Here is a 72089-nt window from a genome sequence, read left to right on the forward strand (position 1 = left end):
CTTAATATAATTCATGTTATACCATATAATGTCCATTCATTATCTCAGTTAAGATAACATGTAACAAGATCAAATTATAATATTTTTATATAAGATAACTTAGTGATCTCAAGTCTAAGGATCACTTACACAATTGTCACGTGAGCTTTTCCATAGACACAGGTGATCTCTTCATATGAAATTCTTATGCAAGTCAATTTAGTATATATGTCTTATGACAAGCATTTATACATTAATTCTAAGTATCCCTTATACCTCAGTTTATGATAACAATTGCTTTCTTTCATAAAGAAAAAGATATAATATGTATCAATCTCTACGATTCTAATAAATGTTCAATATTTAAGAGAGCATCAACAATGAATATTTTGGAACAATGCTTTGATGCAATAGGAATTCCATAATTATAATAACTTTATAATTTTTTTTGCAAAGTATTTTTGTATTATGAACTTTATCTTGACTCTAGATTCATAAATCAAATATTAGATTCATTAATCTAATATTATTGAATATTAAAGATAAGTTAAGTCTTTATTAATAATAAATATGTATCTACATGAAAATAATAATGTCATATTTAACCAACCGATTGACTACATAGCATATTAAACTAAAAATCTCTTACTTGCACTAAAGTCAATCGCTCATGTATCAAAATTGCTCTATGTAGCATTAATACTTTTGCATCGATAGTTACTTAGTTAAAGGATCTTCTAGATTCTCTTTGGTAGGTACTTACTCTATCTTCACATACTTTGTTTCATTGATTTATCAAATCAAAAGGAATTTCTTAAATACTTGTTTGGATCATTGATGAGATCTTAGTTCCTTTGCTTATACAATGACTTCATTATTATAATACTACATGACAACTGGATCAACAATGCTAGGAACCAACCTAGTTCATTGATGAGCTTTTTAATCCAAACAACTTCTTTGTTTCCTCGAACATGAAGGTGTACTTTTATTCAATTGCAAAATCAATTTTTTTTTTTTGAAACTCTTCTAACTCAAAGCACTACCATTTAAAAGAAAACATATATTGATTGCTATTCACTATTTTTCCAACATTTCATTAAAAATCTTAATTCAAATAATTTTAAACTTCTAATTTATCTTCTGTATTGATGGATCCTATAACCAAGTATATGATACAATTTCTATTATATTTCTCTCAATTGTGTCTTAGAACACATGTCTTTGGAGGGGGAACCTATTTCTCTACGGAGTTGAGGGACAACAACTTTATTTTTTACTGATCGGAGCCTGGTGGTATCAATACAACCGATCTAGATGTTTTCGGACTCTTTAGGTCTGTATGAGCCTATGCTTCCTAGGATAAAGGGTATGTGTGATTTACTCGAACCCGCAATACACTAGAAGCACTGTTAGTATATACCTCTCCAGTAGTTTCTAACAGCTCATCTCCGTTGTAGTGATAGCATAGGGAAGGCCTTATCAAGAAAAGTGATTTTGGTGCAAATGCTGACCAATGAAAATGGATCTGGTGTCCTAGATGATTGTCCAAAACTCACCATATAGCCACGAGTCTTTAAGTATGCTAATGAGCCTTGCATATGACAACCTTCCCATGAGGACTTATTAACCAATAGAACTTGAGAGTAGAAGTGTGTGTTTGGCCGTGTATAAACGAAACCTAATAAACTAACTGGGCAAAACACAAAAACTATGTTCTAAAGTTCTTCTGAATATAACTAAGTAAAAAAATTAGGTTTAGAAAGGTCAGAGCTAGAAGCGATGATCAAATTTTGAGATCAGGTTCATTTTTAAAATCATATGCAATTTTTAAAGATTAGAGGTGTTAGTAAAGTTTTTATGATTTAAGATTAGATTAGGTAACAAGAAAATATGTCACATCAATTTAAGATTAGATTAGGCACAAATTAGGTGTTATTAAAGTCTTTATGATTTTTCTTTGTAATCATTAGTCGTAATCTCATATATGGTAAAAGATGAACTAGGTGAAACTCAATTTCACTATAAAAAGGGCAAGCAGTGAGGAACTTTTTGACATTATCACTAAGTCTGGCCTAACAGATCAATCTTGAACCCCCTTGACCTAATTGTTTGCATAGTCTAAGTTTTAAATTAACATAATGTAAGTTTGCCCGATATAATCAAGTTGATTTGACGAGCCAAAGGTAACTTTGATAATAGATAAAAACATGGGTTAACTTTCACAAATAAATTAGTATGACATATTTTCTTGTTATAATTTGAGATAAAAATATTTCGAAGTACCCTTGGTCAACCCGTGCACTCGAGTGATGTGCACGATCACAATGTGCTAACCCGATCAGTGGACTATCTTTTTTTTACCTTGTTCTTTTTCTCTCTCCCTGGTTGGACCTTCATTGGGCTTTGGGATGGGTGAAATTATGATTTAAATTGAAGAGTTATTAGATAATTTGAGACTAAATTAAAATAAAAAGGTTTGGACCTAGGTAGATTAAAATTTGAAATTGATTGATGGGTTCTTATACAATAAGAGACCAAAATTAATGGAAGGGGAAAAGAAAGCTTGCACGTGAAGAACACGCACTCGCGTGTGGAAGGACCCACAACATTGTAGTGGCATATACGACATCCTCCAATATCCAAAAGTTGTCTTCCTTGGTGTCTCCAAAAACGTCTCGGTGGCAACATCCAATAGAGATGGCGAGTGGTGACTGGATTTCCCATTAATAGTGTCGACGACCATTTTTCCTTCTCTTTCTTTTCTTTTTTGTTTCCTCTTTCCTCCATTTGAATTCCAAAGCTTTTGTTTTTTTTTCTCTTTCCTTAAGAGCTTTATTTTCCCCTAATTGTTAATTATAGTGTTGAGAATTAAAATGATTTAACAAAGTAGACATACTCCATGTTATGATGTCTAAATCATAACATTCTTGATTAAGTGATAGTAATTATATTGAGAAACTGATCACTAAAATGTTAAGTCAAACCACTTATACATTTCTTAATATTTAAGAGATCATGACAGGTTGCTAAACATTTTACTTGATCTTCAAATATAAGTCAATCAATTATTGAATTGATAATAAATCAAATTGTTTAATTTATTTAATCTTATTTTATTTAGGATTATGATTTATATTTCAACCAACTTATTAGGAAACCTAATATGTCAACACACATAAGAACCATTGGTTATAAATTAAAATGACAATTATTAATCAAGTGTGACTTGATTGTAAATAAGAATTAGAAATTGAGGACTAAAATATAATTAACACAGGGGATTACAATTCTAGATCTAGAAACAATGAATGACTTGGTCGAATAAATTTCTAAAATTAATCTAAAATAATATATGTGATATTATTTAATGGAAAAATTAATATTTTTTATTTATAAAGTTTTTTAGGTTTCTCTATAAATAGAAAGTTGTGTTTTTTTATTTTCTAAAAGTAGAGTACAATACATAAAACACCTAAACATAAAATAAAAGAGTTAGCACTCAAAGGTATAAGAATCCCTCTCTCCTAAAAGGGTTTAAGAGATTTCTTATTTGTGATTCATGTGAATCACCGTTAGAGGTAAGACATTTAGATGACTTGTGGTTTGCGATTAACTCAACCTTGAAGCAATTATTTGAAGCATAAAAGAACATCTGATCTTCAGGTAATCTTCATATAAACATTAAAAACTCTAGATGTGTCTAAATGGATCCTTGAGACTCTTGAAAAATTTTAAATTTACCATTTGTTCTGCGTGTATGCCTTTCAAGAAACCTAACACTAATATCAGAGCCTTTATTAGACAATTAAAGTTGTTGATTGCATGTTTGAATTGTTATTGGAGATAATTACAAATTAATTTATTTTCAATAAGTATTTTTCCCAAAAGTAATTTTTCTCATGATTTTTTTTTAAAAAAATCCTTTTGGCTACTATTTTGGTGAAATTTGGCTAGATTTTTTTGAATATGCTAGAAATTAAAAAAAAAAAAGATTTAGAGGTTGTATATCTGTCAGTGTGGTTGGTGCGCCAGGTTGTGCTACACGCACAACTAGTGGCCGCTGTCAGTAGAGGCAACAACAATGCCTGGTGCTACTAAACTAATCTCGGTCTCATGTCCTGAGTCACTGGTTTAAAATATTAGCTCGGTTTAAGTTTTGTTTTTTTTAGGTTCTTTATTAAAAATTGATATTTTTTCAATTTTATAATTCAATATTGGATTATTAGGTCCTGAGTCTTGTTATTTGCTTCACTTGTCTTTTTGTGAGTTTACCTCGATCTTATATCATAGGTGGTGGGTTAGTTGAGTTAATTCGAGTATTTTTTTTCTTCTGAATTTGTTTTTTATGAAATTGATTTTCTTTTTGGTTTCATCATTTGACATTAAGTTATTGACCCTTGAGCTTTGTATTTTTTAACTTTTTTTCTATAAAGTTATCTAAAGTGCGAGATAGTCAAGTTAAGTTGAGGTTTTTTTTTAAATCTAATTTTTTTTCTTGATCTCATATCATGGGTTGCAAGTTAATCAAGTTAACCCATATTTACTCGGGGTTTTTTCTTCAACATTACTTTTTTTAAATTGATTTTTTTGTCAGTTTCATCCTTTGACATTAGGATTTTAGGCCTTGAGCTTTGTGATTTTTTCTTTGTTTTTTTTTATACGGAGTTATCTCAATCTCATATCCCGAGTTACGTGTTGATTAAGTTAACCTGGGCTTGGTCAAGTTATCATTGCCTAAACATCTTTTTTTTATGTTAGGAAAAATCTAACCCAGTTCACGGCATAGTGCGAGTCACCTATTTAGTGAACACAAAGAAACATGTTAGAAAATTTTGACTAAAATATCCTACCCTAATTAAAAAAATCATTTTCAAAAAATGATATCCTACATCTGTTTTATTAAGAAAAAGAATTGTAGAATTTTAAAATGTTTGTTTTTTTAATTATTATTATCGCAGAGCATTTTAGTCAAAAATTGTGTGCCATTTGACTAATATTTTCCGCATAAGATATGGATGTTTGTTAAGAATTGATGGAAGTCGAATTGAATTATCTAAATGAAACAAACATAGGGCCGAACTTGTCAAATTATTTACACAGTTTAATTTTCCGATAATGCAAACACAAGGTCTCAAAATGATTTTTTTTTCCAAAAATATTGATGGCAATATATAATAATAGAAGAATATTTGTGTCACGTCGATCTCAAATAACTTCATATGTTTTTTTCTCTAAAAACAAAAAAAACTACGAGCAAATGAGAATATATAAAAACATATCAGGCTTCATCACTGTATCAACTCAAATATAATGCTGTGCAACTGTCTTCACTTTCCAGGCTTCATGGTATTCCGTTTGTAAGAAGATGCAATCATCAGAATGATGCAAAGTTTCCCAACAGCCACATTCTTCATCTTCTACACCGATAGAAAATTGCGTACACAACAAATTCAGAGTCCAAACTGTTAACTGTGCACTCAACATTAATAACAATCCTCTCTATATTTTTTTTTACCTCTTTCTTTGCACTCAATTTGCAATGTGTTCTCAGGTTTACAAAGGAACTCTTCCCACTGGTGTGCTAGTTGCCATTAAAAGAGATCATCGCAGGGTAGTCTTGAGTTCAAAACTGTACTGCTTGAGCTTCTTTCAAGGGTTCATCACAAGAATCTAGTCAGCCTTTTTAGATTTCTGTTATCAGTTAAGAGTAAGTTGAATTAAAAATTATAGTCTAACAGATTGTGTTTTTCAGGTATCTTCACATTTCTTACAACAAAAGAAAGTACTTGTTGAGACCTCAATTGTGCTTTTCATAAAAATTGAATCAAGTTGCATTCTTTACAGAATATTATTATTATCCATAGAGCACTGAAGACAACAAAACTGCATAACGTAATCACATCAGCATACAGTGCAATTCCAATAACAACAGAATAAAACTTACAGCAACATATCAGTGACAAAGTTGAGAAGTAAATTGGGGAGTGTCTCATGTGTAGATGGTTGGCCATCTAATTAGAAACGAAGTTTCTTTGGGAACGTCGCAGGTTCTCAGCTTCTCATTCGATAATATCCTGCAGTTAAGAGATTTAATTAATATTTTAGGATGCTATTTGACTTAAAACACTGATTAGATGATTGGAATTATAGGTTTTAGAGGAACAAGTTAATTATTTTTTGATCTCTAGATTTGAAGACTAACAGATCGGGATTCTAGAATCCTGATAAACTGGTCGACCGGTTGGCTTAACGTTGTCGGTCAACTAGTTGGTCTAAACTGGCCAACTGGATGTCTTGTGGTGGTGGCCGTCTGGTTGGTCATTTAAGTTGTTTGGTTGACCCTGCAGTAAGGGTTAATAGGGTTTGTTAAGTTTGACTAGTTTGAGGTATTTTTGAAATCGATTGGGTAAATTAATTCGGCTTTATAATTACATTTTGATCTCTATTAGAGTGTTAATTTTTTATATTATTTTCTTTGAATTTTTTTGAGTATTTTTCGTATTCATTATATGTTCTGCTAACGTTTCTACTAACAATCCTCAGTAGTCTCTGGTTCTGCATTCGTTTGTCTTTTGCTTCATTTTACGGGTGAGTGAGATAATCTTTAATATGCATGTAATATAAATAATATGTGTATGTTTATTATATGAAGAGTACAATTGGTTAATTCTTGAATAAATATGTGTGTGTGTGTTGCTTATTTTTACGAGTACTCATCTATTCTTGAATTTTTACTCGTATTCTGTTGAAGTAAATGCTATTCAATACGACATTTCTTGCTTTGATAATTATACGAGTATCTGTTATGTCTTGATATTAGTATACTTGTTAAAAACTCCATACTAACAGAGAGTAATTAGTCTATATACATATAATATTCTGTATACCTAGTTGGTAAGAGAGACACCGGCCTATGACGACTTATCATCCCATAATGATCGAGGCTACAAATCTCATCTGTTACCAGAATCTTAGGTTTTGTTTGTTATTTGAGCTTGTAGCTTTATCTGATATCGGTCATGTATTCCACTACCATACGTTATTATGCTTAATATGTATGTATATATATTTATTTCAGTTCTTTTACTTCTATATTATCTCAACTGATGGCCTATACTCATAAATTTCCATAATGTATATTAATTGTTATTCACTCACTGAGTTAGTTAAACTCACCCCTTCATTTTAATATTATTTCAAGTTCTTAACTTCAGTTAGCAGGTTAATTTTTAATTGAGGGTTCCTGCTACTTTGTTTGTATATTTTGTTTCCTTGAAGCTTCTATTTTATAGACTGGTTTAATATCTTAAAATGCTCCACTATTACATTGTTTTTGTTAAAGTTTGGATTTTGATATTGTAATAAGTATTATGAATTATTATTTGATTTTATTGGATTTGAAGAATATTTTTGAAAGTTTATGAAATGTTGTGAATTTTATATAATTTTATTTTATAATATGTATGCTCCAAGACTCATGGCACCGCTTCTGCGTTGCTAGTCAGAGACCCGAAGTTCAAGTCATGTAAGGTGTAGGGCTACATGGATCCGGAATATTTCATGACTTGACAGTTGACTAGAAAAGCAATGTTTATAGCTTTGGAGTGGAAATGTTGGAGTTAGTTACTGGTCAAAAACTAATAGAACATGGGAACTTTGTTGTGAGAGAGGTGAAGACACTAATTGATAACCAGAAGACAAAATATTCATACATCCTTGATCCCACTTTTAGTTTGTGCACACCACTAACAAGTGTAGAAAAGTTTATTGATCTGGCAATTGGGTGTGTCAAAGAATTGGCAGCCAACAGGCCAACAATGAATGAGGTGGTTAAAAAGCTTGAGAGCATCTTGTAGCTGGCTGGTGTCAACGACAATGTTAAACTCTTTAATCTTCCTCATACTCGAGGGCTGTAAGTAGAATGCATGTTCTCATGGGTGTGAATTGGACTTTGCTTCTGCACTTAGTAAATACCATCCTGGTACATGTTTACCATTGTCACAAATATATCTGCAGCTGATAATCCTTAATTCCCAAAAGTCTAAGAGAGAGACAAATTTTCAACAAAAATACAAAACAATTGCATCCTTCCATGGAGTTGGTTAGATCTTCGTTGCTGCATTTTTTATTGGCTGGGTGCTTGTCATATCGAAGTATATATCATGGGGATGATGCAAACTACATTAATGAACAACAAGCATCAATAGAGTAGTATAAAAATCATTCGGCACAAGAAGTACATTGATGAAGAACATGTTGGGTTTGTTGCCATTAATGTGCAGCAACCATTAATGGACGACACCGTCCATTGACAAATGCAGCAGCCCATCCCAAGTGTCAAAGGTTGGCAGCCACCATTATTGAAGAAGAGCTGGAGTTGGCAGCCACCATTGTTAAAGATGAGTTGGAGTTGGTAGCACCATTCTTGCCTATAAATAGGCAACGAGAGAGAGAGCAGAGTTTGAGTGAGAGAGAGCAAAGCAAAGAGAGAAGAAGAGAGACAAGCATTGATGTGAGGCTTGATAATCATTCCGGACCGAGCATGCTTGATACGTTCGAAGGGGAATGTTGTGTGTCCTAGAGAGAAGCGTTAACACTCTTCAGATGTGATGTGGCAGACCATCTGGTTGTAGTGATCCTTTTGTGTGAGAAAAGGAGTGCTTTGGTGACTTTGGCGATTGAAAGGTGTGGCAAGTACCTGTAAACTTGGCCAAAGACGCTCTTAGAATGGTAAGCTTAGAAGAGCTGCAAGATGCAAGTCTGTGCTGAAGAAGCAAGAGGACAGATGCTCCACATGAATGACAAAGGGGGTGATTGTTGGGTTTGTTGCCATTAATGTGCAACAACCATTAATGGACGACACCGTCCATTGACAAATACAGCAGTTGCAGCTGCACCAACCATGTGCACCCATCCTAAATGTCAAAGGTTGACAACCACCATTGTTGAAGAAGAGCTGGAGTTGGCAGCCACCATTGTTGAAGAAGAGCTGGAGCTGGTGGCACCATTCTTGCCTATAAATAGGCACCGAGAAAGAGCAGCAGCGTTTGAGCAGAGAAGAGAACAAGAGAGAAATACGTGAGGAGAGAAAGAGGGAGTAGTTGCTAAGGGCAGCAGCCCTGCTGCCTTGTGCAGCAATGTGTGTGAGAGCAATGACAGTAGAGTTGAGTGAAGTAATCCTCCTCCTCCATGTGTGTTGTAACTCTTTCTCTATCTATCTCTAATAATATGGACTTCTCCCGTGGATGTAGGCGATTTGCCGAACCACGTTAAATATTGTGTCCTAGTGTGCTAAGCCTCCAATGGGCAACTATCAGTACATCACTGGTCCGCGTACAGGGGGGTTGAATACCAGTTGACCCCCTATGCGCGGACCGCTGATGTACTGATAGTTGTCCATTGAAGGATTAGCACACTGGGACACAATATTTAACGTGGTTCGGCAAAACCACCTACATCCATGGGAGAGGTCCATATTATTAGAGATAGAGAAATGATACAATACAAATACGTGGAGGAGGAGGATCACTTCACTCAAACTCAACTCCCAGCTCTCATTGCTGCACTTACAGATGCTGCCCTTGGCAGCCCCTCTTTCTCTCTTCTTTTCTCTTTGCTTTGCTCTCTCTCTCGGTGCCTATTTATAGGCAATAATGGTGGCTGCCAACTCCAGCTCTTCTTCAACAATGGTGGCTGCCAACCTTTGACACTTGGGATGGGCTGCTGCATTTGTCAATGGACGGTGTCGTCCATTAATGGTTGCTGCACATTAATGGCAACCAACCCAACAATCACCCCCTTTGCCATTCATGTGGGGCAACTGTCCTCTTGTTTTTTCAACACAGGCTTGCATGTTGCAGTTCTTCCAAGCTTACCATTCTGAGAGCGTCTCCAGTCAAGTTTACAGGTACTTGCCACACCTTTCAATCACTAGAGTCACCAAAGCACACCTTTTTCTCACACCAAAGGATCACTACAACCAGATGGTCTGCCACTTCACATCTGAAGAGTGTTAACGCTTGTCTCTAGGACATAACATTCCACTTCGAGCGTATCAACCATGCTCGGTCCGGAATGATTTATCAAGCCTCACATCAAGGCTTACAACACCCCCTCAAACGGAAATTTTCATTTCCAAGTACGACAGTCATTATCTGAGTATCTCAATATGATCACGAGCTCACTCATCCCGGAGTTGCGTCTGCCCTCTGTTCCACCCTAGGAACCACGCTTTACTTCTCCATGAATCTCTCGCTCTTAGTCCTAAGAGTCCAGGTAGCTCTCCACCTATAATCATGGGGGCAGCCCATTAAAGGTTGATCCATATCTGTCTTCATACTCTGAGTATTACGATGTCTTCACCGAGCTCACAACCTTGTCATGGGACGGTCGCATTCTCCTACAGCTGAAATGTTTCAAAGTGACTTTAAAATTCTCTATCACCATGTAGACTATGAGAGAGATTACTGCCACTGATCATATAGAAAGAGAAAGTTGCGGTACACTCCTCGCAATCCTCTATCTCGTAACATTACAGTACTGGAAAACTAATCATAAATCAGAAGACGTTATTTGAAAGGGGTGACAGAAAAGTTTTCAAAGAGCCACAATATGCATTAGTTGTGTGGTCAAACATAAAGATGTGAAAGTCAACAAGCACATAACACTCTTTCATAAGCACAAAAAACAAGCACAAATTTTGACCTACTTTCTTAATTAACTTAAGGTAAGGGCGGGCGCTTTCCATTAGCATCTTTTAGTCCTCTTATTTTTCTGACCACCTTTACTTCTCATATTGCTGGCAGTAATAAGTTTATAATCAGATGTTGGTATTTCACTTAGCTTCCCAAATCTTTTCTCATAGAAGTGCCATAACTCAGCCCTGAACATAGAAATTCACGCAAGTAAGATATTGACATGGAATAATTAAAACTTCAGCACACTCCAAAATTACCAGTATGCTAGGAACTGGAATGGCGCATATTTTCCATATATCTCTTCAACATCCCTTTGAACTGTTTGAATGGTGGATTTTTTTGCATGCACCTGTATTGACAGCTATGGGACATTGGAAGCATATCTTCAACAGTTGACAGAGCATTGGATTAGAAACTAAAGCTGACCTGTTTTAGATGTCTCACTGTCTCAGAATCAGTTGGAATGATATGATAAAATCCCATGCACATAAGCACATTTGCGCATGTGAAAGGACCAAATCCATCTATCTGTCTAAACTGATCAGCCAACTTGTTATAGCAAGAAGAGCTTGCTCCATTAGCACAATCTTCTTCAACTTCTCTTAGCGGAATCCTCCCTTCTACAATACTCTGAGCAAGTTTTATGATTCGAATTGCTCGGTAGCCAAGATTGCAGCGCTTGGCCAGAAAACTTTCATCAAGATTTGCTAGTTCTCTTGGACTGGGGAAATTACAAATCATCTTGTTCACACCAGGTTGTATTCCATGCTGAGATTGAAGACTATCAGGCGCACAGGAATCAGACCCATGACGTGAACTGCATCTTGCACATGAATCATTTTCTACACTCTCCAGAGTTTCTCTTCCAATATGGGCACTATCTGTTTTCAAGTTAGCATCAGCTTCCAAGAGGGTTTCTGTTTCCACAATCTTGCTTGCTAAGTTTTTTGTAACTTTAGATGCTCTGATATTTCTCTTGGACTCTTTACCAGCAGACGTGTTCGGAATAAAATTATGAGCAGTGTCATTACATTTATTCTTGACAGTCGCATTCACAGCTTGAGCAACAAACACACCAGATGATTTACACTGCAGTTCACACTGTAACTCACAAAGTGCTCTAGCCATGCTCAAAGTCCTCGGCCATCTGTTCAGATGAGAGGGAGAGAGAGACAAAAGACACCATCATATTACTCTCAGGGACATTTTATCAAACAACGCAAAGGCATGCCAAAAACATGGAGAAAGGACTCTACATTCGTTAATAAAAGAAAAGATAGAGTGGAGAGTATTACTGGCAATTACAAAGAAGAATGCACTTGACCATATCCTCGAACAAAGTGGGAGACCTAAACACTCTCCCACCAAAACCTGTCAACCAAGAATTATTTTCCTCCGCGGCTGCCGCCTCTGCTATCTTTCTAAACTCTCTTGCATTCCTTTCATCTGTTTCCGACAACCTCAGCATCCTCACCACCTGAGCCACCAGTGATTCTTGATGCTTTGGAGAGAGACAACGCGTGCCATAAACGCGGACGCTGAGAGAGCGAGGGAGGTGAGGAGGGTGAGAGATGGAGACAAAGAGTGAAGTAGTAGGAGTGGAAACTTGAGGATCAGAATCAGATAGAGAGAGACGCAAAGGTCGAGAGAATGTTAGGGAGAGAGGGTCCCAATGGTTGGGAGACATCATGAATAAGCCATGGCTGCATACTGCTTTCTCTAAGTTGAATGTCTCTGCTGCGTCTCCTAGTGGAATTTCGAACACTACACTCTCTTCTTCTTCTTCTTCTTTTCCATCAGTTTTTGTGTTTTCCATTTCTCTTCTTCTGCTTCAAGATTGCAACCCAACTAGCTTTTAATCTACTATGTAATAAAACAATGTAAATGAAAGATGGTCGTTGCTTTTATAAAATTATGTGCTGGTTGTTACTTTTTTATTATATTTTTTCATTACAAATTGCTTTATTCTTGAAGAAACTTTACAAGAGCTTCAATTGAACATCATGAATTGAGTCATTTTATATCTGAAATGTAGATGTGACAATCAAACTGATTTTTTTTAACTTTTGATTTTCTTAACGTTAATAATAATACGTTATTAACTTTTGATTTTCTTAACACCATTCCTTTACTTTTTCCTTAAGCTCACACCCATAATACTCGCTTAGGGTATAAAACAATGTTATTCAACCCGGTCTAGTTTGACGGGTAAAAAACCAGCCGGAGTAATAATTTGGCAAAACTCGATCAACTCGGCGGGTTGATTCATAATCTGGGCGAACCCTGACGAGACCCGATGTTTTTATTTATTAATTTTTTTTCTTTTTCAAATGTAGTTTTTCTCCTATACCCCTTTTTTTCATATTTTTTTAGTTGATTATTAACGCTTTTTAAAGTTAACTATATAAATATTAGAAAAATATTTTATTTTTTTAATGTGAGATTTGAAACTCTTTCGTATATATACTATATGTTCACAAGAAAAAATTTATATTTTTTTAATGTGTGATTTGAAACCCTTTCGTGTATATACTCTATGTTCCGAAAAAAATTATTTTTTCAATATAAGATTTGAAAGCCTTTCATATATATACTCTATGTTCATAAGAAAAAAATTATGTTTTTTCAATGTGGGATAAAAAATTTTTGATTTAAATACTTCAACTTAAAATGATAACATAGTATATTTTCAATGTGGGATTTGAAACTCTTTAGTATATATACTCTATATTCACAAGAAAAAAGTTATGTTTTTTCAATGTGGGATAAAAAACTTCTTGGTTCAAATACTTCAACTTAAAAGGATAATATAGTATCTTTTCAATGTGGGATAAAAAACTTTTTAAATATTCTTTTAAACTTCATTATTTACAACATGTATAGCCTATATTGACATGCATTTTTTTTAAAAATTTTCATATGAAATATTAAAAATTTAAATATATATTTTTAATTTTTCCGGGTTGATCCATGAAACTCGGGACGGAGCCCCTTGACCGGGTCAACCCCCGGGCCGGGTTTGATAACTATAAGGCAATAGTTTTTAGGAAAAATTATTTTTTTAAGTGGAAATAATTTTTATCTTATAAGAAATAATTGATAAATATAATTTATTTAGACTTTTTTTAAATGAAAATCTATTATTCAAATAGCTCTTAGCTTATATAAGCTCTGGTTCATCTAAAACAATATCTAAGAGTTTACTTGAGATAATGGAGAGGGTTTTTTTTTTTATCAAATATTTTTTTTTCAATTTTTTTTTTAAAATTATGTTAAAATTGTTTATACTTTGACGTTTGCTTGTATTTACATAAAATCATGTATGTACAGTTTTAGAAAATTCCAAAATCAAATTAACTAAAATTGTTTACGAGATACAATTTAAGATGAAAGTTAAAAAAACAATTAAGGATCAAAATAAACCAAGAACAATTTAAGATGAAAGTTAAAAAAACAATTTAAATATATTTAATATTAATATTTTTTTATTTTTTAAGAAAAGTTGTGGAGATGAAAGAATAAATATTTAAATAATCTATTTTAATTTTTTTTGTTTTTTTTATAGATATACAGGAATTGTTTTTCTTTGATAAAAAAAAAAAGTTATTTTGACTACTCATTTGACTATTCTTTTGAAGTTGCAAAATTAGGAGAGAAAAGCTTAATAAATTAGTTTTTTTTTTTGGCTCTCCCATTGACCTTAGCATGTATTTTAAATGTTTTTAGATGAAAATAAATTAAAAATAAATTTTTTAAATCTAAAAATTCAAAACTTGATTTTAACGGCTAAATTTGAATTAGATGATGATATTTCATCTACCATAGCAAACCATTCATTGTTCATTTTATTAGGGTGGACTTCATCATTCTCCCTTTAAGATATGGAGGCAAGGCACGTGGGCATGATATTACAGGCCTAGACGCACAAGGGTTTAATATTTGTACTAGGCATACAAGCCCATCCTTTTAGACCTAACCCCAAGCCTCCTTTTATATCTCTTTTCATTTTTACATACAAATTACTTTTTTTATTTTGAGTAAAATTAACTATAAACAAAATAATTAAAATAATACTTAAAATATTATTTAATTTTGCCATAGTTTTCAAATAGAATTATATTTTTTATGATAATATTAATAATTACTTTGTGAATTATTATATATATATGCCTAAAATGAAAAAAATATAAAACAATATGCTCATGAATATTACATGAGAATAAATTATTTGTTTTATTTTTTTACTGTTAATTTTTTCAGATTAACTAATCTTTTATTTATTCCTCTATTGCATATAAATTATCGAGTCATGATTGTTTTATTTTCGAATGAAACTAGTTTTTTTAGATTATGATAGGTTTTTTTTTAAAAAAAAAACAATGATTTTTGTAAAAACAAAATCATGTTTTCATCAAAAACAAAAAAAATAAATGAACAAGGAAATGAAGTCTTGATTGAAAAGTTATATTTTTCCTCCTTAATTAAAATGATTTTTATATTTTAATTGCCTTTAGTTTTTTATTCAAAAAACATGCTACTAATTAAAAATATATTTTTATAAAGACAAAAAAAAATCATGAATAAAAAAATCACCTAATAGAATATATATATATATATATATATATATATATATATATATATATATTACAATAAAATTAAATAGAAATTAATTTTGAAAACTAACCCACGACATTGTGGAGGGGAAAAGAACTAGTTATTTATGGGGTGTTTGTTTTCCGGAAGATAGTTTTCGGGAAACCAGTTTCCAAACTTTCCTGTGTTTGTTTGCATTTAGAAAAGTTGGTCAACGGAAAATACTTTCCAGTCGAAGGAAAATTTGGCTTGGTTTCCAGGAAAGTGTTTTTCTTTTATTTTGGACGGAAAACACTTTCCGGAAGTTGTGAAAAATTTAGAAATATCATATTATTTGCTGATTATATCAAATTTGGTCCTCAAACTTTTGATTGTTATATGTATTTTGTTTTGAATATTTATTTTTCAATTTCATCTCTTAGAATTTAATTTTTATATAAGTTTGGTCCTCATTTTTATAGTTGTTATTTGCTTTTCCCTTATCATTTTTTAATTGAAATTTTTTATCTATTAAATTTGGTTCTCATTCTTTTGATTGTTACTTATTTTATTTGAAATAATTTATGAAAAGTTAATTATTATTATTTTATTTTCTTCATCTTTCAATTATTTTTTATTTTTTAGATTTGATCTCTATTATTTTGATTATTATTTATTTTATTTGAGATAGTTTATGAAATTATATTTTTTTAGAATTTCATTATCATTCAACTTTTTAATTTGTAAGATTTGTTCCTCATTATTTTAATAAACTTGAAAAAAATAAAACATTAATAAGTTATTTTCCAGCTCATTTTCCATGACATAACCAAATACTGGAAAGTGTTTTCCAAATTATTTTCTATTACACTACTGTGATGTTTTGTATTAAAAAGATAGGAAATGGCAATAAAGCCCTTGGAGGCTTAAAGAATAAGTATAATTAAATGAGGGGGTATAGTAGTAATTGAATAAAGAGATGATAAATATAAATAGGAAGTAAAAAAGAAAAGAAAAGAAAGAGGGATCTGAAAATTGAGAGCAAACCGTGAGAGAGAAGGGAGAAAGAAGAAGAAAAAGAGAAAAGAGGGAAATTAGAAAGGAAATAGAAAAGAGTTGGAGGAAATAAGTAAAAAGGCAAGATTATGTATAAATATGTGTTAATTAAGCTTTAATTTCGGTTTTGATAAATGATAGGGTTATGAAGTTTGTGTTTTGAGTTTGATTGATGATTTAATTTAAATGTTATAGAGTTAATTGTTGTGGGTATTTGATTATTTGGATGATTTTGAGAGATTGAATTGAAAGATGATGATTTTGAGTTATGATTTTGTTTGAATGGTGAAATTGTGTTAGAAATTTGGAGAGAACAGTAGGTTTCTGTTAAAATTCTGGGTTGGAGGTTGAAGATGACGAAAATTCAATTTGGTCCCTCAATTTGTGAAAATTACGGTTTAGTCCCCAAACTTTGGAAAAATTACAAATTGGTCCCTGGAGCATATTCCGAGATTCTGAATAGAATAACATATGAATTATGGGCAGAATTACTGTATAGATATGAAAATTTAACACTTTCAATTTGGTCCTCCAATTTGACAAAAATTACAATTTGACCCTAAAAATTTGGTAAAATTCCAGAATGGTCCTTGGAGCATAATGAGATATTCTGGACAGAATTGAGGATTAATTATGGTCAGAATTTCAGTATATTCATGGATTTATGACAAATTTTAGTTTGGTCCTCCATTTGACAAAAATTACAATTTGACCCTAAAAAAATATTGGGAAAAGTTCCAGAATGGTCCCTGGAGCATAATTAGAGGTTCTGGAAAGAAATAAGGATGAATTATGGATATAATTCCACTATATTCATGAATTTATGATATGTTTAGTTTGGTCCTCCAATTAGACGAAAATTACAATTTGGCCCTAAAAATATGATAAATTACAGATTAGTCCCTAGCTGTAATATTAGCTTTTTCAGATTGGTTTGATGAATGATTGAGGGTTATTTAGTGAATTATTACCAATTTTATTATTATTTTTATTATGGATTAGATTTCGGGAAAACCGTTAATTTTGGGTTTTTGAGAAAATAACTAGTTAGTTCAAAAATATATAGGGTTATGGAATACACCCTTAGATAAGTGTATTAAATAGGTTATATATTCTTTTGAGTCATTCTTGAATATGTCTCCTTTGTATTCAGATAATCCTGATATTCTACCAGCGAGATGCCATTAGGATTTCCTTCGGTATCTGCTTTTGACTTCTGTTTGCTTTCGAGTCAGGTGAATGGATAATTTTCCATATGCATGAGAAATATTATAAATATTTGATTTGTTAATATGAATTGGATCATGCTTCTTGATAATATATATGTTGATTATTATCCTTGTTATGATAAAGTATGATCAATTGTTGAATCTGAATTCTTGATATGAACCAGTATATAGTTTGAATTGACTTCTGAATTGATAGCTCCTCATTTGATTGATGTCATGAGTTGAGCCTTGAGATATGAATATGTCTGTTTGATTATGATTATGAACCTATGGTATGTCAGTCAGAATACCCATGCTAACAGGGTAGTGTTAGTCTTTGTGCACATCGTATCTGAACCCTAGTTGGTTGAGGGAGTCACCAACCTGTGTGGACTGATCATCCCACAGTACGGAGCCTCATACTCATTGCATTTTGATTTTCTGACGAGTTTTACCATATGATATCCTTGTTATGGCCTATTTGAGAAACCTTCCTATAAGAATCTAGAGCCATACTTGTATATATATTTCTCATTGTTTTATTACCTCGTGTGTGTATATTAAACATTATCTACTCACTGAGTTGTTGAACTCACCATCTCATTATTTATCTTTTTCAGGCTTATAGCTTGATAGCAGGTCATTTTGTTGGACCTTCAGAACCTGCTCTTTGGTTGTACCTTGTACCTTTCCTTTATGTTTAGTTAGTGCTCCAAAACTCTGAACTTATATAAACTCTTGTATTAAGACAATTCAATTATATTATGAAGTTGATTTTGTTATTAATGCTGCGTTGAACTCTGATTGAGTTAGGATAAATTTGTGTGTAAGTTTGGGTTCGCATAGGTATGAAACCTTGGAGGGGAACCTTGCCTATGTGTCGGTCATGGATCCGGGATTCAGGTTGTGACAAACTTGGTATCAGAGCTTTAGGTTAAAGAAACAATAGCATAGTTAATTTCATAATAAGTGGAGCATTAGGATCCGTATCATCTTGTTTGTTGTTTTTGAAATTTTGAATTCTCATCAAGCATGTCTTCTTTCTTGTGATAGATATGCTTTCCTATAATTTTGTGATAATTATCATGCTATTGTTCTAGCATGACTTGAGTGCTCTTACTTTTATTTTAGGAAATGCCGAGGAATAGACGAATAATCGATACTATTAGAGTAGATGATGATCAGGATAATGTCCCTATTGTGCGGTTGAGAACTGCAAGGCAGAGAAGGAGGCGCGGTGCACCTGTGCCTCAACATGTTGAGGAGGTACCTCCACCAGTGGAGGAAGAGCCTCAGGAGATAGAAGAGGAAGATATTGTTGATGAAACAGGTGTGGGGGTAGCTGACCCTGAGCCTGTTACAGAGTTTCAGCAACTTAGCCAGGTTGTGCGGACCTGGATAGAGTTTTCTATGGAGAGAGATAGAAAAAGGGATAGAGATGTACCCTCGACATCCCACACTGTTCAGGGAGTTAATGTGCTGTTGAATGACTTCATGAAGTTGACACCTTCTATTTTTACTGGGATGGACAGTTCAAAGGATCCTCAGAGGTTCCTAGATGATATTTAGCGACGGTGTGAAGCTTTGGGATGTACAGACCACCGAGCTGTGAGTTTGGCATCGTTCAGGTTGGAAGGAGATGTGGCAATCTCTTGGTTTGAGTCTAGGAAAAGAGCAAGACCAGTAGAGGCTCAATGGACATGGAAGGAGTTTAGCTCCATGTTCTTAGACAGGTTTCTCCCTTAGAGTGTCAGGGATGCTCGACTTTATGAGTTTGAGAGGCTATCTCAGGGGAGCATGACAGTGGATGAGTATGATCTGAAGTTCACTCAGCTGTCTAGGTATACAGAACATCTTCTACCCACTGAGGAGTGGAGGGTGAAGAGATTCATTAGAGGACTCAAATCCTCTATGTATAAGGTGATGGTGTCACAGGTGTTTCCATCCTACTCCTTAGCTGTTGATAGCGCCAGGTTGATAGAGGTGCGAGAATTAAAGGATATGACTGTAGGCCAGCCTAAGAGGCCTAGAGAAGAGGGTCAGTCTTTTAGGCAACAGGGATTCAGTGCAGGTCCGTCTAGGGGACGAAGTGGCCGTCAGGGCTCATGGGTTCAGAGGAGGTTTAGACAGAGACCATCAGTTAGTGGCTCAGGCGGTCAAAGTGGTAATAGTGGTACTCAGAGTTTAGTTCAGACTGCACCTCGTAGTTCATTTGTTGTGGCCAAATAGGTCATAAGATCAGAGAGTGCCCGAGGAGACAGTTGTCAACTTCGGGGTTATCTGCTTCAGTCCAGCATCCTATTCAGGCACCATCGACGAGCTAGTCTGTGGCTCATGGGGGTAGAGGTTTTGATGGCCGTGGTCAGAGAGGCCGGGGTGCAGGTGATAGAGGTCAGATACAACAGGGTCAGGGGCATGCCAGAGTTTTTGCCTTAACTCAGAAGGATGCTCAGGCATCCAACACAGTTGTTTCAGGTATTCTTCCTGTTTGCTCTTTTGAAGCAAAAGTTTTGTTTGATACGGGTGCAACCCATTCATTTGTGTCTCCATATTTTGCCATGAGGTTAGATAAACAACCAACCTTGTTAAAATCCCCAATTTCAGTCTGCATTCCCTTAGATGAATTAATATTAGTGAAGTATGTGTATCTGGATTGTGAAATAGAGATTGGAGATAAGATCTTTATGGGAGACTTAAATGTCTTAGATATGGTTGATTTTGATGTGATTTTGGGAATGGATTGGTTGGCAAAGCATAGGGCTTCGGTAAATTATTGGGGTAAGAAAATAATGTTTGATCTAGATGAAGAAGTTGAGTTGGTATTTCAAGGAGATAAGATTGGGTCTCCATCAATTATGTTGTCGGCTATCTCGAGGAAAATGGCCCGAAAAGGGGTACATTGCTACCTAGCATATATAGTGGATGTAGAGAAAGAAGTTCCTCAATTAGACCAAGTCCCTATAGTTAGGGAGTTTATCGATGTCTTTCCTGATGACTTACCTGGATTGCCTCCATATAGGGAGATTGAATTTTGTATTGATTTGGTTCCGGGTACCGAACCAATATCAATGACACCATATAGAATGGCGCCAGCAAAATTGAGGGAGCTAAAAGAGCAACTGTAAGATTTGTTGGATAAAAAGTTCATCTGACCAAGTGTGTCCCCTTGGGGAGCCCCAATGTTGTCTGTGAAGAAGAAAGATGGGTCATTGAGGTTGTGTATAGATTATAGGCAACTGAATCGGGTGACAGTTCGAAATAGATACCCACTTCCTCGCATAGATGATTTGTTTGACCAATTGCAGGGAGCTCAATTCTTTTCTAAAATCGATCTTCGATCTAGGTATCATCAGTTGAGGATAAGAGAGGAGGACATTTTGAAGACAGCTTTTAGAACTCGGTATGGTCATTATGAGTTCTTAGTGATGTCTTTTGGGTTGACGAATGCGCCAACAACTTTTATGGATTTGATGAATAGAGTGTTTGGCCAGTTTATTGATCAATTTATGATAGTTTTTATTGATGATATTTTGGTGTATTCGAGGTCTAGAGAGGAGCATGAGCAGCACTTGAGAATAGTGCTTCAAACTCTGCGAGATCATCAGTTGTATGGCAAGTTCTCAAAGAGTGAGTTTTGGTTGGAGAGTGTAGCATTTCTTGGGCATGTAGTTTCAAGGAATGGGATTGAGGTTGATCCTCAAAAGATTGAAGCAGTTAAGCAGTGGTTTAGGCCTACTTCGGCGACAGAGATTAGAAGTTTCTTAGGTTTGGCCGGCTACTATCGGAGGTTTGTGGAGAACTTTTCTCGGATTTCTGCACCATTGACTAAGTTAACGCAGAAAAATATTAAGTTTCAATGGTCTGAAGCTTGTGAGAAAAGTTTCTTAGAGTTTAAAGAGAGATTGACTACAACGCCTATTCTAGTAGTACCATCAGGTTCTGATGGTTACACAGTTTATTGTGATGCTTTAAGAGTGGGGTTAGGATGTGTTCTAATGCAGCATGACAAGGTTATTGCATATGCTTCACGACAGCTGAAGAAGCATGAACAGAACTATCCTACACATGATTTAGAGATGGCGGCTGTAATTTTTGCCTTGAAGATTTGGAGGCACTACTTATATGGTGAAACTTGTGAGATCTTTATAGATCACAAGAGTTTGAAATATATCTTTCAGCAGAGGGATCTAAACCTGAGGCAGAGGAGATGGATGGAACTGCTGAAGAATTATGATTGTACCATACAGTACCACTCGGGTAAGGCAAATGTAGTTGCCGATGCTTTGAGTAGAAAATCATCAGGGAGCTTAGCTCATATTCAGGAGGTACGAAGACCTCTGATTAGGGAGCTGCATAAGTTGGTGGATGAAGGAGTCAGATTTGATCTTAATGAAGCTGGAGCAATGATTGCTCACTTTCAGGTTAAGTCGGATTTGTTTGATAAGATAAAGGCAGCTCAGAAGAAAGATGATTCACTACTCAGGATCAGAAATGAGGTTGAGCAGGGTAAGGCTACAAGTTTTGTGATAGGTGATGATGATGTGCTGAGATATAGGAATAGGTTTTGTGTATCTGATGTAGATGATCTGAGGAGAGAATTGATGGTAGAGGCACATCAGACAGTTTACACAATACATCCAGGTTCCACCAAGATGTATAAAGACCTTAAGGTGTGTTATTGGTGGAATACGATGAAAGCTGATGTAGCAGATTTTATTTCTAGGTGTTTGACCTGTCAGAGGGTAAAGGGTGAACACTAGAAACCTCCTGGATTGTTGCAACCATTGTTGATTCCAGAATGGAAGTGGGAAAGGATCACAATGGACTGTGACAGGATTGCCTAGGAGTAAGGAGGGTTATGATTCGATATGGGTGATTGTTGACAGGTTGACAAAATCAGCCCATTTTCTGCCAGTTAAGATTACTTATGGATATGCAAAGTTGGCGGAATTGTTTATTAGTGAGATTGTACGGTTGCATAGAGTGCCAATCTCGATAGTGTCTGATAGAGGTCCACAGTTTACATCGCGATTTTGGGTGAAATTCCAAGAAGCTATGAGTACTAAAGTGTAGTTGAGTACAACTTTTCACCCTCGGACCGATGGTCAATCTAAGAGGACTATTCAGATCTTGGAGGATATGCTAAGGGCTTGTGTTATGGATTTTGGAGTTGGTTGGAGTAAGTTCCTACCATTAGTGGAATTTGCTTACAACAACAGTTATCAGGCTAGCATAGAGATGGCACCTTATGAGGCTTTGTATGGTCAAAAGTGTAGATCACCGGTTTGTTGGTTTGAGGTTGGTGAGAAGAGGCTAATGGGACCAGAGTTGATTCAGATTACCTCAGAGAAGATAGAGGTAATTAGAAGAAGCTTCAAACAACTTAGAGTAGACAAAAGAGTTACGCAGATAAAAAAAGGCGTGACTTAGAGTTTTCAGTGGGTGATTGTGTATTCTTAAAAGTATCACCGACCAAAGGAGTATTCAGGTTTGGGAAGAAAGACAAGTTGAGTCCTCGATTCATTGGACCGTATGAGATTCTGGAGAGAGTTGGGGTTGTTATTTATAGGTTAACATTACCACCAAACTTGTCTGTTATTCATCCGGTATTTCATGTTTCCATGCTAAGGAGGTATATGCCAGATCCATCACATGTGTTAGAGATTCATCCCATTGAGTTGAGGGATGATATGGTTTATGAGGTGCAACCAGAAGCTATAATCGACCAACAAGTGAGGAAGCTTAGGTCAAAGGATATAGCTTCAGTGAAAGTGAAATGGAAAGGTCATTCACGTGAGGAAGCGACATGGGAGCTCGAGGATAAGATGCGTGAGGAGTATCCTCATCTATTCGATAATCTCGGTAAGTATTCAATCTTTTCTATTAAGTTTCGAGTATGAAACTTTTATAAGGCGGGGAGATTGTGATGTTTTGTATTAAAAAGATAGGAAATGGCAACAAAGCCCTTGGAGGCTTAAAGAATAAGTATAATTAAATGAGGGGTATAATAGTAATTGAATAAAGAGATGATAAATATAAATAGGAAGTAAAAAAGAAAAGAAAAGAAAAAGGGATCTGAAAATTGAGAGCAAACCGTGAGAGAGAAGGGAGAAAGAAGAAGAAAAAGAGAAAAGAGGGAAATTAGAAAGGAAATAGAAAGGAGTTGGAGGAAATAAGTAAAAAGGCAAGATTATGTATAAATATGTGTTAATTAAGCTATAATTTCGGTTTTGATAAATGTAAGGGTTATGAAGTTTGTGTTTTGAGTTTGATTGATGATTTAATTTGAATGTTATAGAGTTAATTGTTGTGGGTATTTGATTATTTGGATGATTTTGAGAGATTGAATTGAAAGATGATGATTTTGAGTTATGATTTTGTTTGAATGGTGAAATTGTGTTAGAAATTTGGAGAGAACAGTAAGTTTCTGTTAAAATTCTGGGTAGGAGGTTGAAGATGACAAAAATTCAATTTGGTCCCTCAATTTGTGAAAATTACGGTTTAGTCCCCAAACTTTGGAAAAATTACAAATTGGTCCCTGGAGCATATTCCGAGATTCTGAATAGAATAACATATGAATTATGGGCAGAATTACTGTATAGATATGAAAATTTAACACTTTCAATTTGGTCCTCCAATTTGACAAAAATTACAATTTGACCCTAAAAATTTGGTAAAATTCCAGAATGGTCCTTGGAGCATAATGAGATATTCTGGACAGAATTGAGGATTAATTATGGTCAGAATTTCAGTATATTCATGGATTTATGACAAATTTTAGTTTAGGTCCTCCATTTGACAAAAATTACAATTTGACCCTAAAAAAATATTGGGAAAAGTTCCAGAATGGTCCCTGGAGCATAATTAGAGGTTCTGGACAGAAATGAAGGATGAATTATGGATATAATTCCACTATATTCATGAATTTATGATATGTTTAGTTTGGTCCTCCAATTAGACGAAAATTACAATTTGGCCCTAAAAATATGATAAATTACAGATTAGTCCCTAGCTGTAATATTAGCTTTTTCAGATTGGTTTGATGAATGATTGAGGGTTATTTAGTGAATTATTACCAATTTTATTATTTGTTTTATTATGGATTAGATTTCGGGAAAACCGTTAATTTTGGTTTTTGGGAAAATAACTAGTTAGTTCAAAAACATATAGGGTTATGGAATACACCCTTAGATAAGTGTATTAAATAAGTTATATATTCTTTTGAGTCATTCTTGAATATGTCTCCTTTGTATTCAGATAATCCTGATATTCTACCGGCGGGATGCCATTAGGATTTCCTTCGGTATCTGCTTTTGACTTCTGTTTGCTTTCGAGTCAGGTGAGTGGATAATTTTTCATATGCATGAGAAATATTATAAATATTTGATTTGTTAATATGAATTGGATCATGCTTCTTGATAATATATATGTTGATTATTATCCTTGTTATGATAAAGTATGATCAATTGTTGAATCTGAATTCTTGATATGAACCAGTATATAGTTTGAATTGACTTCTGAATTGATAGCTCCTCATTTGATTGATGTCATGAGTTGAGCCTTGAGATATGAATATGTCTGTTTGATTATGATTATGAACCTATGGTATGTCAGTCAGAATACCCATGCTAACAGGGTAGTGTTAGTCTTTGTGCACATCGTATCTGAACCCTAGTTGGTTGAGGGAGTCACCAACCTGTGTGGACTGATCATCCCACAATACGGAGCCTCATGCTTATTGCATTTTGATTTTCTGACGAGTTTTACCATATGATATCCTTGTTATGGCCTATTTGAGAAACCTTCCTATAAGAATCTAGAGCCATACTTGTATATATATTTCTCATTGTTTTATTACCTCGTGTGTGTATATTGAACGTTATCTACTCACTGAGTTGTTGAACTCACCATCTCATTATTTATCCTTTTTAGGCTTATAACTTGATAGCAAATCATTTTGTTGGACCTTCAGAACCTGCTCTTTGGTTGTACCTTGTACCTTTCCTTTATGTTTAGTTAGTGCTCCAAAACTCTGAACTTATATAAACTCTTGTATTAAGACAATTCAATTATATTATGAAGTTGATTTTGTTATTAATGCTGCGTTGAACTCTAATTGAGTTAGGATAAGTTTGTGTGTAAGTTTGGGTTCGCATAGGTATGGAACCTTGGAGGGGAACCTTGCCTATGTGTCGGTCATGGATCCGGGATTCGGGTCGTGACAACTACCAAACATCGGAAAATAATTTACTTTCTCCAAATTCACTTTCCCGGAATTCACTTTTGAAAATAAAACTACTTTCCAGCAAACAAACGGGGCTTTAGTTAAATTAGAATCCATGTAAAAAGGTTAGAATTAGTAATGGTAAGCGTAAGAATGAATGATGGTTGAAAATCAACCTTTATCTTGTTTGGATATGCAAAGAGAATGAAAAAGTTAAAAAATAAGATTAATTAATAAATTATAAAAAAATCCTTAATTAATGAAAGTAATATTTTTATTTTAAGTTTAGGATATTTGATAATAATTTCAACCCCTTAAACATCCCAATTCAGTGTATTAATATTTTTAATTAATTGAGGGGTTTGAACCATCCTATACCTCACCTTTTCTTTTATGCGCATTGAAAGTCAAACAAAGATGGAGGATCTTAACCTCACATTTCCGTTCCATATCCCTCAAAACCATAATTTTCAGACCTAGCACAGTGGCCGGGCCGGTCTAAGATCCGGATTCTAGGTTTTGATCGGGTTATCAAATTGTCTGGGTAAATTTTTTTTTAAATCAAAATGACATCGTTTTAGTAAAAAATTAATAAAAGTCAACGGGTTGCAATTGGGTTTTTGACCGGGTCTTGCCGGCTCAACCGAGATCACACCAGGGTTTTTCTTCCCCTATTTTTTCTTCAATTCGACTCGATTCCAGCCCTAGATCGGCCAACCAGCCAGACCGGGTTAAGTTTCAAAACTATGCTCAAAACCATCTTAAACAAAATAATAATAAAGTTTAAATTTTTCTTTTTAACCAAGAAAAAAAAAATCCTTACATTCAACCATAGTCGTAAACTATGATTTGACATAGCCAAGGCCCTAAACCAACATATTATCATTGCGTTGGTTGGCTAGCCCTAGAAATTTATTAAATAATATAAATATTAAAAAGAAATATAAAATTGATTAGTGTTTTAGTCTAGACTAAAATACATTATATAAAATCATTTAATAATAATAAACACATAATTAAAACACTATATACATGATTTCTAAACATAAAAGATATCATGAATGATTTATACATACAATCATAATAATCACTAGAGATTATTTAGTATATAGATCATTAATGCATTTAATGTCATAATTTAATATTTTTAAATCATATGTAGCATTGATTTTTAATGTGATTTAGAAAAATAAATATACTGTTCAAGGAGGTTCACAACATAAACAAGAAAGCACACCAGTGAGGACCTATCTCATAATTAATGTATACAGATATTTATTAAATGCGTCTGGCCTATTTTGTGCAGGAAGAATTTAATACCACAACCCACCCCTACATAGCTGGACGTGGTTCGTTCCATGACTCACACAAGCCTGTTTCAATCATTTATCTTTATTATGTTTAATTTATTACTGCAAAATTTTGAATTTTTTTTGATATTGACGTGTTAGTGGTACGCCAGCCAGCCTCCAACTCCAAGTTGTTCCTTTGCAGTATAATTCAATAAAGTTGTTTGGTGAGGCGTCTTCACGTATTGCTTGCTTTAACTTATGATCATCATACGAAATGGATAAACTTGTGCAACTCAACTTAGGACGACAAGTTCTTCTGGCATTGAGAGAACAGATTTTGATATAGTTTGGTGAAAGAAAGATTTACAATGCCAAGTTTTCAACAGTTCAAGTCTTTTTATGTGTGAGAATACTAAACGGGTTTTCGGTTTTTCAACATTACAAATTAACTGAAAACAAAGAGCTTCTTTGAGGATTTCTTGAGAAATGGGTCCAAGAATTCTTGTATTTCTGGTTGTTGCTTTAAGTCAAGGATGTACCATACCAGCTATGACTGATGAGGCTGACTGTAAGTTTCTCTACAAATTATTATCTTCCTGTTTTCTTGTTTTGGTGAATTACTGGGAACATGCATCTTGTTTAAGAACTCTTTTGATCCAAATTAGTATCAATTGCTCATGTCTAACAGATACTATGCTTAAATATAGACTCATGACTCCAGATTCCACCTTTGTTAATTCACAGATGTTTGTTTGTTTGTTGTTGTGCAATTAATTGCATAATCTTATTAAGCTGAATTTTGGTGTCCATGCATGCCTGCTTGTGCAAATTTCCAGTGTCAGGATTTTTTTATTAATGTCAGTTCAGTTGTATCTGGTTTAAGATGTACTAGATCTTGCTTCTAAATCTTTGGCGTATGATATACTTTGTCAACTCAGAAGAGTATCCGGCCTTCATTGGACGCTTTCATATTCTTGTACGCTTATTGAAGTCTAGGTCCCAGAATTGTCCATTAATCTTGTTTAATCTGGGAAATCAAGTAGTTGTAATTTTTTTTTATTTATCTCCTCAATCTATATCATATTATTTGACAATTTTCACATTAATTGTTTGTTTTTGTTTTATAATATCGTTGACTGATCCTGATGCAGTTACTGCACTGAAAGCTCTCAAGGATATCTGGAAAAATGTACCACCTACTTGGGTGGGCGCTGATCCCTGCGGAAGTCGGTGGGAAGGCATTTTGTGCGCCAACTCACGTGTGACTTCCATGTAAGCCACTGGCTATGTTTGATTGAGGCTTGCAGATTTTTCCTTCTTCAGTTTTTAATATTAACCCGATAATTCTCAACTGTAGAACATTGGCAAGCATGGGATTGAAAGGTTCACTATCTGGAGATATCCAATCCTTGTCAGAATTGCAGATTCTGTATGTCTTCATTCTACACTGTTGTACCCTTTCCTTTTTAATATGATGAATAGGATCCAATCATCCGAGTTGCAAGTAATGTGCTTGAATTATTGTTCAGCTTTTAGTCTTCTAAAGGATGATGATAGGCATTAAGTACTGATGCCTCCCTCACTCTCAGAGCTTGCTTTTATATTCGAGATGGGCATTGCTTAGAATAACTGTTGGCAAGGGATTGCTTTCATATAGAGTGATTAAATGATTGAATAAAGGGATATATTTCCATGCAAGGGATTGCAATTATACATTTCTAATAATTTCATCTTTATATAGGGATTTATCCTACAACAAGGGCTTGAGCGGCCCTCTTCCTTCAGCAATTGGGGATTTGAAGAAGCTAACAAACTTGTAAGGGGATATTCTATTGCACCATACTGTAATTTGATGCTAAATTTCTTGCCTGGTATCGGTCCTGATGTTAACTTTTCTTGTTTCCTTTCATTGTAGAATACTGGTTGGTTGTAGTTTCTGGGGTCCGATCCCTGATTCAATAGGATCTTTGCCACTACTTGCCTCTCTGTAAGAACTTTTCAACTTGTAATACTTTCCTTGCTTTACCGCAATGTCAGTGAAACAGTTTTTGTTCATGATTCTTGTAATATATGCTTGTAGTAATATGCTTTCATCATTTGCCGTCGTTTATGCCTGTGGCAGCATTTCTAAAACCCTTCATTGGTATTACCTGCAGATCTCTGAATTCGAATGGCTTCACTGGATCTATTCCCTCTTCAATTGGGAATCTAACTAGCCTTTATTGGCTAGATCTTGCTGATAACAGGCTTACTGGGACCATCCCTGTCTCCACAGCGACTACACCTGGTCTTGACCTGCTAGTTCATACAAAACACTTGTATGTCAGATCTCTTCGTGCTATAATTCTCATTGCTGCTTTCTTACTACAAATGATTCCGTTTACCATGTTTGTTGATACTCTAAAACCTATTTACAGTCATCTTGGATTGAATCAGCTCTCAGGGACAATCCCTCCTAAGCTTTTTAGCTCAGAGATGAAACTCATACATGTGTAAGTTTCATTCAATTGTTAAAATATTGGATGGTGGTAAATAACTATTTCACAAACTGGATAAGAGATCATGTGGCTATATGCTGTGTACTCCTTTTCGGTTGAATACACGCTTAAATCACAATAATCCACAAAACTGTTCACTTGTACATTTCTTTTCTCTTCTAGGATTCTTAAATTTGTCTTACAATTCGTTTGACTCTTCCGGAATTGCATAATTCATAATCACCGATATCTGCCTACTTAAGATTTCTTTGATTGTTTCTTTCTTTTCCTTCCTTTCGGCAGACTTTTTGAAAGCAACAAGCTGACAGGCAGCATTCCTTCCACCCTTGGCCTTGTGAAGACTTTGGAGGTTGTGTAAGTATCAGTAGTATTGGAGACTCATGTCATTTTGTACACTGATTCACGATGCTCAATTTTGTAATGGAGTATGCTATATTGGTTACAGGCGCCTTGATAATAACTCGTTCAGAGGACCTGTCCCGTCAAACATCAATAGTCTTACCAGTGTCAGTACGATGTAAGTATGGAGGGGAGAGACATTCCATCATAACCGGTTGTATTCAATCATTAATATTCAATATCTCTTGTGGGAATTTTTCTTATGTTAAAGAGTGTTGCTTGGTTACAATTTTTCAGGTTTTTATCCAACAATGATTTAACTGGGCCACTTCCCAACCTTACTGGCATGAATGCTCTCACCTATTTGTAAGACTTTACATGATTTACAAGTATATGATCAGTTTCTGAGATGAAATCTAGCTCTACTTTTTCTTTTCCCTTCTTTTTTGCTATATGTTTATTCTGATCAAATTGTTGTTTGCAGGGACATGAGAAACAATAGTTTCGATGATACAGAATTTCCTCCATGGCTTTCAACCTTGCAGTCTTTGAAAACATTGTATGGTTATATCATGGTTCTCTGCTTTCCTTCCCAGTCTAAATCCGCTCTCCCTAAACTATCACGTACACATCCCTGAACTCATTAATTAAAAGCACAAACCCTTTCCATCAACTTGCTTTGAATGAGTTCATATATTAACTCACTTGACGTATTATAGCCATCTGCTAGCTGAAATGCTATGTTAAGATCACGTCTTAACAATAGAGATTTAAGAAGAAGATTGAGAATAAGAAGAGAAGAAAATTGAGAGAAGAGAGGATAACAGTATTAACTGTCAAAACAATGAATCATTTATTTCTTGCATATCACGTTTGTTACACCAGTATTTATATACACTTGTAACTTCTAACTGTCAACTAATTAACTCAAGACGTTATTCAACTAACAGCTAACCAACCACTGTGCACGTGGCTTAATTCTCTTCTAACTGATTAACTGCAAAGTAAGCTAGATTTTGGTTTTTCTGGAAAACAGTGGAATCGGTCTACCGATTAAGTATTGGTCGATTGGTTGGATTAAATGAATCGTTCGACCGATTAAGTCGGCATAATACTTTTTCTATTCAGATTAGATTTTCCTTTTGTTAGTTTAATTTCTTGATTGTCTGGGACTTTTTGTCTATAAATAGGCTTGTAGTCAGAACATGAGAGAGCAATGTAGAATAGCGTAGAGTGTATATTTGAGAAAACACTTAATGCAAAAACATCCTTTCTCTCAAATTTTTTTTGTTCTTTAGTTTTAGATTTTAAGATTATCTTCTACGACACCTAGAATTTCTTCCAACAAGTGGTATCAAAGTTTGTTTTTTTATTGTTTAACATGACCAATTCAAACTTCACACTTCAATTTCCTCGTTTGATAAAGGACAATTATAAAATTTAAAGTATTCATGTGAAAGCTTGACTAGGTTCTCAAGATGTGTGAGAAACAGTTGAAAAAGGTATTGAGGAGCCTATAAAAGAAACAACATTGACTTCAACCCAAAGGGAGGTCATGCAAAAGGCATGAAGAAAGGATCAACAAGCACTCACAATCATCCAACAAGCAAGTATGAGAAGTTTTACAATAATTAAACCAATAAGCTAACAATGTCAGAAATGTACGCTTATAAAAGTTACGAGGTGACTTTAGCTACATATGCTTGAATCGAAGAGTATTTTAGATTACTTTACTAGAGTATTGACCATATACAATTAAATAAAGATATATGGAGAGAAGATGGAGGAACCACGTGTGGTAGAAAAGATTCTACACTCAACAAGTCAACCGGTTGACCGAATGAAGCAAACTAGTCGACCGATTCATCTGATAGTGGCAATCTGAGACCCAAGTTTGACAAAACAAGAGTTAAATATTACAATTATGAAAATATGGAATATTATGCCAGGGATTGCTGGAATTCAACCAGAAAGATTGGAGAGAATGTCAATCTTATTATAAAAGACAAGAAAGAAGCCACTCTATTACTAGTCCATGATGAACGTATGCATGTCAAAGAAAACATGTGGTATCTAAACAATGATACCAACTATCACATGTGTAGAGATAGAGGCAAGTTTATAGAGCTTGATGAATAAATTAAAGGTAATTTCTCCTTCGTGGATTATTCAAAGGTTTCCATCAAAGTAAAAGGTATGATTATTATAAAATTAGAAAATAAAAGTCATTAATTTATTGGTGATGTTTATTATATTCCTACTGTAAAAAATCAATATATTGAGTTTGAGATAATTGTTGGAGAAAGGTTATGAGATTAAGATGAATGATCATACCTTGACATTACTTGATATTCATAAAGCTATGATTGCAAAGGTAATCATGACAAAGAACATAATGTTTTTGCTAAACATATAGACGAATGTGCCTAAATGCTTAAAGGCATGTGTGAAGAATGAGACATAACTTTGGCATATAATACTTGGGTATATAAACTTTGATAGCTTGAAGATAAACTTTGGCATATAATAGTTGAAGGGTCTACCATCCATAATACATCCATATCAGTTGTGTGAAAGATGTTTAATGGGCAAATAATTTCGCAAAAGCTTTCCAAAGGAGTCTGCATTTAGAGCAAGTCAACCCTTATAAGAGATATATGCAGGCATATGTGGCCCTATTCAACCATGCTTATTTGGTAAAAATTTATATTTTCTATTTTTTATTGATGATTATAGTAGAAGAACATAAGTATACTTCTTAAGATAAAATATAATGTATTTAATTGTTTTAAGAAGTTTAAGGTATTAGTTGAAAAAAGAAAATGGTTACACTATAAAGTCCCTTATGACAGATAGGGGGTGAATTTTATTCTAATGAGTTTTGTGAAGCTCAAGGTATAAAAGACTCCTAATAGTGCCTAGATCCCCATAACAAAATATCATGGTAGAGAGAAAGAACATAAGCATCTTCAACATGTCGAGAAGCATGCTCAAAACTAAGAAGATGCTTAAGGAGTTTTGGGCTGAAGTAGTAGGTTGTGTTGAATATTTGTCAAATAGGTGTCCTACGAAAGGCTTGAATGGCATAACTTCACAAGAAGCATGGAAGAAAGTCAAGTGCTCCTCACTTGAAAGTGTTCGAAACCATTGACTATGCGTATATAATTGATCAAGTAAGGACCAAGCTAGATGACAAGAATAAAAAGATGATCTTTGCGTGCTATGATAAAAAGTTTAAAGGATACAAGCTTTACAATCCCAATGAAGGAAAGATAGTGATTAATAGAGATGTCGAATTTGATGGAGAAGGGGCATGAGATTGAAAGATAGATGATGATGAGAAATATAATTTTATACCAGTTCTTTATGAAGAGGAGGAGAGATATAAAGATCATCAAAAACCTATAATTACAACCCTACAATCACTAATGAACTCAACTTCACCTTCATCTTCTTCTTCTAGTGGAAGTTCTAGTAGTGACAACCCACCTAGTCCACTAAGAAAGACGAGGAGCCTTCACGACTTATATGAGGTAACTATTTTTATTGATGATGATGTAATACTATATTGTCACCTTGCTACATGTGATCCTATAGTGTTTGAAGAAGCAATAAATGATAAAAAGTGAAGAATTGTTATGGATGACGAGATTGCATCAATTGAGAAGAATGACACATAGAAATTAGTTCCTAGACCAAAAGGAAAAAAGCCAACAGGTGTCAAATAGATCTATAAAGAAAAAACGAATATTAAAGGAGAAATGGAGAGGTACAAGGCAATGTTAGTGGTAAAAGGCTATAGTTTAAAGCATGGGATTGATTATGATGAAATGTTTGCTCTAATTGCCATATTAGAGACTATTTGATTAATCATTGCCATAATTGCCGAATATATATTGAAAATCTATCAAATAAACGTCAAATAAGCTTTTCTAAATGGCTTTCTTGAAAAAAAGGTCTATATTGAGCAACCTAAGAGTTATGAAGTGAAGGGATATGAAGACAAGGTTTTAAAGTTAACCAAAGCCTTGTATGGATTGAAGCAATCCTTCAAGGCTTGGTATAGTTGTATTGATGGTTATTTCTTAAAGAATGAATTTGTAAAATGCCCCCATTAATATGCTATCTATGTCAAGATAAAAAAGAGTGGTGATATTCTTATTGTATATTGTTGGATATGGATGACTTGATCTTTACATAAAATAATCCAAAAATGCTTGGAGACTTCAAATAAGTAATGATAAAAGGAGTTTGAGATGACAAATATTGGTCTTATGACATACTACTTAGGGATTGAGATCAAGTAAGGAGAAGATGGAATCTTTGTGAATTAAGAGAAGTTTGCAAAAGAGATTCTCAAGAGGTTCAAAATAAAGGATTGTGCAAAAGTGAATACTCTAGTTGAGTGTGGAGTGAAGATGTCAAAAAAAGATGAATGAGAGAAGATAAACTCTACAACATTCAAGAGCTTAGTTGAGAGTTTTAGATACTTGATATGCACCTATCCAAATATTCTATTTAGAGGAGGGATTGTGAGTAGGTTTATGGAGACACCAATTATGACACATTTTAAAGCTTTGAAGCGAATTCTTTGGTAATAGTTGATTTTAGCTTATTTTATAGATATTCTAATAGCTTTGATCTTGTTGGTTATAGTGATCGTGATTGGGCCGGAGATATGGTTGATAAAAAAAGTACTACTGGTTTTGTTTTCTACATGAGAGACAAAACATTTACATGGAGTTCAAAAAAGCAATCTATAATCACTTTATCAACATGTGAAGTTGAATATGTAGCTACTACAACATTTGTTTGTCATTCAAAGAAGCCTACAGAAATTTATATGGATAACTTATCAGTCATTGCCGTAGCAAAGAATCTAGTGTTTCATGAAAGAAGTAAGCACATTGACACGGGATTTCATTACTTACGAAATTACATTACAAACAAGGAAGTTGAAGTCAAGTATGTAAAGACCCAAAATCAAGTCGTAGATATTTTCACAAAACCACTCAAACATGATGTTTTTGCCAAAATGAGAGATATACCTCAGTTATAAAGAAATCAAGTTTAAGGGGGGGATGTTTAAATTAAACTAGATTTTGGTTTTTTTAGAAAACATAGGAATTGGTCTACTAGTTGACTAGTTGGATTAAATGAATTGGTCGACCGGTTCAGAAATGGTAAACCAGTTGAGTTGGCAGAATACTTTTCCTATTCAAATTAGGTTTTCCTTTTGTTAGTTTAATAATTTGATTGTCTAGGACTTTATATCTATAAATAGGCTTGTAATCAGAATGTGAAAGAGCAATGTAGAAGAACTTATGAAGCGTATATATCAGAAAACACTTAATGTAAAAACATCATTTCTCTCAAATTTTTCTTGTTCTTTAGTATTGATTTTTAACATTATCTTCTATCACACCTAGAGTTTCTTCCAATATTGATATTCCTCACAAGGCTTAATTCTATTTCCAATATTACTTCTTGTGAACTTTATTGATTGTTTAATGGCTGAATGTAACAATACTTTCCTCTTCAAATGATTCTTGTTCTCAAGAATCTATGTTAAATTCTAGAAACTGTTTGAAAACTCTGTTAGTTCTTCTCATATAACATCTTTATTGAATAGGTTTGACCACTACATTAACTCCATTACCATAGCTTGGCTACCTTTTTTTCATTAACTTCTTGTCTAGAATTGCCACGTGCATGACTTTGACTTTTCCTTCCTCATTTGTTATTAGTAGATTTGAAGTTGTTATTGCATTAGTTCTTACCTTTAGTTTGAGCGGTGATACATGAAAGATAGGATGAATGGAAGCTCGTGTAGGTAAAGTAATACCACCACTAGATTTGAGACAATCAATCATACCACTTATGAGGATTATGCATTGTCATGCATCTTAGATAAGTCTCCAAGCATTGGTTGACCCTTTCAGTTTGTCCATCCATTTAATGATGATAGGATGAACTTAACAGTAGCTTGACACCTAGTATTTTGAATAACCCCCTCTAAAACAAATAGGTAAAAGTTTTGTCTTTGTCAGTTACAATTGTTGCAGGAAGTCTATGAAACTTGTAAATGTGATCCAAGAATATCTAAGCAATTTGTTGAGCCATGAAAGGATGTGTTATTTCTAAAAAATGGCCATACTTAGTGAATCCATCAACTATGACTAGGATAATATTCCTCCCCCTAGCTTTGACAACCCTTTAATAAAGCCCATGATGATGTTCTTCTAAATTCCTGCTGAGATTGGAAATGGTTGAAGTAATCCAAGATAAAGAACTCTTTCCATCCTTGCTTGTTTACATGTCATATTCCTTTATAAAGTTTCTTACCCAAGTCTTCAAGGAGGGATAGATTGGCTAGCAAAACACTATCTTGAGCCTTCTATAGGAATTTTGCACTCTAGCATGCCTTTCTATTTGTAAGTCATGTGCAAGAACAACTAACTTTTCTCCCAACTTTCTAGTACTGCCAATGACAATTCTATTCTTGCATCTAAGAATTCCATATATCCATAAATATCCAGGCCAATTCTCCTTGTTAAGTATTTTCTCAACAACAATCTTTTTTATTTGATTATCCCCTCGATAAGTCTCACTAATATGGTCAAACCATGTTGGATTGATTGCAATAATGGTTGTCAAACAACCAATCAAGGTTTCCTCCGTTTGATCATTTTTATCTTCACCCTTTCTAGATAATGCATCTACTATTGTATTTTCTTTGCCTTTTTTGTACTGAAATGTATATTTTAATCCAAGAAATTTGGTTAAACCTTTCTTCTAGATTAGAGTATGCATTTTTTGTTCAAGTAGGAATTTCAGACTTTCATAATCAATTTTAACAATAAATTAATCATGTCAATATAATGCCTCCATCTATCCACTACCATTAGGATTTCCATATATTCCTTTTCATAAATGGACAATCCTAAAAGCTTGGGACTTAAGGCTTTACTAAAATAAGCTAAGAGCTTTCCTTTCTGACACAAAACAACTCATAATCCATGAACACAAGCATTAGTTTCAAACTCAAAACTTACATTGAAGTTAGGAAGAGCTAGAACTCGAGCTTGACAAAGGGCAATCTTCAATTATTCAAAAGCTTTTTGTGCATTCTCATTCCATCTGAACTTGTTCTTCTTCAATATCTTAGTTATAGGTTTGCTGATTACTCCAAAACTCCTTATAAACTTCTTATACTATCCAGCAAGCCTTAAAAAACCCCTCAATTCCTTGATTAAACTTGGTGTTAACCAATTATTGACTGCCTCAATCTCCTTAGAATATGTTGAAACTCAATTTGAAGAAATGATGTGCCTAAAATAGTCAACCTTTTGTTCACAAAATGAAAATTTGGTTCTTTTTGCAAATAACTGGTTTCTCCTTAAAACCTCCAATACTGCCCTTAAGTGTTGCAAATGTAGGTCTAATAAAAAACTATAAACTAATATATCATAAACAAATACCAACACAAATCTCCTTAGAAAGGGTTTCTAGATTGTATTCTTTAATGTCTGGAATGTAGCAGGGGCATTTGTTAAGCCGTATGACATTACTTTAAACTCATAATGACTATGGTGTGTCTTGAAGGTAGTCTTCTCTATATCCTCATTATTCATCCTTATTTGATGGTATCTTCGTCTAAAGTCAAGTTTTGAGAAAAACCATGAACCTTATAGCTCACCTAATAGATCATCAAATAGAGGAATATGAAACTTGTTTTTTATGGTTATATTGTTAAGCTGCCTGTAATCTTTATAGAATCTCCAGGTGTTTTCTTTTTTCTTGAGCAACAAAATTGAAGAAGCATAAGAGTTGTAACTATGTTGTATTATTCTATTTTGTAACATCTCATTGACCAGTCTTTCTATTTCTCCCTTGTGTACATAAGAGCTCTTACAAGGTCTAATGTTTATGACTTTAGATCCAAGAATTAATGGAATTATGTGATTTAAAGCCCTAACTGATGGTAACTGTTTAGGTTCTGCAAAAAATATCATCAAATTCTTCCAAAAGAGCCTTTACTCTATCTTGTTTTTCTACTATTGGTTCATCAGCTGCTTCAATTAAAAAGAATTGGCCTATAAACCCACGGAACACCTCCTTTAAACTTTTATGCACGTTAACAACTCCAATCATTTGTAACTCAATAGTTTCAATATTCCTTTTAATTCTATAATTATTCATTCTTTTCTGAATGATAATTTCATCTTGATAATATCAAACAAGATGGGAGAGTACACTCTTAACCAGTCCACAACAAGAACAACATCACACCTTTCCAATTTCAATATCCTTAAATCAGCTTGAAATTCAAGTCCCTATATAAACCAAGTTAGTTTTGGACAATGAGAATCACATCTCAAAAAACTATCATTTGTTATTGTTACTGTCAACACAGTAGTCTTTACTACAATAGCTTTAATCTCCTTAACCACAACAACATCTATGAAGCTATAGGTGCTTCCAATGTCTATAAGAGCAACCAATTCTTTTCTTAACAGCATACTTTTATCCTGATGGTGTTATGGGCATAATTATAAGCTAATGCATTAAAAAATAACCCATACTCATCTACTTTCTCATCTAACCCCACAATCTCATTACTCTCATTCTATGTTTTCCAAGAACTCATCTTTGTCATATTCTAACCCATCCATCATATGAATTCCCTTCATATTATAATGATGCCCTGGTATACAAACTTGTCTCCACATTTAAAATATTGGCCTAAACACCTTCTTTATTCATTTAGAGTCTCAATGTGTTTTAATCCTACTTTATAATCTACCCTAGAAGGAATAAAAGGTTTTGTTAGCATTTACTTGGTGCTCTTCTTGTTCCAAGAGAAAGTTTTGTTCTTGGTATCACCAACTTGGCTCTTTTCGCTATCTCATATTTTAACTCCTCTTGCCATTTCACATCCTCAAAAGCTTACATTAATGTAGCAGGTTTCAGAATCTTGAGCATAGGTCTTATGCCATCCTTCATTCCATCAAGTAAACTTGAAATGTAATAGGTTTCAGGTAATATTGGATTCAAAGCATTCATGAGAGACTTAATTTCTTCAAATTTCTCCACATATTCCTCCACACTTCTATCTTGCACTAGTTTGTTGAATTCCTCCACTACATCCTCTCTACTACCAAGCCTCATACAATGTCATTTACTAAATTCCTCATAACTAGCTAGATCCTCCCTTTCAAACAAAAAGCCTTCATACTACACTTATGCCTTGTCTTCTAAGTTTAAGGAGGCTATTTCCATCCTTTGCTAAACTGGAATGAAATTCAACTTCAAGAGTTTCCTATATTTCCTGATCCAACCCCTTGGATTCTCTTCGTTAAAGCTTGGCAGTTGTACTTTAGGCAAGGTGACATTGTATCCTTCCCTTTGGATTTCCTGAGTTTCTAGGCCTTCTCTACTTTGATTATGTCAATGCTGAGGAAGAATTCCATTAGTATCCATCTTAACTCTTCCTTCTCTATCAGTCTCCATAACTCCTAATGATGCTTTTAGTGAAGCTATGATAGAATCTATGATGCAATCATATTATTCAATAATTTTACCCACATTTACCTAGTATTTTGCCCATGTTTTATATATAAAATGCCTTGATAATCTTTGTTTTATGTTTTAAAGGTACTTTTGGATATAAGATTCGAAAAGGAGTAAATTAGAGATAAGATTCAGACCATGTTCCAACTCGGGTCGAATATTGGCAAATTTGACCTCTAATCGATGTTTTATGCAGAACTTGAGCTATAGAAGTCAAAATGAAGTGATTCCACTGGAATTAGAATGATAACATCCATACGTTTCTACACATATATGGAAAGAAAAAAAAGCATGGAAATCGCAACCTTCAAAGACAAGTCTTGCATTCTGCCAGTTTTGACCTTCGACCATTTTGACTTCAATATCTTAAGTTAGAGAAGCTCATTTGATGCAAACTAAATTTTGTTAGATTCTTGACTCAAGTACCTACCAACCTACCAGATTTTAGCAAAAAAAGAGCTCATATGAGAGAGATATGATTTTTCTAAGACAACCTATAAATTCTGCCAGCAGACAAGTTTTATAAAGAAATAAGTTCAACTTATTTCCCAAGCATCCAAACTGACATGAAAATTATGTCTTCGTATGGAAAAGGTCTTTATTTGGGCAATTTAACTTCTCTAAGTCCAAAGTCCAAAGTCAAAGCTTGAAGACTTTATGCAAGACTAATTTTCCTTTTTTTTAGGAAAGTAGTTACTGTACTACTTAAAAATATAGATCGTCTACTTTGAAAAGGACTATTATTATTTTGGAGGATACAAATGGATTGCAAGGATATGGGGATTAGGGTTTCCTATCAAATAAAAAGAAAGAGAAAGAAAAAGGAGGCGACTAGAAAGAAGAAATAAACTCTCACCCTTTTCTCCTATACCCGAAATTATGTTTTCATCCTCTCTCTTCCTTAGTTTTTTAATAGACATGCAAGGCTAAGTTATTTTTCTTGGTTGAAAGGATACAAAAATCTTTGAATTTAAAAAACTATGAGATCTATTTTATCTTTTCTTTTTAGTTTATATAATGAGTATGAATGTTTTCCTACTATTATTTCCTATGTTTGTTTAGTTTGATTGTTAGAGCAGACTCTAAGTTATTATTGTAACCGATCTATTGCTAAGTTTGCTATGAAAACCGAAGTTATGATATTTAAACTTGTGAAGCGACTAAGTTTAATAATTATGGCGGATCTATGTTATTAATCTTTGGGAAAACATTCAATTAAATCAAGTATAGACTGCAAACAATCATGTTATTTAGATTTATCAACCTATCTAGTTCTTAAGACTACCATTGAATTAAATTATTAGTACGGACACTGTGGTTGTTTAATAATTAACTGCGGATGGGTTAACTGACTAATGTTAATAAAAGAAAAATTTTCAGAATATAAATTGACTTATCGTTTCAATGATAAGTTTTGATTGTCGTAGGTGATTGTCGTAGGTGAACATTTCCTTGAGACCAAGTTTTTCTCTTCCAACTTTATTTTGATTTATGTTTTATTATTCTGCTAAACAACATTTTAGTACTATGAGAAAGTCAAATTGCCGGGATATATGTTTCTTGTTAGTAGCTTTATCTTGTGTGTCTGTTAAATCTTGCAGACTTGCAGACAACCCAATATGTCAGGAAACAGCAGTGACAAAAAGTTACTGCACCGTCTCCCAACCCAATTCTTCCTACGCGACGCCTCCAAATAACTGTGTGCCTGCATCCTGCTTTCCTAAACAGCATTCCAGTCCCAACTGTAAATGTGCATTTCCATACACAGGACTTCTAGGGTTCAGAGCTCCTTCATTCTCAGACCTTGGAAACATCACTTACTTCAGTGTTCTCGAAAAATCTTTGATGAATTCATTCAAGTCCCATCAATTTCCTGTGGATTCAGTTCATCTAAGTCAACCAAGAAAAGATCTATCTCAGTACCTTGATTTGAATCTGCAAGTGTTTCCATTTGGCCAAGATCGTTTCAATAGAACAGCAATTTTAAGTATTGGTTTTATGCTAAGCAACCAGACTTTCAAGCCTCCAGCGCAGTTCGGACCTTTCTTTTTTATTGGTGATACGTATCTGCATTTCACAGGTAGTCTCATAACTGATACAGAACTGAAAGAAAAAACTTACCCAACTGTTTCTCCAATTCTTATTGTAACACCACTCTCCCCTCCCTCCCTCTTTCTTCTCATCCAGGAGAAGTCAGAGGATCAAAAAAGTCATCAAGCACAGGTGCTATCATCGGAGCTGCGGCTGGTGGCTCTGTCCTTCTGTTGCTATTGCTTGGTGCTGGGCTTTATGCTTTTGGTCAAAAAATGAAAGCAGAAAAAGCAATTCAACAAAACAATCCTTTTGGTATGAAAAGGATTTGTGTTTTTTACTTGGAAATTGCACTCAAGGAATTTCTTGGATTTATTTTGTTGCATTTTCAGCACACTGGGAATCAAACAATGGTGTTGGAGGTGTTCCTCAGTTAAAAGGAGCCAGATGCTTCTCTTTTGAAGAGATCAAAAAATACACCAACAACTTCTCAGAAACCAATGACATTGGTTCTGGGGAGTATGGAAAGGTTAAGTTTGATTATCTCTCTCCCTCTCTGAAAGCCTATTCACATCTTATCTGCAAATGGATATTTATTTGCATTTGATCTATCCATTTTCATGATGTACTGATAACATTTATTCACATAAACATTCAAAGAAAACCCTGAATCTCAAACTAGTCGGAACTGGTTCACAACACTTGGATTTTTGTCAATCATAATTCTTACATTACAACTTCACCACACTTGACCAGGTTTTCTAAAATACACTATGCCAATTTTATCCTCAATCATCGGGGAGAAAGAGATCTGTGCCCCCACACATAAATTGCTTTCAATCTTGCATGCTAGCATTACAGATGTTTTCAAAATCTTTGTCAAAATAACACAATTATGCTCTCACCTTCCCAGCCAGGTAACTTTTCATTCTGCACTTCAAGTATTTTCTGCTGCTTTTAAAATTTGTGTTGTTGACATTATCATTTTGAAAGGATGTAGATTCGTTTTCTATTTCATTGACGCAAAAACAATCATTCCCATTGAATTTTTTTTTCATTTGTCCAAAACATCAAAGTTAAACGTGATAACATTTGCAGGTTTATAGAGGAGTTCTTCCTACTGGAGAACTAATTACCATCAAACGAGCTCTGCGAGAATGGATGCAGCCTGGGCTGGAATTCAAGACTGAGATTGAACTTTTATCCAGAGTCCACCACAGAAACGTTGTAAGCCTTGTAGGCTTTTGCCTTGAAAGAGGTGAACAAATGCTCATATACAAGTTTGTGTCAAATGGAAGTCTCATGGAAAGCCTATCAGGTACTTTCATCAGCTCCTACGACCTATCAATTCTTCAATTTGATTCTTCAGGACCAGTCACTTGGAGTTTGCTATCTTACACTTTTTTTATCATGAGAAATTTTCGTGCATGTCATATAACATTAAAGTGGTATACCTCCTATCGCAAGATCCAAATTTAAGTGCTTCGCATAACCATAATAGCTGCCGTCTTCCAATACCAGCCAAGATGTCCTGTGTTTCAGGATTATCGCTCTCAAGCATCAAACGATAAAAATGATATTTGTTGCTTTAATCCCTCTGCATAATGAGATATAATATAAATGTAGACAAAACTGCATTAACCGCTCATTTACCTTCGTTCTTTCCAATCCAAGCAGGGAAGACAGGAATCAGGCTTGATTGGATGAGGAGACTCAAAGTGGCCCTTGGTGCAGCAAGAGGCTTGGCCTATCTGCACGAACTTGCCAACCCTCCCATTATCCATAGGCACATAAAATCAACCAACATATTATTAGATGAAAGCTTAAATGCAAAAGTTGCCGATTTTGGCCTCTCCAAGCTTATGGGAGACAGTGAAAAGGGTCGTGTTACCACTCAGGTGAAAGGGACGATGGTCAATTCCTCCATAACCTCACTCCATCTGCACAATACCATTATTTCTTACTTTTTTTTTTTGTTGGTCGTAAACTATGATTCATTTAACAAAATGAAATGCAGCATCTGATATGACCAGAATGGATGATAGAACTGATTGTAATAATCATTGCATTTTTTTAGGGTTATTTGGATCCAGAATACTACATGACCCTGCAGCTAACAGAGAAGAGTGATGTTTATAGCTTTGGAGTTGTAATGCTGGAACTATTAACCGGAAGAAGGCCAGTAGAACGAGGAAAGTACGTTGTGAGAGAGGTAAAGATGGCATTGGATAGAGCAAAAGATTTATATAACCTCCGCGAACTTCTCGACCCAAGCATTGGTTTGGACACAACATTAAAAGGTCTAGATAAGTTTGTGGATGTTGCCCTAAAATGTGTACAAGAGAATGGAAGTGACAGGCCAACAATGGGTGAAGTGGTGAACGAGATAGAGAATATCTTGCAGCTTGCTGGTCTGAACCCCAACGCGGATTCAGCATCGACGTCGGCAAGTTATGACGATGTAAGCAAGGGAAGTGCTAAACATCCATACAAGAATAGCAAGGATTCCTTTGAATACAGTGAGGGCTTTCCAGATCCGAAGGTAGAGCCACTGTGAGGTCAGTATATTATATATGGGCTCGGTATATGGTTGAATGTTACTTGCTTGAGTATGAGTTGCATTTTTATTTATTTATTTTTTGTGTTGTCTGTACTTTGTAGCCTATGTTGAATCAGAACTATAAATGCGTTGAATTCTTTGCTTTTGAACATTTAGTAAGCACTATAAGAGTTGCATATGATTTCTGATCAGAGAATATTGTTGCTGTAAAATTCTCACTTTGAGCGGCTCGCTTGCATGCTCGTATCCGAACAGCTCAGACGCAAACGATTGTTTTAAAGACGAATATATTACGAAAACATTGTTCTTCATTTAATTTCAATTTCAGACTGTCTGGGACGAACCAAAAGTTAATAATAGGATGTTTAATTTGAATTTAATTGATGATATATTATAATTCTTATATTTAAAATAAAATCCTAAATCATATAATTGAATTTAATAATAATGTTAAAATACATTGAATTAGTAATTTTAAGTATTTTGCTCTTAAATTATTTTTATTACTTGTGCATAATCAAATACTGAAACTTGCTTTTCCCTGAAAGAGAAGAAAAAAGCCTTATGATTTCAGTACTATAGTGTTATTAATCCCATGCTTCTTTTACAAGTACCAATCAAACAGCCACTCTATTGATCTCCTTATTTGTCTCTTTTTTAGCTCAAACTTGCAGAAACTGTACTTTCTCTAGAAACCAAATATACAGTACTTGTAATGACCTTCCTTTATTGAGCTGTTCTCTGCAATGGAAGTACCACCCATCACACATGACAGCTGATATTGCATTTCTCACAAAATTGGAGCATCAACATATCTATTTGGATTGCATGGGGGCTCTAAATCGCAGTGGGGCATGCAAGAATGGATGGTTCACAGGCTCTTGTAGTTTACCAACACTCCAATGGCACCCTGAATTTTGTTTCTGGGTCAGCGACTTCAACTGGAGGAAACAACCCAAGGGAAACGTAAGTGGATATGGTCAATTAATTATGTAGCATTTATAGCTATATGATGCTTGCCTAGAATAATTCTGTATAATGTTATTAACTCAATAAAGATACAACAATTCTTATTTCTAATCATCTAAGAAATATCACCATACAAATTAAGTTTTTAATAATTGGATATAAGTTTATGGCAATTGCATAAATATTAGTTCCAATTTTTTTTTTACTTCAACTTCTCAATAACATATTGTCAACCATTTTTCTTTTAAACCATTCAAAGCGTAGCTCTTTATCTAAAAAACATTTAAATAAGATTAGAATGATTTATAAGCCGTGTTTCAAAAAGATTTAATCCCTCTAATCCTAATTCTATCATGTATTTAATTATCTCGGCCAACTTCCAAACTTGATGGTTTGTGTTGATAATAGTTTGTAAAATATTATTTATTGCACTAGTCATCTTTTTAAATTCCAAAGAATAATCACTTGTCATTTGTGTATTTAGTTTTATATCTTTGGAGGTTAAAGTTATAGACAATGCTAGAGTAAATGATAACGGACCTTGTGTTCTTGGTGTTTATAGAGCTCTTTCACAGTTATAGGGATGGAAGTTCTCTAAATGAATATTATTTACTTGCATCTCATCAATGTCATCAATGAATAGTTCTCTTAATGAATATTATTTACTTGCATCTTATCAATGTCATCAATATTCATTTCCCCTCTCTCGCTATCCCATATTCAAACCTTTTCAGTAGCACTCTTGACTTTAGTTCCATTTACTATATCTTATCTTTCTTGTATATCTCTCTCTAAGATTGTCCAAGTGATGAATAGGCTTTCCTTTAATAAGTTTTAGCTTAGGGTTGTCCTTGTAACAATAAATAAATAAATAAAATAAGTTAAGATAATTTTAACTAATAAATGCATAATAATGAAAATATGACAAGTGAATTATAATATTCATACCTTTAATAAAGATTTCCAAACTTTTATTGGAGCCTTAAATGTTTTGGTAGTGTCATTCTATCTAATTCTATTTTTCAAGTCGATTACTTTTTCTAAAACCATTTGCTCTTTAGGAGTTTTCAAATGATTCAACACTTTTGTCCTAGAGATGTTCAAAGAAAATCTTTCATTGATTTTAGCTATCACCTTCCTATAAGCTTCAGAAGAAAAAGTTTTTCTTTTTCTTTTTACCCTTATTCTTTTGTTCTTTAAGAATTTCAAGCATAACCTCATCCATTTCTATGGTCCATCTCAGTATCTATCACATATTTTCACCTTCTACCTCAATAACATCCTTCGCATACATAGCACCACTTATTATTAAAATGTCATCATGTAACACACTTTTTAACTTACATTATTGAAGAAAACAAAAAGACAAGCAAACAAAAACAAATTTAAGGCTAAAATAATGCAAAATAATTCAATAAACATTATAATAAAAATACATAAAAGTTAAGAATCCAATCTAGATTTTAGGATATTTAAAAGAACTAAATCAAAGTAAAATACAAACAATACATAAACTCAAGTTCTTATCAAAAGCAATGGTAAAAAAGACAAGTTAAAGTAAGATGTGTTATCATGCCACATTTTGATTAAGATTTTACTATAATAAATAAGTTGGACACAAAATATAGGAGAGCTAAAACCAAACTCAAAGACCTTAAATCCCACAAAAACTCAAAAACACTAACAAATCTCTCACCAAGCTCTATTGATGATAAAGAGCATAATATTAAAAAAATCATACAAATCTTGAATAATAGTGACTTAAACAAGAATGAATTTCTCATTTTTTTTTCTCAAAACTCACACAAGCTTATTTTTCTTTCAAAGTGCTTTCTAATATAGGTGGCTCTAAAGAACTCATCTCATTCTATTTAAACCAAGGAATAGCTAACGTAACCAATGAAAGAGTTTTTCAACCCAAGTCACTTATGTTGTCTAGTGGATTCTAAAAGAGAGCTACTAAGATATAGATATATGTACCAAAAGAACCATACAACTTCTATTTGGTTCAAGTCATCTGACAACAATCTTTATTTAGGCTTGAACATAATTAAGTAAAATAAAACAGTTGAAATCTTTCTTCACCTTTTCCACCAAAGCCACGAAGGATGCTCAACTAATGCAGGCATTAAACAAGTCCCAAACATGCTATTATATGAAACAAAAAAAGGTTTCTTCCATATATCATATGGATTATCCAAAGTGCTAAAACTAGCTCGGTTCGGCCTACCAAATACACTAGACATGCATAAATCCATGGTCCTTAAATTTTAACAACCCAAAGTATGAAATTTGTCCAAAACAGAAAACCCCTTTCCTTTCATATGCTTTGGCCATGTATCTCTTAACCTAACAAAACTAGAATTTTTCAAAGAAGAAGAAACAATTATAGCACTAGTAATAGTTGACCATCTAGGGCATGAAGTTTTATAGCCTACCTTTCTTTCATGTTAGTTAGAGCACATTTGCTGACTCTTAAAACTCTACATTTAGTAGAGTATTTAAACTCATAATTATAAAAAAGACTAAGAGAAATATTTTTTTTTTCAAATTAGGAACATGTCAAACCCTGAATGAAGTTCTCACCAAACTATCATGCATCCTAACTTGAATAGTTCATATACCAATTATTGCTTAAACATAATTATCAAGCATAACAACTCCATCTTTATAAGACACATATGTGAAGAACCAATCCTTGTTAAGGCAAATATAATAGAAATAAGTGGACTACAAAATCCAATCATCTAGGAACTTTCTATTATTGGTTATAGAAGAATATACTCGGACTCATAATGAATACCAAGTGCAACATTGGCCTCTCTGAAGCTTTCAAAACTACATGATCATTTCTCATTCTCTAATTTCTTTTACTCTCATAATTGTTTTCTTTATATGTCCTTTTTGATGACATTAATTACAAGTGACATTCGTATGCAATTGAGACTCACTAAATTTGTATCTATTGTTATGAAAATCATTTTTTTATGTCCTACCATTTACAACAAAATCCTAGTAATAAATATGAACGAAACCACTATTATTGTGCCTATTAACCTTTTTTAGACAATAAGTAGATTTTGACTTACTTCATCAATCAAAATGACATCTTTACCATATAGAAAGGTTTTTCTAAGGTATTTACAAGAGACTGGTAAGGAATGTAATAATATAAAAAGCTTTATCTTCATGTTCAATCATAATATTAATAGACTTGAAATTCATCATAATAGAATTAAATTCATCTAGATGAGTCTTAATTGATGTACCTTTTATCATCCATAACATATATAAAATGATGCTTTAAATACATATGGTAAGAGCTTTTTTCATATACAAAGAGTTTAATCTGAGCTATAAACTAGCATCAATATTTTTGCCAAGAACCTCATGCAAAGCCTCATTAAATAAACAAAACTATATGATCACCTAAGCCTTCTCATTTATATTTGTCTTTCAATCATCTATAATCTATGCATGTATTTTCTCCTTATTTAACAACGCTTTTTGCAGCACCTATTGTATCATAATTACTCACATTTTCAATTTCTATTACCTAAAAGAGAGAGGAATCACTATGAATTTGATCAAATTTATCCATCTTAAATTTCATTAAACCCATGAAAATCAAGAAGGCTAAGAGAAATAATTTTTTTCTTTAAATCACTAACATGTTGAATCTCGAATGAATTTCTTACCATACAATCATGCACCCTAACTTAAATAATTCTTATCCTAGTTGTAATGTCCCAATTACCGAGACAACACACCAAATGTAATATAGAAAAAACATGGTAAATCTTTTTTTTATATCAAAACGAAATCATGCAAAGTTTTACCAAAATTTCTACCGAAATTTTGGCAGAGTCTCCCCTATACCAGGAAGTTCCAAGTCATCGATAAACAACCTGTTACACTTTTATTGGTCATTATCTAATTATGACTCAATCATTTTGGGTCTCAATTTCAACAACCCACATCAGTACAACCACAATTTCTCAAACATCAATATAATAAAAACGAAGTATTAATTAGTACTTAAATAAGAAAACAAACATACATGAAAAATATAGATACATGAAATATAAGTTAAGTTAAACATTCAATTTAAAAGATGTTATTACAATTCAAGTCATGACAATTTCTTGAGATACGAAATACACAAGCATCCATCTAGTCCTAGATAACAAAAGGATAAAAGGATATAAAAATATCACTTTTGTCGTGATTATGACGGATTTGAAACAATTATAACATTGTAAAATAATTTTTATGAAAAATGATATTAACATTTATAATCAAACAATTTATTTAAGACTAACATATATTCATATTCTTTAGAATTTCCCACTTAATCCTCCTTTTTAATATTTTTGGATTTCTTCCTTCTAGATTCACTAGCATTTTCCATTCCACTCTTTAATTTCCCACCAATGTCATATGTTAATGCCGAAGGACAATTCCTTCCAAAATACTGATACCAATTCATTGGTATCATTATCTATCCTTTACCGGGTCGCTAACCAAATCTCCTTTTCTTTTCTTTTTCCCATGAGCCTTAGAATGATAATGCCGATACTAATGAATCTTATTAGTATCATTAGTCTCCCTTACTAGGATTAACTAATCAAGTTTGTTGTAAATGTCGATATCAATACAACCCCTTGATATCATTAATTATTCTTAACCCAAAATAGTTAATCAATCCTCAACAGTACTTCGAGATATTTTCAGAAATGTTGATGTTAAAGATCCTTGACATCATTAGCTTTCACACCAAGAATAGCTAATCAAGTTTCATAGAATTGCCAATATCGATGTCATCCATTGATATCATTAACTATTCTTAACCCGAATAGTTAATCAAGTTCAATATCCCCCATGATCCAAAGTGATCATGTCGATGTTAGTGAACCCTATTAACATCATTAGTCTCCTGTACTCGAGACTGACTAATCAAATCCAAGAAAAAAGCCAACATCAATGGAGCCCATTAATATCATTGACTATTTCTAATCGGAGTAGTTAATCAAATCTATCTTCATTTATCATATGTTTCATTAGTTGTTTCTCCTTTTGGCAACGTATTTATGTATACAATCCGATAATAAAACAAAATTTCATAATTATATATATTTATGAAGGTTATAAGTATAGAACACTTACCTAATACAGAAGCTCGGTTCGCGCTCAATTGTTGTTGTTGTGCCGCTCTTATGGTCTCTCGTGTATTCATAAGTACTCCACATTATTTGCTATTCAAGCTACATTTCTCATAATAATAATAATAATAATAATAATAATAATAACACCAACGATAAATGTTGACTTCTTTTCAATAATTTCTTCCTTCACATTTATGTTTCTCATTACATCCCATAAGATCATTTTTCTTTATTTAATCATGACTAATATTATAAAATTTCAATTCCAAACATGACTTATTTTCCTAGAATGCTAAGACAAAGTACTACATATTTTCTGAAGGGAATGAAACTCGATTCTGCTCCTAATACATCTAAATCTCTCGTTTTAGCAACTTGTCAAATTTGTCAACAGAGGTTGTAGTCTGACCTCTCCTCAGATATATATATATATATATATATGGAGTCTAGAGCACCAATTTAAGCGAGGTAAGTCTCGTTAGAAAGCTAACATCTTTAGCCATAACTTTTATGAAGAATCTTTTTCCAAATTGTATCATTTTTAGGCTCGAATCCTCTCTAAAAATTAAGGAGATGAATTTGTCTAGTTTTCATCAACGATTTAAATGAACCTTCAAACATCCTCATTTCTCACACTTCTTCCAAAACAACCATTTCTACATTATATGTATGGTAACCTCACTAAATATGACTTCCCAAGAATTGCTTAAGCTAATTCACCCTTTTTTTGTGTAAAATGGTCAAAACTATTTCAAGAAATATACGCACTATTGGATTCCACATTTACTATACATTTTGCAATTCGTCCTAAGTCATACCATATGCTACACATTATGGCCTATAGATTCATTTCTACCTTACATAACACATGCTTTCGATTTAGTTTTACAAATGGCTTTCGTCAAATTTTATGGTTTTCCATTTAAAACTATTCTATAACACATAATCTATCCATTATTAACATATGAAATCTCAAAAACTCCTCATCTCTCTTTAACCTTGCCTTGGCCGAAACTTGGCCTAAGGGAACCAAAGGTTCTCTTCTCCTTCTCATGCAATAATTATCCTTCCTAACCATTGTTCATATTATAACAACACATCACAAGACATTAATAAAGAAAATCACAAATTCTTCTCTTTTCACTCACTCCCCTAATGGTCAGCCACCTTTGATCTCTTAACCATTGACTTTTCTTTGTTATTCCTACATAATTTCACATCCAAAGCAACCTACAATGCCCTAATTGATCCAATTCCAACCAATTTTACATTTCCTCCAAATTTTGCTCAAGAACCTTAATTTCAATTCAAGATAAATACACAATTTCTAATCGAATTTAAATTGGTTCGTATAATGAAGTTTAGGGCTCCTTACTTGGGGATAATTTGGACTTTGATTCTTAACCGATTTAAAATTTTCAACTCCTCCCTTTTACACACTAGCTGACCCTCTCCCTCTTTTCCCCTCACAATTTCTTCACTTGTTTCTTGCTAATTCCCTTGCCAAATGGTGTTTTCCCTACCAATCTATCTAAAACTTTGGTGTTTCTCTCTCAATTTTTTTATGGAAAAATCTAGAATTTTTCCTCTCCTATTGTGTCTATGTCACCAGCCTTAGGAAGAAGAAAATGAGGTATTTATAGTCTCATTCTTCTTAATTACACTTTAACCCCATTCTTTTTTCTATTTTTACAATTTGAGTTATACTTCTTGTCTTTTATAATTTTTTTAGTTTATGTATAAGTTTATTCTCGGGGTTTACACTAGTTTTTGCTTGAACATAATTATCAAGCATCACAATTCCATCTGCAAAAGACTCATATGTGGAGAACCAATCCTTGTTAGGACATATATAATGGGAACAAATGGACTCTAAAATTCAATCATCTTGAAACTTCACATCATTAGTTATAGAAGAATAAACTCGGACTCTTACTTAGTATCAAATACAACCTTGATCTCTTAGGAGTTTTCATAATCTCATGATCCCTACTCATTCTCTAAAATATCCTTTTCACTATCAAACAATTTTTATATGCCATTTTTGACAAAATTAATTATAAGTGACATTATTATACAATTGAGACTCGCTAGACTTGTATCTACTATTATAAAAATCCATTTTCTACACCTTACCTCTTACAACCAAAACCTCATCATAAATATCAATGACACCACCACTAATGTGCATATCAATGTTTTTTAGACAATATGGAAACTTTGACTTCATTAACCAAAATGGCGTATTTACCATATAAAAGGTTTGCTTAAGATATTTATAAGAGGCTGGTAGGGAATGAACAATTTAAAGGCTTCATATTTAATGAGAATCGATGAGCATCACTAAAAGATCCATTGGAGGTATCAATTAGGATATATATAAAGCTACAAATGGAATTTTACTATGATTCTAATTGGGATGAAAACTAAACATCTCAAGATTTTCATCTTATATGGTAGGCTTATTAACTCATCAAGATAAGAGAAAGCAATATGTTTAAATTCAAGCTTGAAATCTACTAACAAACAAGGAAATTCAGAAAATGTGTTTTTCATATGATTTATGGATACTTACATGACAAGGAGTTAATTACATGTTTGATCCTTATTTTGCAAGGATTCCTTATTTTCCAAGAAGACCAACTAGGCAACAATCCTTATTTTACAAGGATTCATTTTGCAACAACAATCCTTATTATTTAAGGACAATAGAGATATTTTTTAGCTTATTTTCTTTATATATAGTTTTACGCTAACAAGCATAATTTTTTATCTGACTAGAATTTGGCCCAAAGATTCTAAAGGCCTTATTTTATATAATTTAAAACTTTTTTAGTGATTGAAAACTGATAAGGCTTTATGACAAAGCTTAGAAGCTACTATGCAATAATTACATTACTTTTCTAATTGGTTTAATACTCTTTTTTCTATTTTATTTTAAAATTTTTTGTTATTTTTTAATGACACAATCCAAGCAATGTCAAATTCAGATTTTGACATAAAATTTTATGTTGTTTAGTTTACGCTATCGAGCATAACTTTCAACTCGATCGTTGGATAAAGCTAAATTTTCTACAAGAGTTTTTAGACAAACTTTTCTATTTTGGGTTAAGATTTCAGTTCAATCAAAGTTTAGGAAGGGGTTATTTAAAGGGAAATATATATTGCTTTTATGGCTACAAGTTTTGGCAACTATGATGTTTTGAATAAACAAGATTTATTTTTGTTTGGCATGTTGCAAACAACCTCTCTTTGCATGAACAAAAATTATACACTAACTTATTAAAGATTAAATGGCTTCATGACATTATTTGTATACTTTGAGTTCTTAGGTACAGGGTTATCTTTGGGTCAGTTTTTTTTTCCAATACCTTCAGTTATTAGGTATAGGGTTACCTTTGGTTTAGGATTTCAAACCTGATATTCAACTTTTTTGGGTTGGTTTTCAATTTCATTGTTGGTTGCATGATCATATGATTACGAGGTTCACATCACTTGGTATCAAAGCAAGGTTTTAAAAAATCAAGTTATATCGTTTATTTTCTTCCTGATTTTTTTGGATTTCTTAACTTCTATTGTCTTTGATTTGATTTTCAATTATTTCTTATCTAGAGCTTAGTAGTTTGTATATAGGGTTCCTTGATTAAAAAAAATCATATTACATTAATTTATCTGTCCAGATTAGCCACGTTAGTTTTTTCAAAAATAAGAAAGCAACCAAATCGCAAATTTAGGTTAAGAGTTGATTTTTTTCAAGTTTGCTTTCAAAATCATAGGTTTGGGTCAATTATTTTTTCAGTTTGGTTTTATAATTTTATAATTTATATTTGGGTATAATCTTTGTCTTTCTGTATCATATATTTAATTCTTGTGGTGTCTTTATCTTGTCGTGTTACTATTTTTGCAAATCACCATAAGAAATTTATGTGAAACACAAAAGGAGTGTAAGCATGTGAGGGAGTGAGTAAGATATTTTCTTTATCATTAACTAATCTTTCAGATTTGAGGATGTCCAAGTCAATCAATATGGCACCACCAACAACGGGTAACGACGTTGCTTTTTAGTTATGAGCTGTCACTTAATAGTTAACAAAGTTCAGTTTGGTGATGGGTGATATGTAGATTATGATGGAAAGATTGGAGGGATGTGCTAATGAACATAGGGTTGATTAGAGGGAATACAATATAAGCAAGGAAAAGAAGCCGAGGTTACGAGTTTCAAATATTTATGATCATAATGCTTCTATGATGTTAGATAAAGAGCACGAAGCTGAACGAATTGCAAAGGTTTATAAAGAAACAAATAAAAAACATGAAGAATTGAGTGTTTAAGTTCAGCATTAAAAGGAAAAAAAACAAAAGAGAGCAACAATGGTTATCATTCAAAAATATATATACAAGTGGATGGCAAAGCATGCTTTTTGAAATTATTATCAACTACTACTTTCATACAATATTGTTGGAGGCAAGTGTGGGTAAGAAACGAATTCAAAAGGCTTCAACAAGAGGCTCAAGAATTGTCTATTATACCTATTGGTGATTCAAGAATGAATCATCTTGAAGAAAGAGGGAATAATATGATCCAAGCAAGGCTAGATTCGAATTTTGGCGTAAATGTTTTATTGTCCAATTCTACACTATCGAGCATAACTTTCAACTCGATCATTGGATTGGGATGAGATTTTTATAAAAGTTTCTAGACATGCTTTTCTATATATTTCTTTCAAAACAATCAGAGTTCGGGAAGAAGTTATTTAGAAGGAACTATTTATTTCTTTTATGGCTGCAAGTTTTGACAACTATGAAGTTTTGAATTAACATGGTTTTTTCTTCGTTTTACGTGTTGAAAAAAAATTTATTTACAGGAAAAATATCGTACACTAACTTATCAAAGATTAATTGGCTTTGTGGCGTCATTTACATACTTCAAGTTCTTAGGTGCAAGGTCATCTTTAGGTCTAAGTTTTTTTTTCCAATATCTTTGGTTCTTTGGTACAGGGGTACCTCTGGGTCAGGGTTTCAAACTTGATATTTGGTTTTCTTGGGTTGGTTTTCAATTTCATTATGGGTTATATGATTATGTGATCACAATGCTCACATCACTTAAGGTTCACATCAATCTTCCTCTTTAATCATAACATTAATAGACTTCAAATCCATCATAATAGAACCAAATTCATTAATATGAGTCTTAATTTAAGTAATTTTTGCCATTCATGGCACATACAAATGATGTTTTAATTAAAACTTATTGGTGAGGGATTTTGTAATATAAAAAGACTCTAATATGAGTTATAAACTACCTACAATATTTTTGCTAAGAACCTTACATAAAGCCTCATCGAATAAACAAAACTTGATACAGATCAATCAAAAACACATCCTACAACACCAAATGATCCATTACAAGTGTCAATTAGACTAATTACACGTTCAAGGGAAAAGAAGATAAAGGATGCATTAAATGAGCTTATTTAAAGTATTTAGGCCAATGCAAATTTCAAGGATACTACAACAAGTGATGAGCATATGGTAATCAATTTAATATATATGCAAAAGGAGCCTGATCCATCTACAATATGGGCCTAATTATTTTGCAATAGTGGGCTATCCAAATTGAGCATGTGGTAGACTTAATTAATTAAGTGTTTCCATGTGTTTTATTAATTCCATATCAGTTTTAGGAATCCTTATTATATGTGGAAACATTTATGGAAACAAAAAAGTTCATCTTGGATAAGTTTAACAACTCAACAATTCTTATCTAATATGAAAATAAATTTTACAAGGAGGACATGTTCTACAAGGAAACTAAAAGGAAGCAACAAACTTATTTGGAAATGTTTCCTTATCATTCAAGGACATTAGAGGTGATTTTGAGCTTATTTTTCCTAATGCATAGTTTTACACTAACAAGCATAACTTTTAATTCGATAGTTGATTGGACTGAAATTTTGTTAGAAGATTTCAGAGGTCTTTTTATATATATTTTTAAAATATCATAGTGATCAAACATTGAAAAAGCATTGAAATAAGGTCCAAAAGCCATTGTGCGAGATTTATATTAGTTTCCTAGTTGATTTATAATTTTTTTTCTATTTTATTTAGATTTTTTTTATTTTTTTTAGCCTTGTTCAAGATTTGTTTTACTTATACTAAATAAGGTTATCAACATTAAAGCCTGCCTATCCATATCTACCTTTTAATCATGTGTTATCTATGTGAGTATTTTCTCCTCGTAGCAATGCCTTTTGCAACCCTTATTTTATCGGAATAAGCCAAAACTAAGAGCTTGATCAAATTTCTCCATTTTAAATTTTATTAACATCTTAAACATCCACAAGAATAAGCAAGAGCTTCGATACCATTATGTTGGAAACACCTTAAAAGGAGGCCAAATGATACAAAATATTTTTATAGATTATTAATTAAAAGATAAAAAACAAGAACACCAAAATCTTATGTGGTTTCAGCTAAATTGTCTAATCCATCAATGAATACATATAAATATTTTACTATATCAAACAAAGTGGATACAAAATACAAGTTATGCGCATTAGCTTCCTAACCCAGACAAGCTAACAATCTAATGTGAAGATGAAGGAAGGTAGGTTTGGTTATATGGTTTTCTCAATGTGTTTAGGCTCAAAATTACGTAATTTATAATGGAAATGAGAGATAAAGTCTTAATGAAACTTTTTGATAAGTCGGAGACGCCACAAAGGAATTCCAATCAGGATAAAGACGCCACACTCTTTATGATTAAGAGTGATAAGTATGATTTGTTCTTTAACCAATTCTGGAAATGAAAGAACAAGGAAGAAAACTCTTTGAATGAGAAGTTGAAAAGTTTAATATTATTGCCAAAAGTCACAAAACATGGTTTAAAACATCATTATATACTTGGAACAACCCTCCAAGTCTAGGAAATACCAAAATAACATAATGGAAACCCCAATAAATGACTTTGTTCAGAAAACTAAACAAATAATAAATAACACATGTTTTTTACTTATGGAAGACACAAACAAACACACAAAACTAAAACAACCATAACTTTTTTCTAAAAAAACTCCAATCCATGCATGGTTGGACATCTGGAAAGATGACATTCTGAACTTGAAAACCATGTAGAATAAGCTTTATTTTCCCACGCATTAAACAGGAGCAAATTCAGGGCAAAATTATCCAGTAAACGCAAACTCGTCAAAACTCCCAAATCATGACCCAAGTCTTATTTGTAGACAAACAAACATATTCAAACCATTTCCATTCAGTTCACAAGCCCTCAAACTCATTGAAGCTTCAGTCGCGTTAATCTGACTTGTTAAGATACTTTGTAGTTATTTTGCTCGAGCACTTGTCATTGAACCATCTGAATGCCCATACACATTAGAATCAACTCCTTTCATGTTAGAATCATGATGTATATCATCACCCTCAGGTTGAAAGTGATTTGTCCTCAAATTAGAATCATCAACATCTTCCAAGTAAGGAGACAAGTCTTTTACATTAAAAGTAGCTGAAACATTGTATTCACTAGGAAGGTCAACCTTGTAATCATTATCATTCTCACTCTTTCAACAACCTGAAATGATCCATCATCTCTCGGCATCAATTTGGACTTTCCCTTACTTGGAAATCTGTCTTTACTAAGATGAATCCAAACAAGATCTCCCAGCTCAAACCTGACCATTTTTCTCCCTTTATTAGCATGTTTGGCATACTTTGTTGTCTTCTCCTCAATATGAGATCGAACCTATTCGTTGAGTTTTTTCAGCATTTCTACCTTTTTCACCCCATCCATAGAAGTCCTCTCATCAATTGAAATAGACATTAGATCAATAGGAATGAAAGGGTTAAAACCATACACAACTTTAAATGGTGAAAAATTTATAGCTCCATGCACATTACAATTATAAAAAAAACTCCACAATAGGCAAACAAATGCCCCAACTCTTCAAATTTTTACTTATAACAGCTGGCAATGAAGAAGAAAGAGTTTGGTTTGCTACCTTTATTTGTCCATCAGTTTGCGGATGACATGTCGTACTGAATAGTAGTTTCGTTCCAAGCTTCCTCCAAAGAGTCTTCCAAAAATAGCTTAGGAATTTTGCATCACAATCAGATATAATACTTTTAGGGACTCTATGCAAATGTAGAACTTCCCTAAAGAACAAATCAACAATGTTACAGCATCATCAGTCTTGTGGTAAGCTATAAAATGTTACATTTTGGAGAATCGATCAACCACAACCATAACTGAATCCTTTCCACATTATGCTCTAGGCATCCCAAGTACAAAGTCTACACTAATATCCATCCATAGCTGCTCCGAAATAGGTAATGGCATATAAAGCCTATATGCATTCTCCTTGCCCTTAGCCTTCTTGAACACAACACATCTCTCAATCACCTTGTGAACATCCTTCAACATGTTAGGCCAAAATAAATGTTCTTTCAGCAGCTCATAAGTCTTCTTTTCACCAAAATGACCACTAAGACCACCACCATGAGCCTCTCGCACAAGCAACTCTTGTAAAGAACCTGAAAGAATACACATTTTCCCATATTGAACAAGTAACCTTCATGCATAAAGAACCCATCACAAGCTCCCTTAACACATTTAGCAATCACATTAGCAAAATAGGAATCATTAGCAAACTGATCCTTCACTTGTTCATAACTCATCAACCTTGCATTTAACATAGAAATCAATGCATACCTCCTAAAAAAAGCATCGGCAACTACATTAACTTGCCCCTTCTTATACTTGATGACATATGGAAATGACTCCATAAACTCTACCCACTTAGCATGTCTTTGGTTCAGCTTGCTTTGACCCTTAATATACATTAAAGATTCATGGCCAGTATGCACAACAAACTCCTTTGGTAGTGTTGTCATACCTCTAAAGCTCGAATTAAGGCATAAAACTCCTTGTCATAAGTTGAGTAGTTCAATCGTGCACCATTAAACTTTTTACTAAAGTATGTAATAGGCCTCCTTTCTTGCAATAACACAACCCCAATTCCAACCCCGAAAGCATCATACTCTATCTCAAACGTCTTAGCAAAATTTGGAAGTGCTAAAACAGACATAGTACATAACTTCTCTTTAATCAACTCAAAAGATTTCCGTGCATTTTCGCTCCATCGAAACTCACTTCTTTTTTCAAACATTCGATTAAAGGTGCAACTATAGAACTGAAGTTCTTCATAAATCGCTGATAAAATGAATTTAAACCATGGAAACTCCTCACATCAGCAATACTAGAGGGTTTCGGCCAATCTTTAATTGTTTTTATCTTTTCTTTATCAACCTTAATCCCACTACTAGAAATGATATAACCAAGAAACACAATACTTTATTGATAGAAATGACACTTCTCTAGTTTCCCATATAATTTAGCATATCGCAAAGTTTCAAATACAGCCCTAAGATGCTTCACATGATCATCACAAGTTCTATTATACACCAAAATATCATCAAAATACACGACAACAAACAATCCAATATGCTTCCTCAAAACATGATTCAGAAGTCGCATAAATGTACTTGGTGCATTAGATAGCCCAAATGGCATTACCAATCATTCATACAACCTTTGTTTAGTTTTAAATGTTGTTTTTCACTCATCCCCCTCTTTCATCCTAATCTTATGATAACCACTCATTAAATAAATCTTAGAAAACAACACAACACCATGTAACTCATCAAGCAAATCATCACGTATAGGTATAGGAAATCGATACTTAATTGTTATCTTGTTGATTGGACGGTTGTCCACACACATCCGCATTGTTCCATCCTTCTTTGGCACAAGCAAAATAGGTACGGAACATGGACTAAGTGACTCTTGCATGTAACACTTATCTAAGAGCTCACCAACCTACCTTTGAATCTCCTTTGCCTCCTCTGGATTACACCTAGGTTGGTTAGTTAGGAAGTGAAAATCCCGACACCAAGTCAATTAAATGCTCAATCCCACGAATAGGTGGTAAACCCTTAGGTAACTCTTTTTGAAACACATATGAAAACTCCTCAAGTAACTTCATAATCTGTGTTAGCAATTCTACATTCTGTACTTGTAATAATGGTTTCGCTCATACCATGAAAATAGCCCCAATTGAAGCTAATGCTTGCTCGATGTCTCCCTTCTTGGCTAATATAAGCCCTTTACCTAATTTCACCTTATTTTATTAACTTCGCAACTGATCCTCTCTAACTTGTCGAGAACTCAATGGCAATAAATTCACCTTCTTACCATCCAACATAAATGAGTAAGTATTCTTTCATCCATTGTAAGTCACATCTTTATCAAATTGCCATGGACACACCAAGAAGACAAGGCTAGTTGACATCGGAGCCACGTCATACAAAACCTCATCATGATAAGTTTTGATGGAAAACGACATACGAACTTGCTTTGTCACCCGAATCTCTCCATTCTCGTTAAGCCACCGTAACCTATATAGTTTAGGATATGGAACAGTAGTTAAACCCAACTTCTCCATCAAGGTAGTGGACGCAACATTAGTGCAACTTCCATTATTAATAATCATTCCACACACCTTATCTCAAATCTAACACCTCGTATGAAAGTTGTTCTCACGTTGTTCTTCACTAACATCAATTTTTGCATTCAAAACTCGCTGCACGACTAACAAATCCCATTCCACTGGCTTAAAATCTTCTTCATGCTCATCCTCAACTTCAATTTCGGCCTCATCGTTACTGACCAACTCTCCATGTTTCCCATGCACCATCATAAATCTCTTGTTCGAACATTTAAAAGCAATATGCCCAAGCCCCAAACATTTGAAACACTTAATGTCTAGCGACCTCTTAGGATGTTGAGGTTCGATCACCTTTTCTTTACCCTTTGTAAAGTTTGAACTTGTACTCCCCTTACTAAACCCCACTTTCTCATCCTTTTTAGGAGCATTCCACGTTCATGAAGATGTGGAAATAGATTTTGAAGCATTCGGTGCTGTTATGCCAGCTCGGAAACACCCTGTCTTTTGTTGTCTCTCTATCCTTATCGTAAGTTTTATCGCATCATCAAGGAAGATATATGGCTGCAACTCAACAACATTAGCAATATCCTTCATCAACCTACCAATAAACCTAGCTTTGGTTTGTTCTTAGGTTTCTATCAATTTGCAACGTATCATTAGTAGCTCAAACTCCATCACATACTCCTTCACACTCAAAGATCCTTGTCGTAAGGTCTGAAGTTTTATGTATAACTATTGTTTGTAGTAATCAGGTACAAACCTCTTCTTAATCACCCTCTTCATAGCCATCCAAGTGGTGATATCCTCTTCATCATCCCTTCCCCTCTGAATTTTCAAGTTTTCCTACCATAACAAAAGCATAATCGGTAAACTCCAACATAACCACCTTACAACAACTAGCCTTGGTGATTATGAAGAGATGACGAAAGAGATATTTTGTCTTTTTGGTCTACCCGTTTCGTCAGCCTCGACATCCCTATTTGGCTCCAATTCAACCTCTACAACAACATTTCATTGCACCCTGTGGGCTTGCCTTTGTTGGGGTTACAAATTGTTCATTTGCATAAGGGCATTTATCTAATCATGAATTCCCATCATTTTTTCCCAAATCTCATCATAAGATCATTGCAACCCAATAAGTTGCGCTTACAACCCAATCTTACATGGTTTCAGCAAAATTGTCTAATCCATCAATGAATACATATAAAGATTTTACTATATCAAACAAAGTGGATACAAAATACAAGTGATATGCCTTAGCTTTCTAACCCAAACAAACTAACACAATCTGATATAAAGATGAAGGAAGGTAGGTTTGGTTATATGGTTTTTCTTATGAAGTTTAGGCTAAAAATTATGTAATTTATAATGGAAATGAGGGATAAAGTCTTAATGAAACTTTTTGATAAGTCGGAGACGCCACAAAGGAATTCCATTCAGGATAAAGACGCCACACTCTTTATGATTAAGAGTGATAAGTATGATTTGTTCTTTAACCAATTCTGGAAATGGAAGAACAAGGAAGAAAACTCTTTGAATGAGAAGTTAAAAATTTTAATATTATTGCTAAAAGTCACAAAACATGGTCTAAAACATCATTATATACTTGGAACAACCCTCCAAGTCTAGGAAATACCAAAATAACATAATGGAAACCCCAATAAATGACTTTGTTCAGAAAACTAAACAAATAAAAAATAACACATGTTTTTTACTTATGGAAGACACAAATAGACACACAAAACTAAAACAACCATAACTTTTTTCTAAAAAACTCCAATACATGCATGGTTGGACATCTGGAAAGATGACATTTTGAACTTGAAAACCATGTAGAATAGGTTTTATTTTCCCACGCATTAAACAGGAGCAAATTCAGGCCAAAATTAATGCATAGGCTGAAGTAAACCCAAACTCATCAAAACTCCCAAATCATGACTCAAGCCTTATTTATAGACAAACAAACATATTTGAACAATTTCCATTCAGTTCGCAAGTCCTCAAACTCATCGAAGCTTCAGTCATGCTAGTCTGACTTGTTAAAGCACTTTGTAGTTGTTTTGCTTGAGCTCTTGTCATTGGACCATCTGAATGTCCATATACATTAGAATCAACCCCTTCCATGTTAGAATCATGATGCATATCATTTGGAAACACCTTAAAAGGAGGTTAAATGATCATATAAAATATTCTTGTAGATTGTTAATTAAAAGAGAAAAAACAAGAACACCAAAATCTTATGTGGTTTCAACTAAATTGTCTAATCCATCAACGAATACATATAAAGATTTTACAATATCAAACAAAGTGGATACAAAATACAAGTCAAAACCAAATTTAAAGATCTCGAATCTCATAAATACACAAATATCTCACCAACCTCAATTGACCATGACAAGCATGATACTAAGAAAAGCATACAAATCTGGTATGTTTATGGATAATGACTTTAATAAGAATGGGACTTCCAATTTTCCTCATAGCTCGCACAACTAACTTAGTTTTCTCTTAAAATGCTCTTAAGTGGTTGCACACATAAAAAAGAACTCATTTAATTTATACCAATTAGCAACTAACTTAATTAAAGAAAGATTTTTCAACCCAAGTCATATGTGTGGTTAAGTGACTTGATATTGCATTTGATGTTTTCTTCTGGTTAGCTTTATATAGGGCTCTCACAATGTTAAGAATAAATCTCAACATTGAGTTAATACTCGATTTGGAAACATAAAAAAAATTATTGATTCAAATTAATTTTCAAACTAAAACAAATATTTATTTTGTTTTTTATAAGAAATTAAATAATTATTTTAGCTTTTCAATTCATTCTTTGGTTGTAATCAACAAATTTGTTATCATTTATTGGTATACAAATATAAATTCTCAATTTATACTATTGAACGCAAATATTTTTTTTTTAGTTTGCATTAAAACTTCTCTTGAATATATATAAAAAACATTAACAATAGTTGTTGTCATGGAGCGATGTCGAATGACACGCTATTTAGCCTCCTGAGAGGTGTTGTTGGGAAAAGAAAGGGGTTTGCGTTTAATCATAAAATTATGATTAAGATTCAGGAGTCGCCACCTAGTATTATGGTTACTAGGAAACCTATGGTCTACTAGAAAACCTATAGTCTACGAGAGTCCCCATAAGGGATTAGTTGTGCAAAGGAAAGATGCATCAGCCCTAGTGCAACCTACCTAAAGTAAGCTGCATTGCTGCTTGATTATTTTTATAGGTCAAGTTTCTATTCGTTGGTCTTTTTATAAGGTTAAAGACTGATCTCCCTGTATGAGGAAGTCTCTACCTTATTGGGTTCAATCCTAACCGTTCTAAGGTCTAAATTTAGCCTCACATTTATCTTTTGCATCTTTAATATTTGAGGGTATACTCTACAATGTAGTTTTACACCCTAAAATATTAAAGTCTACATCTAAACCCTAATGTAAAATGAACAAAATGATTGGTGAAGAGTTTTTGATATTTTGACTAAATCCTAACGGATAATCATAAACTAGTTACGATATCTATTTTTTTTAATTTTTAAAACAAGAGAAAGATACAATTTTTTTTTGTTTTTTATGAAAACATGCTCGGAAAAATTTTAGGATTTGACTGTATGCATGAAAACAAAATATTTTTTTGTTTATTGAAAGGGGAAATTAATTTAAAGTTTTGAGATTTTTTTTGAATTTTTAATTTTTCTAAGAAACATTTCAGAGAAAACTAGGTATTTCAATATCGGATCTGTATCTTACAATGTAAATATACAACTCAAAATTATGCAAAATTAGTAGAAAAATATGCGAGAAAAACACAAGTTTTTTTTAAAGGGATTTTGATTTTTTTTTCATTTTTTCCATGTTTAATTAATTAATTAATTATTATTATTATTATTATTAAATATAAATTGGGTTGGACCCGACTCAGCCATCTAGGTCCAGCCCAGCCTAGATGGCTGGATCGGGTCCAACCTCCTTCCCACATGGTTGCTGTCCCAGCCCAACAACCATGTTAATTAATATGTCTTCTGGTTCTACATGCAGATGGCTATCAAGTTTGCAGCTAAAGGGGGGAAGAGATCACATGGTGTCAGGAAGCCTGCCTGGTGGTTTGGGAGGATGACATGAGGCTAGTGGTTGCAATGGTGGAGGCTGGTGGTGGCAACGACATATATGAGGGTGTTGGTAATAACAAAGAGGAGGGGTATTGGTAACGACAGAGAGGGGGGTGTTGGTTGTTGGGGAAAGAGTTTGTGGCGTAGATGAAAGAGTTTACAGTGGCTACTCCTTACATGAGGGTGGATGACTGGTGGTCAAATGGGTGGCTTGTGGTGAAGCTGTTGGTGGAGAGGCTGACATCGAGGTCATTGTGGCTGAGGGCACGAGAGAGAGAGAGAGAGAGAGAGAGAGAGAGAGAGAGAGAGAGAATAATACTAATGGTAGAAAAACTGGGAAGAATTTTGGTTTTTCTCCAACTTTGGACCCAATTTCCCCCCCCCCTCTTAGGCCATGAAATCCACCCCTATTTATATGGAGTGGAAGAGGAATATGTTGTCTTTTATGGTGTCAAATCTTGGCCCTTGATTCAGCCCCGAAGGATCCTAACAAGTGGTTCAAAGTGGTCACTATGAATTGTAAAATCTGGCAGCTAAAGGCTGCTTGAGTTGGCCTCTTTGAGCCGGCACCACGATTGTTGTAATGTCAAGTAGTGATGCAACCATATTATTTGATAATTTTATCCACATTTACCTAGTATTTTTTTTATGTTTTATATATAAAATGCCTTGATATTCTTTGTTTTATATTTTAAAGGCACTTTTGGATGTACGATTCAAAAATAAGTAAATAGAAGATAATTGATAAATTTGACATCTGATCGATGTTTTGTGCGGAACTTGAGCTCTAAAGGTCGAAATAAAGTGATTCTAGTGGCATTAGAAAGATAACATCCATACCTTTCTATACATATATGGCAGCTTTCAAAGACAAATCTTGCATTCTGCTAGTGTTGACCTTTGGTCATCCCGACTTGAATATCTTGAGCTAGAGAAGTCTATTTGATGCAAAACTCAATTTTTTTGGATTTCTGACTCGAAGACCTATCATCATACAAAATTTCAGCAGAAAACAAGCTCATATAAGAGAGATATGATTTTTATAAGATGACATATTAATTCTGCTACCATACAGGTTTTGTGAAGAAACAAGTCCAAATTACTTCCCAAAGTATCCAAACCGACATCCAAGTCTTTATTTCGACAATTTAACTCTTATAAGTCCAAAGTCAAAGTTTGAGGATTTTATGCAAGGTTATTTCTCATTGTTTAGAAAAATAGTTATTGAACTACTTAAATGTAAATTGTCTACTTAGGTAAGGACTATTTTGTAGAAAAGAGATATTAAGGTTTTCTATCAAATAAAAAGAAAGAGAGAAAGGAAGAAGGGGCAGCCGGCTAAGAGAGAGAAAACACACCTTCCTCTAAAAAACCGAAATCATGCATTCTTCTTTCTTTTTGATTAGTTATTCAATAAACATGCAAGGCTAAACTCTTTTTCTTGGTTGCAAGAACACAGAAACCTTCGGATATCAAGAACTGTGAGATTTATTTTATCTTTTCTTTTTAGTTTATATGATGAATGAATATGTTTATTTTCCTATGCTTATTTCTTATGATTGTTTATTTTAATTGTTAGAGCGAACTCTAAGTTATTATTGTGAACAATCTATTACTAAATTTGCTATTAAAACTGGAGTTGTAATTTATGAACTTGTGAAGCAACTAAGTTTAATAATCGTAGCGGATCTGTGTTATAAATTTTAGAAAAAACATTCAATCAAATCAAACATGAACTACGGACAGTTATGTTGTCTAGATTAATCAATTTATCTAGTTCTTACGGTTACCATTGAATTTTAATTACTAGTGCAGACACTGTGATTGTTTGATGGTTAGGGTTAGTTATACGACGGATCTGTTAACTAACCAATGTTAAGAAAAGATAAGGATTCAGAATATAAATTGATGTTTCATTTCAATGATCGGTTCTGATTTCTGTATGTGGATATTTACTTGAAACTAAGGTTTGTTCTCTTGATAGTTTTCTGATTTATTTAATTTAACTTGATTGTTTTATTCTACTACTATAGCCTAGATAATCTCAATCCCCCCATTGCATATCGTATAACATAAAAAACTAAACTAAACCTTCCTTGTGGGATCGGCCCTTACTTGCTCTATACTATCTTGTGTGTTTTAAGCTAGGGTAATTAATTTATGCGACTGCGACATCGCAACAATCGACCAAAAAGAATTATATCAGGGGTAGTCAGATGTCAGGTGATCATTTTCATAAAAGGTTTTGTCAAATTTGATAAAGGGTAGATACATTAAATGCACCTGCAAAGTAGCTCCCTGATCAATCTTTCTGACAAAAATTGAAGAAGAAGATGAATAGTAAGCAAAACGACGCCATTTTGGTAAAATTCAATTTAGTCATTTGATTTCTGATTTATCTCAATTACACCCCTGTTTGGCTTAAAACTTTCAATTTGATACAATTTCAAATTCAACCCCAGATTAAAGCACATTTTTCATTTTGGTCATTGTTTTTGGATTTAAACAAATCGACCCTTAATTAACCATTAAACTTTCAATTTTCATCAATTGCACCCTTGATTTTAGCCAATTAGTTCCCAAAGTTCAGCGCCTTTTGAAAAATGATCATTGACTGTGAATTTCTTCAATTTAACTCTTAATTGACCTCAAAATTTTAATTTTCTTGTGATTTTACCCTTAATTTCAATCAATTGAATTGATAAAAATTAAATTTGGTATCCTAAAATTCTAATCTTCTCAATTAAGCCCATAATAAAATTAATTTGACTCATTTAAAGTTTAATTAAGTCCCTACACCTAATTAAATCCTTCAATTGGACCCAAATTAATTCTTAAACATAACTAAACTTTTAATTTGGCAAATGATTAAATCAAATTAGCCTATTAAAAATTTAATAATGTCACTGGACTTAATTTGTATGTAGATTCGTTCAATAATCATTTAATTTGACCTTGAATCAACATTGTTTCTTCAGTCTTGGATAAAATTGGGTACAATTAGTCTCTTAATTCCATCCAAAATAGTAGCTTGATTTTTATGTATTTTTTGGAATCCTCCTCAACCTTTTTTTTTTTCAAAATGTCAGTCTCTTTTATTTTTTAATTTTATTATTAAATTTTTTTTAAAGAAATAACTCAAAAATAAGTTATGAAAGCTGTATTATTATTATTATTATTATTATTATTATTATTATTATCTATGCAGCTTTGCGGGGAATCAAACTAACATTATTTATAATGGGCGGAGTAGCCTAATCACGAAGTCCACAAAGTAGAGAAAAGCCCAAAATGTAAAAACTTAAACATATCCATCGCTAATAGGAACAGACCCAAAAGCAAAGGAAAATGTTTCAGGGCCTTGTTAAATTTGCGTGTCTTCGTATACAATTTAGAAGAGATGAAAGTTGTCTTTTGAGAGGGAGAGAGAGAGAGAGAGGGAGGGAGAGGCTGAGACATGAGACTGTGAGAGGATTGTTGTGTGGTTCACATTCGATGTCCTGTCTGCCTGCCTGTGCAGCTAATAACCTCATATTTATCTTCCTCTTTCACATTCAGCTTCACAACGACTCCTGCTCTACTGCTACAAGCCTCCTACTACTCTTATCTCCATGTAGATTAGATTGTCAAAATTCCAAGATCCCCAGCAAGACCAATTGTTTATTCAATTAAGAAGAGCAAAGTGTGTGGGTCCATCCATGAAAGCAGTTACAGTACCATCTCCATATGGTGCTTCTTCCTCTTCTTGCCACCATTACAACAACTACAGGGTTGTTATTCTAATGGCCAAAAGCAAGAAATCCCAGCCTGCCTCTTCTCCTAATAAGGTTAGTTATTTCCCTTTGCTCTACTCTCTATTTCCTGTCCCTTTCAATAACAACTTTGACAGTCTGTTTTTTTTGGCCCTTCTTATAAGTAGTTCCTCTATGCCATTGTACCCCCGCCATATGCATGATTCTGTTTCTGTCATGTTAACACCTATTTATCAGCTAGCTGCATCAATGTACATGGCTGGAGATGTGAAAACAATAAGGTTTATTTGTGGTGGTGGTGGGGGGGGGGGGGTGCAATAATAGATTTTACATCAAGAAGTGTATGGTTCACCTGAGAATTAGCTAAATAATTCTTTTAATATGAATATGATCCCCCAAGTTGGATTGAAATTGAATATGATCAGGGAATACAGATGTATCTTATATCTTATGTTGAACCACAATGGAAATCTTTGTTCAAAGAATCATATCATCAGATTGAGCTAATATATTCAGTGGGTTGAAACAGTTTTGAAGAGGATTTGGTCTAAGAAACTTATTCAAGGTTGACGTCTAACGATTTTTGTGTATTTGTAAATTTCATTTCATTAACAGGGTTCTGAGTCAGCTCCTCCAAGAATCACATCAAACGTCAAGCAGAATTTGCAGTTTCTAAAGTTATGGAAGGTCGGTTTTGCGGAAATATGCATCTCCTTTGTGGGATTCCTGCCCGTAATCTAATCCGATGAAGGATTTTGTAGGAGTTTCAAAAGAGGAAGTCTAGCACACCTAAGCCTTCTACTAGTTACCGCAGAAAGAAGGTGGAGAAGGAGGACCTTCCAGAGGACACAGAGCTGTACCGTGATCCTACCTTGAGTCTCTACTAGTAATATTCTTTCCAGGTTCCTTCTTTTATTTTTTATTTCAGCATCCACTTTTAAGCCTCTTGGAAAAGCATTGCTCTTTGCTCTGCTAACTATGATTTACAGTACGAACCAGATTGTAGAAACTGGAGTCCCTGTCTTGCTTGTTGATGGGTATAATGTATGTGGATACTGGGCGAAACTGAAGAAACATTTTGTGAATGGAAGACTTGATATTGCACGACAAAAGTTAATCGATGAACTTGTAGCATTCAGTTTGGCCAGAGGTTTGCACTTTGTGCTCTTTTGGCAAGACTTGATATTGCCTTCAATTTCCTATGCCTCAACCATTTGGAACATATTTTAGTCTTACTTTCTGCTACCTCAGGCCAATTTACCCTCTGTGTAGACATAATAAAGGTTTCTGATAGCTGTGTTCCTTGATAGAACTTAGACATACCTAGATGGGTTGGACATGCAGGCACCCATCATTATACTTTTTCTTCTAAGGGGTATTAACTATGATGGGAGGATCATGAGAATAATAACTGTGATTAGAAAAACTCTACTATCATTTTCTTGAAGAAACTCGTTAGATATTTCATCCCCTGCCTTATTTGTCTTTCTAAATTTCTTTTCCATGGTCAATTGTCAATGGGGCAACAAATAAGTGAGTTTTCACTTCACCCCTTAAAACACTAATGCAAAGTTAACATCATAAAAATAAATATTCTAACACAACGGTCATAATTGGCATGTAATAATGTAATAACTTGTGAATTCTGTTAATACACATTATCAAATGGACAAGAATTTTGTGGCAAAGAGTGCTGGAACTTCGAGACTTGATAGTTCTATTTTGTTGTGAATATATTTTCTATTTTGATTGAATCCAATAGAGTTTCATTGCCTATTGGGTTTGTCTAACTACAGTTAACTAGTGCTCTCTTAAAAAACTTCACTTAATGTATTGCACAATTATTTTTTATGTACTTGTAAATGTTATCACAATTAAATTGTTGATTTCATAAACTTGAAAGTGAAGTGCCTATAGAACTGCCCAATTTAAGATCGATTATGGATGACCGTTACATATCCCATCATATATTGCATGTTACAACTTGGCCCTTGCTTAATTGAATATGGAAGTAGTATGCTTCTGTCCTCTTTTGATGTTTGACCATAACCACAAGGAATTGATATTCATGAACCTGGAAGAGTTAATTAGCGACTCTTCACTTTAAATCCTTATTTTCTGTTGGTTTTGGGTCATTTGCTCCTAGTTTCTTGAGTAACATTGAAACTTAATTCCATCTTGCATCCTTTTACTCGTTTTCCAAATGTTGATGCCTCTATCTTTGTTAACTTTGAAACATTTACAGATGTGAAAGTGGTAGTTGTCTTTGATGCCATAATGTCAGGGCTGCCTACGCACAAGGAAAATTTTGCTGGGTACTTTTATAATCCTAATCTATAATTACCAGTTTTTGTGATAATCTACTCTCTGGATGACTATTTAGATTTCATCATCTATATAAAATAGGATCCATCAAGAAATCCATTTGTGCTTCATAACAATATGCTAATTTTAGAAAATAGGCTGATCATAGCACTTAAGGCCTAGATGAGTTGAGTTACTGATCTTGCAATTAGTTGCACACGCACTTGCACATGCGCTTGAATTATACTTGTTGCTTCCTCTGAATGACCAGACTGTCAAAGATTTAAGAGTGTTTATTGTAGGTTGAAGATCTTTGGTTTTGTAAATGTAATGGGATTGTGCCCCTTTATTTTGTATGAAAGATAAGTATTATTACTGAAGGTGTTATTGTTTGCCCTGACTATCATTTTTTACCATGCTATCTAATATTGATTGAGAATGATTTGTGTTAGTTTGTTCAATTTTATATGTTATCAAATGTCTTTCTGTGTATTGTTGATATAATTGGTTCTTTTTTTATATAAAACATCCGCAATTTGCAGTGTCGACGTGATTTTCACAGGTGAATCTTGTGCTGATGCATGGATTGAAAAAGAGGTATTTTTTTATGTCAAGTTGATAAGGAAATTAAAATCTTCTCTTTAAACTACCGTTGTGATGTTCCAAGGAGACATTCCCATGGCTTTATCTCTAGTTCCATATTAGAGGTCATGGGTCCAAATTCCATTCCATGTTTCCTGTGGAGGCAGATGGTTTGTGTGATGTTAAAAAGTTACCCCTGCTGAGAAACTTAATTCCTAAAAGCTTCCTAATAATATCAAAATGGAGAAGAAAAGAAAATGACCACTGATGTTAGAAATTCTTGATATACACCATTATTTATCAGCTAGAGGTAATTGTCATAGAGGTTTCTCTTTGTTTTGGTGTCATGTCATCATGTTTCCTACCCCTACTCTTCCAACTATTTCTTTATACTACATTTGGGCCATGAATTTCACATTTACTTAAGTTAACCAATATCTTAATCCATTTATCACAGTCTAGGATTTTCTTATCCTGTTGTCCCCTGCAAGGAAAATCTTAAACCACGTTTTGCTCTATCTGCTTGTCAGGCAGATCTTTTTAGTCATGTGGAGTTTCACATCCTGATTGGCAAATCTTAAACTAATAAGATTCTGGGTCCAGGTCTCTTTTCTTCATGCAAGAGTTTCACATCCTGATTGGCA

General features: G+C 33.6%; 3 protein-coding genes and 1 long non-coding RNA gene across 15 annotated transcripts in view; 3 read left to right on the top strand and 1 right to left on the bottom strand.

Annotated features, from left to right (window-relative positions):
* Nucleotides 1-5156: 5156 nt before the first annotated feature.
* On the bottom strand, nt 5157-12651 carry LOC7478188 (uncharacterized). 8 transcript variants are annotated; one of them, XR_002980793.2, is made up of 6 exons: nt 11975-12651; nt 11106-11826; nt 10937-11040; nt 5927-6056; nt 5498-5673; nt 5157-5399 (listed from the first exon to the last, which is right to left on the bottom strand). XR_002980793.2 is itself a non-coding variant. In XM_024596877.2 (5 exons), the coding sequence occupies exons 1-4, from the start codon at nt 12493-12495 to the stop codon at nt 10729-10731; spliced, it is 1482 nt and encodes a 493-aa protein (XP_024452645.2). In that variant the 5' UTR covers nt 12496-12651; the 3' UTR covers nt 5769-6056; nt 10691-10728. The 8 variants fall into 8 exon arrangements, 6 of the variants coding, with proteins under 6 accessions (XP_024452645.2, XP_024452648.2, XP_024452650.2 ...); XR_002980794.2 differs by having other exon boundaries at nt 5159-5399; nt 10937-11028; XM_024596877.2 differs by lacking the exons at nt 5157-5399; nt 5498-5673 and adding an exon at nt 10691-10864 and having other exon boundaries at nt 5769-6056.
* Nucleotides 12652-17495: 4844 nt separating this feature from the next.
* Nucleotides 17496-18301, top strand: LOC127905134 (uncharacterized). Its single transcript, XR_008058855.1, has 2 exons — nt 17496-17542; nt 18136-18301. It is a non-coding gene; the product is annotated as an uncharacterized LOC127905134 (long non-coding RNA).
* An 8838-nt stretch (nt 18302-27139) lies between these two features.
* Nucleotides 27140-45112, top strand: LOC7478189 (leucine-rich repeat receptor protein kinase HPCA1). 2 transcript variants are annotated; one of them, XM_024596901.2, is made up of 18 exons: nt 27140-27599; nt 28183-28303; nt 28389-28460; nt 28773-28847; nt 28947-29018; nt 29188-29349; nt 29449-29523; nt 29812-29883; nt 29975-30046; nt 30166-30234; nt 30353-30427; nt 41043-41521; nt 41629-41787; nt 41865-42001; nt 42571-42790; nt 43147-43370; nt 43550-44030; nt 44694-45112. In XM_024596901.2, exons 1-17 carry the CDS (start codon nt 27518-27520, stop codon nt 44027-44029), a joined length of 2646 nt encoding a protein of 881 aa, XP_024452669.2. In that variant the 5' UTR covers nt 27140-27517; the 3' UTR covers nt 44030; nt 44694-45112. The 2 variants fall into 2 exon arrangements, with proteins under 2 accessions (XP_024452669.2, XP_024452670.2); XM_024596902.2 differs by having other exon boundaries at nt 27144-27599; nt 43150-43370.
* A 23095-nt stretch (nt 45113-68207) lies between these two features.
* Nucleotides 68208-72089, top strand: part of LOC7478191 (uncharacterized) — a 6361-nt gene continuing 2479 nt past the window's right edge. Inside the window, exons 1-6 of one of the 4 annotated variants that reach the window (XR_002981026.2) lie at nt 68208-68634; nt 69175-69246; nt 69321-69445; nt 69549-69709; nt 70805-70874; nt 71406-71460. Coding sequence is in view for 2 of the 4 variants with exons in the window: in XM_024597973.2 (XP_024453741.2) it covers nt 68506-68634; nt 69175-69246; nt 69321-69445; nt 69549-69709; nt 70805-70874; nt 71406-71460 (612 nt within the window). In the remaining 2 variants the exon portion in view is untranslated. The remainder of the gene's footprint in view (nt 68635-69174; nt 69247-69320; nt 69446-69548; nt 69710-70804; nt 70875-71405; nt 71461-72089) is intronic. The other 3 variants (XM_024597973.2, XR_002981027.2, XM_002303193.4) reach the window with 3 other exon arrangements.

This window comes from Populus trichocarpa, chromosome 3, assembly GCF_000002775.5.
Source record: "Populus trichocarpa isolate Nisqually-1 chromosome 3, P.trichocarpa_v4.1, whole genome shotgun sequence".
NCBI lineage: Eukaryota > Viridiplantae > Streptophyta > Magnoliopsida > Malpighiales > Salicaceae > Populus > Populus trichocarpa.

What these genes read in the sequence shown, in the direction of transcription:
- LOC7478188 (XM_024596877.2), bottom strand. Translation starts at nt 12,495, where the DNA reads ATGGAAAACACAAAAACTGATGGAAAAGAAGAAGAAGAAGAAGAGAGT. An exon ending in ATTCTTCTTTGTAATTGCCA is followed by an intron (nt 11,827 to 11,974) that starts GTAATACTCTCC and finishes TCATCTGAACAG; the next exon opens with ATGGCCGAGGACTTTGAGCA. An exon ending in CAGTGAGACATCTAAAACAG is followed by an intron (nt 11,041 to 11,105) that starts GTCAGCTTTAGT and finishes AATGTCCCATAG; the next exon opens with CTGTCAATACAGGTGCATGC.
- LOC7478189 (XM_024596901.2), top strand. Translation starts at nt 27,518, where the DNA reads ATGGGTCCAAGAATTCTTGTATTTCTGGTTGTTGCTTTAAGTCAAGGA. An exon ending in TTGTCAGAATTGCAGATTCT is followed by an intron (nt 28,461 to 28,772) that starts GTATGTCTTCAT and finishes ATCTTTATATAG; the next exon opens with GGATTTATCCTACAACAAGG. An exon ending in TACGTATCTGCATTTCACAG is followed by an intron (nt 41,522 to 41,628) that starts GTAGTCTCATAA and finishes CTTCTCATCCAG; the next exon opens with GAGAAGTCAGAGGATCAAAA.